General features: G+C 45.4%; 1 protein-coding gene across 1 annotated transcript; it reads right to left on the bottom strand.

Moving 5' to 3' along the window:
- Positions 1-13,739: 13,739 nt before the first annotated feature.
- On the bottom strand, positions 13,740-65,882 carry Onecut2 (one cut homeobox 2). Its single transcript, XM_028856594.2, has 2 exons — positions 64,498-65,882; positions 13,740-21,755 (listed from the first exon to the last, which is right to left on the bottom strand). Exons 1-2 carry the CDS (start codon positions 65,729-65,731, stop codon positions 21,469-21,471), a joined length of 1,521 nt encoding a protein of 506 aa, XP_028712427.1. The 5' UTR covers positions 65,732-65,882; the 3' UTR covers positions 13,740-21,468.
- Positions 65,883-72,089: the final 6,207 nt, after the last annotated feature.

Here is a 72,089-nt window from a genome sequence, read left to right as displayed (position 1 = left end):
ACAGAGACTTATCATTCATTACCTGGGTGGTTAACCTAGTCTCCTGTGGTCTTGATGGCTTCATTGCGGGGTAGAAGTAGTCAGTCTTCAGCTGCTACCCAGGATAGCATTGGCCTTTGGCTGTCAGACCTAGAAGGTTTCAGAGATTTTCCTGTGGAGAAGGAACTTGGGAAAACTGACCTACCTTGGTCAGGCAAAGTAGGGCAATCAACCCAAAAGTGCCCTGTTTGTACACAGTTTGGGCAGACACCTGGCAGCAGGTGAGGCATGGGGCATTTACCCTATTGGTTAGTATTACTACAGTTCAAGTGGAATTGTCTGAGCCCCATAGTCTTTGGAGATCTTAGGACTGCATCTGGGAGCTTGAATTTCTGTCTATCATGGGAAGCTTTTTCATTAAATCCTTTAAATGCCACATTCAACAGATCTCTGAAGAGTTTGAGGGCCATTATCTATTAGGTATACACGATTTAAACAAATTTTACTTGTTTTTAGTTAGTTGCTTAAGGCTTAACCTTGAAAACACATTCAGAAGGCTAAATAAAGCTTGTCATTGGAAATGAATTCATTTGAACTTAGCATGGCTACAAGCATGGTTTTGAGAACATTAAAGGATGTGATCCTTTAGGAGGTAACTGACTGTTAACTTGCAAGTCTTAATTATCCTTATCAGTTTACAAAAGTTAATAGCTTTTATAAGATTAGGATTTCAAAGCTTTATCGCTGATAAGTTTGAGCCTTAAAAATTTGAGTTGAAGATTTAATTGAAGATTCTTTAGCACCAAAATAAAGCATTAAACCATAAATACAGAGAGACTGAGATCTTCATCCTTTTACCGTGTGCCATTATAGAATATCACAGTTTCTTATATAACTCAATCTATTAGCACTATCCAAAGCTTAAGTCTGTTACTATTAACCTGATTAGATCTTAGGAATTTATATACTTTATTTATCAAATATATGTTGTCCCTTATTTAAATTTTTTAGAAGCTTGGTTTTGAGCAGTTAGCAAGGATATAAGTTGTTAGATATACATCTCTAAGTCAGTTTTTGTTCACCTGAGTATATCTTAATAACCTTACAAATTTATAAGACCTACAAAATTTTATATTAATCTAAAATATTTTGGAGACCTGCTGTTGTCTCCTTAGTCTGAAAAGTAGATAAAATGATAAAAGGAGAGCTCATTAGGACTAAGAACTTTTATTTATTTTTTCCTTTTTTTAAATTAAGAAATTTTTAAATTCATTTTACATATCAAAGATCCCCCTCTTCCCTCCTTCCATCCCTCCAGCCTCCCTCTCCCAACCCTCCCCCTATTCCCACCTACAAAAATGTAAAGCCTCCCATGGGGAGTCAGCAGAGCCTGGTACATTCAGTAGAGGCAGGTCCAAGCTCCTCCCCCTGCCTCAAGGCTGTGCAAGGTGTTCCATCATAGGTAGTGGGCTCCGAAAAGTCTGCTCATGTACCAGAGATGGATTCTATAATTGTCGTTTTAAACAACATGGTCAAGATGATGGCAAAGTCACATGTCATGTACTCTTTAACTTTAGTAAAGATGACTGCCTGTAGCCAGAAGTTTCTTCAGTCCTGCATGGCCCCACTGTCCAGACAAATCTCTCCCACCCGCATCTTGCAGCTGCTTGGTCCCAAGTAAACACACAGAGGCTTATATTACTTGCAAACTGTATGGCCTATGGGTCAGGCTTCTTGCTAGCTAGCTCTGATAACTTAACTCAACCAATATCTATTAATCTATGTGTTGCCATGTGGCCATGGCACTACTAGTCTGCTGGCATGTGGCTCCTTCAGTGGTGGGCTCGTGTCTCCTCCGACTCCACCTGTCTTTGTCTCCTTTTCAGTTTGAATGTATTGCCTAAATGTATCCTGCCCTGCTATAGGCCAATGCAGCTTTATTTATCAATCAATCAGAGCAACACATATTCACAGTGTAGAGAAAGACATCCCACAGCAGCTGCCAGTCACATGATTGTTTCCATCTTGATGAGGTCATCAGCCAAAATGGAGGCAGGTTACATGGTTGCTGTTTAAAACATCTAGTTTTCTAGTAGATCTATTTTTTAAACAAGCGTTGAATTCATGTTACAAGAATTGAATCACATATAATATGCTGTAGGGAATTAAAGTTATATATATATATTGCTTTTGGTTTTTTGAGACAGGGTTTCTCTGTGTAGCTTTGTGCCTTTCCTGGAACTCACTTTGTAGACCAGGCTGACCTCCAACTCACAGAGATCCGCCTGCCTCTGCTTCCCGAGTGCTGGGATTAAAGGCATGGGATTAAAGGCATGGCCACCACTGCCCGGCAATGCATAGATTTTTAAACTAGCAACTTTTTGTTACAAGTTTTAATCTAACTTTTGTTACCAATTTTATCGATTCTTTAACCACCGATTCATTTACAAATCTTGAGATAAAGACTGTTTACACAATAGACTTCTTGAGTGAAGAGCACAGAGAGATCACAAAGATAAAATATTTTCAAGAGTGGAAAGTTGAAACACTGTAGAGCTGAGAAGCTCTGGGATCATTTGCTTATGCAGTGGCACAAGTTGTTACAGTCCAGAACTTGGAACTCCAATGCGCCATCTTTGGCCATTGCACTCTACTGAGGCCAAGCCATTTGCAGCAAGATAGAAAGCTTTAATGAAATCTCTGAGTCTGAAGAAGGGATTGAGTCTGAAAAAAAAAAAAGGAGGAAGGGTATGCCGGCAGTGGTGGCGCACACCTTTAATCCCAGAACTCGGGAGGCAGAGTCAGGCGGATCTCTGTGAGTTCAAGGACAGCCTGGTCTATAGAGTGAGATCCAGGACAGGCACCAAAACTACAAAGAGAAGCCCTGTCTCAAAAAAAAAAAAAAAAACAAAAAAACAAAAACAAAAAAAAAAGGAGGAAGGTTTGTGACATGAATTCATTCTACTCTTGAGGGGGGGGGTGTCTAATAAGCTCCAAGATGGAGCTGAGAGACAGAGAACAGTGTAGTCATTGAGGGACAAGGAGGAACAAGCCAGGACTCCACCCAAGGGAGGGTTCCAATGGTGTAGAGGCTACGAGGGCATAGAGAAGCTGTGGGCTGTAGCAGGCAGCTCCCAGGGGGAGATGTGGAGAACAGGGAAATGTCTTACACTCATGAAGTGGGCACTCTGGAGGGCATAACAGGGAGATGCCCAGGTGGTGGGTACCCTGGAGGGTGTAGCAGGCTCCAGGAGCCAGAGAGAGAACTCATACTGAGTAGGTGAGGAGAGATGGATGGTTAGAGCCGCTGAAGGGAAGAAGTGGCCGACTCTAGAATTTGGAATCAAATATGGTGGGTAGCAGAAGCCAGCACAAACAAATAAAGAAGAGTCAAATCAGCAGCTAGGTTTAGAGAGGCAGAGTCTTTGGGAAGAGAGCTCATTTATGCCAATCCCAGGTTTCAGCACCCAGTGAATGAAAAAATGAAATAAACTCTTAAAGTATGCAGAAGATTCCCATTGTAGATATGAGGAAGAAGGCAGGCAGGCAGAGGGAAGAGTCCAGGCTGAACATGGCTGGCAGACTAAACTGGACTGTGAAAGAAGAGATGGGAGAGAACAAGACAGGAGCTATTGACCAAGAGATGCTTCCCTGACATGGAAGCCAGAGGAAACCTAGTAAATAGTTACTGAATAAATTCTGAAATTGTGTAAAGACCAAGAGAGCAAGAGGCCAAGAGACTAGCACAGCCAAAAAAAAGCTGAGTTATGTAGGGATCAGGTTTGGAGAAGGGAAGCAGAAGCCCAGCCCCTCCAAGGGAGGGCCTTAGGGCAGGGGTTGGGGTGAGGAGTGCTGAGAGGAGCCACTGGTACTGAGTGATGTTGGGAGAGCTGGCCAGCATCTACTTGGATATGTTAATAGGCACCAGTTAGCCATGTGCTCTGGGTTTCTGGGACCTAACACTGACCATTTGTAAGATTCTCTGCTCCACTTGCACACTTGGGGCCTGGTGGGAGGAGCTAAAGGATACAGATGGGAATGGATGAGGGGAGGGGGCCCCATCTATGCAGGGAAAAGCCATCCTCCCCACTGGGTTCCCATCTTCCAGTGTGGCAGTTAAGGTCACCCGTGTTCCTTCCGGTAACTGCTCACCCGTGGCTCTGTTTGCAAGCCTAATAAGATGTTTGGGCTCTGGTGGAGTCATACCTTGGTTTGTCATTAGGGCCTTAGAAGGAGGGGAGGTGTTGTCTACATCTTCCCCAGGGAAGGGATTTTAGCAATGGATGTATAATGTGTGGTCTGAGAACTAATATTAATAATTAAGTTTGGACTGAAAGAACCTGTGTTTGCTTTAGCCAGGGTGTCCAGGAAAATGGGACTAGGTTTCATTGGTGGCAAAGGGCCACCAATGAAACCTAGTAAATTGTTACTGAATAAATTCTGACACTGTGTAAAGACACAAGTATATTCATCTATATTTCTGACATAGCATACTCACGATACCAGTTATAAATCTTGCCCACCTGCTGTGGAGCAATCCTTTTCTACACTGTAAATATGTATTACTCTTATTGGTTAATAAAAAGTTGACAGGCTGGTAGCTGGGCAGGAAGTTAGGTAGGAAAGTTAAACTGAGAATGATGGGAAGAAGGAGAGCAGAGTCAGGGAGATGCCAGTCAGCTGCCCAGGAAGCAAGACATGCTAGAGGGCAGGTAAAGCCATGAGCCATGGGACAATACATAGATAAATAGGAATGGGTTAATTTAAATGTAAGAGTTATCTACTAACAAGCCTGAGCTACTGGTCAAGCATTCATAATTCATATTCAGCCTCTGAGGTGGTTATTTGAGACAGGGCAGTTGGGACAGAAAACATCCATTGACACCCATCTGAATTATTTTGTTCTTTTCATTTTTTAAACTTTATTGTGTGTGTGTGTGTGTTTGTGTGTGCTCCATAGGGTATACGTGGAAGTCAGAGGACAACTTGCAGGAGTTAGTTCTCTCCTTTTGCCATATGAGTCCCAGGAACTGAACTCAGGTCATCAGGCTTGACAAGCACCTTTACCCACTGGGCTATCTTATCAACCCTCACCTTTTGCTGTGTAGTCCAAACTGACTTCAGACTTGAGCTCTTCCTGCCTCTGACTCCCTAGATAAGAGGTTGTACTAATACATGTGGCAACTCAAAGCTTTTGAGCAGCTACATTTAGCCACCAAAAGAACATGTGTTGGTTATGACCAACTTGAAGTCGTCAGTTCATGGCAATTTGTATGAATGGTCTTTATGGGAACAACAGACACATTTTTAAATTCTTCTATTAGCCAAGACTAATTGTTGAGCAAGGTGCAGTGGTGTGCCCCTACTGTCCTAGTATTCAAGAGGCTAAGACAGAAGAATTGCTGTAAGTCTTTATTCCATGACTGTGTTATCTAAGGTGTTGCATAATCTCTCAGGGTCTGGAACGTCTTTTTTTTTTTTTTTTTTTTTTTTTTTTATAAAAATATAGAGGTCTCAGTAGAGATCAGGGACCCTCAGCCTTGATGTATGACCACTGTAATCACAGCTTCATATTCTGAACAACAGTGGTAGGTTGTGGAGTCATAGTGTAGCAGATGTGGAAGAGGTCCAGTGGTCACCTGGCTCAGTCTTGATATAAGCCAGGAGGGGTTATGTGTTCTCTAGATACTTTTCCCAGTCAATATGTGCCTGACTCACTCTGGTTTGTGGATGGCTTTTTATTTATTTATTTATTTATTTTAACCTGTATCAGCCCAGTCTAGGTGATATCTGCTCTGTAAATCTGAAAGCTGTAAACTGTATCTTCGTAAAGTGAGTTCATGATCATTATGACAGCATTTGAGAGAATCGACCCACAAGGATAAGGTTGGTATTGTGCAAAAAACAAAACAAGAAAACACAAGATTTTGCTGGGCTTTGAAAACTTAGCTGAGCCTTTGAATCTATGGGAGAGCTTTTAAAAATGACTGATTGTGATGGATTGTAAAACATGGCCACAATCAGACTCTTCTCTTGATGATGCGATCTTTCAGCTTCTCCCACTAAGGAGTGGAGCTATCCCATTTCTCCCTTATGAATCTGGGACAGATGTTGGTTTCCTTCCGTCAACAGGATACAGCAGAAGTGACTTTATCAGGTTCACATTTGGGCCCTAAGGAGCTTTTGGTGCTTTCTTTGAATCCTGGAATGCAGCTGAGCCCAGCTAACTGGGAGATAAAAATTAGAGTTGTCTAAACTAATGCCACCCTAGTCTAGCCAGAGCCCAGTCAAACAGAGAACTGAGGGTAGATACATGAGTGAGCATAACCGGGAGCAAAGAACCACTTAGCTGGGGCCAACTCAAGCTGGCAACTACTAGAATTGCGAGCTGTATATTTAGGCAGAATCTAGGTTCACTGTGAGGCCTCCCAGCTCCATGTAGGCTTGTCTGTGTGTTTTGATTCTTTCATAGGTGACAATCCTTCTGAGTTGCCACATGTGATCTCATCTGAACAAGGGCAAGGCAGGATATAGAGCAGGCTATCTCTTACGTTCTAATGGGTGAAGAATAAGAAAACTGACAGGCATCCCTAAGTGTTTTGTGATTGATAACAAGAATGACAGGTTAGTAGTGCTGTGTGTCCTGATCCAAGTAGGACAACTTTGCTGTTCTCTATGAAACTGCAATAGGAGGAGTAATACTTAGTTCTTTCAATCAAAATAAAAAGAAATGTCTGAAGATGGCGCAGCTGGTAAAGATACTTGTAGCCAAGCCAGAGGACCTGAGTTTGATCTCTGGAACCCACATGTGGAAGAAGAACACACACACACACACACACACACACACACACACACACACACGGGGGGGGGAGAGAGAGAGAGAGAGAGAGAGAATAAAGACAGCAACTGAGCCATGATGAATGAATTAAAGCAGTTTATTTGACATTAATTGTAGAATTTACAGCACTACCATTTAATGATAGAATAAAAATAGAAATAATCTAGTGTAAGCAGCGTTGCAGATCAAACATCAGGGTGGAGGAAATGAGCCATCTTGAAAATGCAATCAACATTCAAAGAAATCTTCCAAAAAGAAAGGACTGGGGACTTACGAAGGGCTGAGCATATGATGAATATGATGATTACTCTTTCTCAATAATGAAGCGTGATCCTCACTCCCACCAGGATTTCAGGGCAGCCACCGAATACATACCCTGTTGACCAACCCTGGAAACTATTTCAGCACGGTGTGACTTTATATGTCTGAGCTGGGGTAAAACCTGGGAATAACGTGTTTGGAAACATAACTCAGGGAGGAAAGGAGGTTGAGGATCAGCACGGGGGCTTTTCTTTAGAATAGGAGGGAGTATGGTTTCCTGGTTTTCAACCCAAGAGGGGTTGATTAATGGGACTTAAAGAAGTTGACTAAAACCTCCAGTTTCCGGGAGATAATGGTTTTGCGCATGACTGGGGTCTCTTGGCCTCTCTGGGTCTGGCTGAAGATCTATGACAAGGAGTTGGGTTTCCACTAAAGGGGTAGAGTCCTGGAATGGCCAGTCAGGGCAGGAAACACAGCCTGGACAGTAGCAGGGAGGCCCACCACTCCATAGCCACGCCCCCTGTGACGTCACGGATCTCGCCCCCCCCCTTTTTTTTTGAACTTTAAAAAGAGGTGGGGGCAAATTCTCTCTCTACTAGTCCTTCTTTCATGACCGTCACCTTTAAATACCACCATAAAACAAGAAGGGAGGACTCTAAAAGCACACAGGCCAGCAGGTGAAATTAAGTAGTGGTTTCTGAACCAAAAGTAAACATCCGGGGTCGGGGGTGGGGGTGGGGGCAGGGCCTAATGTGAGAGGTGGATCACAGGAACAAAACCGGATAAAAGAAAATGTATTGGAACTTGGTTTTACTTCTCTTTGGTGGGAGCAGTAAGAATCCACCGAGCAAGAAAGATTCCACAGATCTATGCTAATAAAGCACTGACCTGGGAGAACTATTCAAAGAAGAAGAAGCCGGAGGGGTGGCTCCTTCTGCAATCCAACGGACACACTTTCTTTGAGAAAATGCCGATGAGAACTCACTAGAATGGTGGTCAGTTCCCGAGTCCCCTGGCCCATGCCATTCTTTGGCATCACGCTCTGTGGAGAAGACACTGAACGGTTTGGGGGACTGAGAAGAAAAAGAGGTTTGTTTGATTGGAGGTGGTGATTAGAAGCGACCTAACAAGATGGTGCCATATGCCACATGCCCTGGGCTCCAGATTGCCGTAGCTCTCACCTAACTAAAACTTCTGAAGCCCGAAGCTTGTGTTCTTGTTTTGGGAAATCCAATAAGCCAGGTAGGTGTCTTATAACTTTTCACGATGGGCTACTGGCTCACACTGTTTGGGCTTGTGTGACACAAAGCAATACAGTTGGGTGGGGGTTGGGAGTTGTATTTTACATTTCAGGAAGGGTTTTCTAATTATGTGACTATCTGTGAGCTAGGTAGCCTGTATATACTTAACTGTTCTCCTCAAATAGCAGACTCCCTGACCTTATCTGAAAAGGAACCTGTCCTAGATAGAAAACTGAGTCAAGTTAAATACCAAATGTAGCCAAAGTAAGGGAAATGGGAGAATAACCCACGTCCTACAACTTTTTTGAAAAGGACTTTCGAGCAGAAATAAAACAGGTATTGGTGGGCCATGGTTCTGGTAGGCTGGGTTGCTGTGGTTCAACCGGCCCCTAAACACCATCCACTATGTGAATAACCTGCCTGGCCCCTCTGAGATACAGGAAGACCAGGAATCTCTTTTTCTCACCTGCAAGCTTTCAGGTCTAAGAATTGTGAAGCTACAATCATTTAGAAATCAAACACTAGAAAATCATACCTTTGATTCTTAAGGAATTGCCCCCCAAATTATAGATATGATAGGTAAATGTATGCAGAAGGTGCCTGGGAAGCCTACTGATAGCAAGTGCTTTCTCCTGGCTTAGGTGAATAACTGAATTCCTTGCAGGAGTCAATATGGAAGAAAGTCCTTTGGTGAAGGCCCAGGCTTCCCCTGGGTGGAGCCTCTGTGTGTGTGTGTGTGTGTGTGTGTGTGTGTGTGTGTGTGTGTATACTTAGCAGCTCACAGATGATGCATGATCACCAAGTTCTCCCCCTTCCCTTTCCTGTATGAATTGGGACCTAACTTTATGCTGGCATTTGCTCAAGGGCTCTTAGAGATGTATTGGGGTCCTGAGAGGTTGAGGATGGAAAATTTGGACCTACGTCTCTTTAAAGCTGATAGACATGGAGATCTCTTCTTAGAGCCCCAAACCTACCTTCTAAGCCCAGGCATTACCATTTATTTCCCAGGCCAGCTCCACACACCTCCACAGGAGGAAAATCCAGGCCAAGTAGAGGTAATTCCGTGGTTCTTGTGTTTCCAAGGAAAAGGACATTCATTGGCACAAAGATTGAGTAAAAACCCTTTAATAACAAAATAACATTCACAATGAAGCTACTTCAGTTGTCTGGAAAACTCAGCTTATACTTGATTCAACGTATCACTTTCCACAGTTTAAAAAAAAAAGGAAATAAAACAGCATAACAAAATACACCTCAAATTTCATAAGACAAGTCTTCTTGGCAAATTCTAATGAGCCAGACCCCTGTGTTGCTTGTGGTAAAGAAGACCAGGCATGCTCATGTCTCACACACCCCTTTGTCTGCTTTGGATCAAAAATACATTAGAACGTTGACGATATTATTACATCTGCATCATAAGGAACAGTTTGCAGGCTTGTGAGTGTGAAGAGAACTTAGGGAAACAAATAGTGACTTGACTTATTGCAGAAGAATATGTAAAGCTTTCTGGAAGATTAAACACTATTACAATCAACAACTGGCTTACAAAAGCTGATTTTAAACTTCTTGTATCTATCCCCATCTTTGGCAGATTAATAAAAGGAAACAAACAAACAAAAAGACTACATTACAAAGCTTTCATCATCACAACCTACTTATAAGGCCGTTCCTTTGCATCAATGAAAGAACATCTCCAACATACTCACTGACAGACACACATGCAACGTTCTGCTGTCTGTTGGTGATTTCCAATGTTCTGCACGGCAGACCGTTGTGTTCCCACCACTGTTTCCTTATCTTCGTTCTCTTCTGCAGAACGGCAGAACTTGCCAGTTGGTTTGGCTTTATGGGGAGCATACTGGTGTAGGAAATAGGTATGAAACTCAAGAATGGATCTCAGAACCCAAATATAAGAAATATGTTTGCCCAATCCACTGGGACTGAAAAATAATTTTTGAGCTAGAGAGACCTCAAAGACTGGGGAATTCAAACCAAGATGGTTTTCCTAAATTGGTTCTCAAAATTCTTATATCCCCCTTTAGAATATAGGCATAACTTTGTAAAAAGGAATCTAGAGTCATTTCTGACCCTAAGGAGAAAAAATATGACAGGGTCACATGAGGGGACGTTTAGGGAATGGCCATATATTCTTGTCCAAATAACTGGTGGGGTTATCTGTGAGAGTGTACCAATAGGCCAGGGATGAATTACTGATATGGACGCTACATGCATTTCTACTGGGAACTGACAACAGAATCCTTAAAGAAGCCAGTCCCCCTGGGAAAATCCGGGAAAGAGAGACCTAGATGAGTTAGCATTGTTGTATACATGGCCCAATAGGTCTGAGGTCATGAACATAAAGCTAAAACTCTTTTAGTGGAAATTAAAAATGCAGAGGTGAGTTTCTCTCTAATGCTCATTTTCAACTCTCTCAGATATAGTGATATATCTGGGTTATGAGGGTCCCAATTTGTGGGGGTCAAGTAGGTGAATTCCAACTTGGATGACCTTTCTCATTATAAAATTCAAGCCTGATTCAATCTGACTCATTTTGAAATCCCAACAGATGTAAAGGTATTTTCAAGGTAATGCATCTCCCAAGAAAACCAGTAATTATCACTGTCTGAGGCCAAACTGTGTACATTTTTCACAGTTTAATGTATACACAACTGTTCACGACTGCTAACAAATGAGAGACGCCCATGCATAAATAATGTCCATTGAACCAAAGGGGAAGATCTAGTACAAAATGAAAAATGTTGCTAGTAAGACCACAATGCATCACACTGCTAAATTTTTAGCCTCATGCATAAAATTATAGCACTGATTGGCAGTTGCTAATTATAATACTACACTGTTAACACAGAACAATTAGCACAAATGTAGAAAATAACTTTTTTTTTTTTTCAACAAAGCAAATGAACACAGATTGTTTCTTCAGCAAAATATGAAACTGTAAACTTTGGGCTCATTCTGCGTCTTTCCCCAATCCAGAATAAATAAAATCCAAAGGGGTAAAGGGGAAGAAAAATAAAAAGCACATACATATCCTTTTTAAGCGCACATTGTCGTCTATTACAAAAGCACAACCTAAACTGTATAAAGCTTTTTTTTTTCTCTTTTTTTTTCTTTTTTTAAATCACAGTTACCAAAAGAAAACAGTGAATAATTTATTACATACGCTATAATAACATTACTCTAAACACTATTATCTATGAGGTATATCTGAGAAAATTCAGTAAGGAATTGCGCGGTCTGCATTGCCAACATGCCCAGGTTCATATTAAAGCTTTGGAACCGTGAGGGACTAGAAAAGGGGGCCGACGGGGAGGCAGAAGGAAGAGACGTCGGGAAAGAAGCTTTGGTATTAGTACAAATCTTGTTCTTTGCAGGGTTGCATCGCAAAGCACCGCAGTACGGCAAGCCCACCAATTTACTGGTGTGGAGGCCCGGTTGCAGCTGAGGTATTCACAGGAAGGATTAAAAAAAGCACAGAGAGGTCCAGACTGGCTAAATCGTTGCTTTGGTTCAAGCAAGGCACTCGTCCCGTGGTTTATGTCACACTTTGCAAGTGAAGCATGAGGCTGGGGTGGGGGTGGGGGTGGGGGTGGGGGGGGGTCGCCGAAGAGGGATGGGGGGGTCTGGCAATTGAGATGTTTTCTGTGTTCCGGCTGCCATTGCTCTTTCTAGGTTCTCTGTCCTAGGGGCTCAGTGGTAGGAAGGCTGGGGAAGGCAATGTTGCTTACAAGGAACGACTACTCCGATGCTTAGTGAATTTGTTGTCTCCCGGGTATTTCTGAGAATGTTTGCTTCCAACAGGAATTTGGTGATCAGCTGCTTGGTAAGAAGGCCTGGAGGTTTGCCTTGTATACGGAGACCATGAAATCTTAGTCTCTATCTAGGTGGGAAAGGACTTCCACATACGCCAGGATGGAGCTTGCAAACTTCAGAAAGAAGACAACTGGCCGGACATGGTAGTGGTTCACAACTGTAGTCCCACAACTAAGGACACAGAGGCAGGAGGATTGAAAATTCAAAGCCATCCTTATTTATACAATTAGTTTAAGGCTAGCTTGGACCACATGAGACCCTGCCTTTAAAAAGAAGGAGGAGGAGAAAAGAGAAAGAGAAAGGGTATGTGTTTCATGGTGTATAAGTCTGTTTTAAATTCTTTTATCAGCTATACTCTGTTGGTGTATGGAACTGATGAGTTAATTGATCTTCCCTTCTTAGCTTTATCTAATAGTCTCTTTAAAAGCTCAGTGATAACTACTATGTGGCATGTAAAATCGCAGCATTCAATAAAGAGCTCTGTGGACTAGAGATAGGAATTGGTGTGTACCTAAATCCCGGAAGCTGAAAAAGATTCACTGGCTAACCTTTCAATCACATTGGTGAATGATCTTAATAGGAATTTAGTCATTTAATACAATCTAAAGAAACTTAAAGGAGACCAATTAAGTTTCGATAAGGAAAAAAGGAGAGAAGTAACTTTAAGTAACCGTTATTTAAACTGGTAGATCCATTCTTCTGATGCCGGGATATTTTTCATTGATGTTTGATACATTTTAGTATCAAACAATGTAAGGCTTATATTTATCTTATGAATAAAATTAATTTAGAAATGTAATGGGAACACTGTCCAGTAAAAGGAAAAAAAGCAAACAAACAAAAAAGCTGGCAGCTAAAATATCCTACCAAAAATGGTAATCAAGTTCCCTTGCTTGATAAATATTGACTTCAGAATAGCCATAGCCATTAAACTCAGTGGGTCGAGACTGTGCTTTCTCCTTCTACTGATTACAAGCTTATTTATTCAAAATTTTGTAATGAGTGGGTTCAAAAGTCATCTTACTATCTGGGTCCATATACTTCCCAGGGCAGACACCCTGAGTGAACCCTGGAAGTTCAAGCCTGGCCACGTTACTAAGCAACAGATCACGCATGACTCTGGATATATCATATAAGGTGTAGGTACCTGAATAGTATTCTTAGAGGATGAAAGTGTTAAGGGATGACTACTTTTCGACTCGACATCGTGTGACCAATGTCAGGCAGAACCTGCAGAGCACCACAGAAGAGGCAGCGCATAGGACCTGGGACCAGGAAGCATGGGTTGGCTTTGGCTCTGGGGTTACTGGACTTAGATAACTACTTCAACCTGGCCACAGTGGGGTGGGCGGTGGTGACTGAATGTGTTCTAAAGTCCCTTCCAGCTCCCCTAGCCAGTGCTTATTTCTGTAGTTGCATTAGCTCGGTCGGCACTTTTCCCTGTGACAGCTCAGGAAACAGAGGTCACAACTAGGCCCGCAGGCCACCACCTCCAAGCAGTCTTCTTCACCAAATTGGAATGGGAACTTTAAAGAATCCAATGGCAGCAGCATCCCGATTTGCATCCTGAACATGTAGGGGGTGGGGGTGGGGGTGGGGGCAGCAGGCAAAGGCCAGAGACACAGAAAATATCCCTTTCCAGGTTCACAGCCCCCTTCCCATACATCATTGTTTCTTTGGGGTGTCTGAGCTGTGGCTGTACATACCATATGTCAGAAAGAAGAGTTCAAATCATAAAAGAGCACAAGCAAAATGCAGACCGCACAGAGAAAGGAATCTTTGGTATCTTTGGTGTCATCAACACGATTAAAATTACAAATGGAAAAAGTCAGTGAGGTAGCCTTCTTTGGTTCTCACTACAAATAGAAAGTTTTTCCGTTTTTTCCTTTTTTTTTCTGCTTTTTTTCCCCTTTTTGTTTTGTTGCTTTACACGCACACTGAGTTCTTTCTTGGAAGCAGCTAGTGTAAGGGTTCTCTCTTTTTGGTTTATGATTTTTTTTCTTTTTAATTTATTTTTTCCAGTTTCCGTATAGAAGCCCCGAAATCTGGGCTGGTGAAGTTGGATCTCAGCTCGAGGGTTCTGAAGCAGGTTCAGGCTGAGCAGGTCACTGCTTGTCCACACATCTGCTCTGTTGTTCTGACGGCAGACACACCGCAGTGCTCGCTCTCTGTTGTTTTAAATAACAAACACAAACTATACACGCATCTGTCACAGATGCCGAATAAGTTAAATAAATAAGTTACCATAGAAAGGCTCTGAGGGCCCCGGTAATTAAGAGGTGAAGTTCACCTGGCACCCGGTGGCACTGTGAACTTAAATTAAATAATTTAATAACCATTAAACCATTTCAAAAGTTAATCCAGCAAGGGGAAATACCCCCAGATTGTTTTTCATTTTCCGTGTAACCTATGTTTCTTCCCTGTCTGTAACAGAAGTTCACTGCTTTAGGAAGCAGACTCCACTAGAAGAGGACAGCTAAGGTTTGGCATCTCAGATGCATCACTGCTCTACGTCTTGATAAATAAGAACAAGGAGTAAAATCAAACTAAGGAAAGAGAATTAAATAATGACCCAAATCCTACATGCTAGTATACAAGAAACTAATTTAAATAAATTAATTATATTAACAGCTTGTTGGGTCACAGTTGAAAGAGACACGTGAAAATATAGCTGAGGGGTGGAGGATGGACTGTCTTCATTTTTTTTTCTTTTGATGGACAAAATGGGTCATTTATTTCTATATTCTAAGTCAAAATAAAGCAGCAAAGTATGACTTCTAAAGCTTTATCACATTAAAGATCACTTTGATGGGACAAACATGAGGGGAAAAAATCACCACCCCAATTAGTTAACTTCCACATACTCATACCACCACTGTTTCAACCCTGGAAACCAGAGCCCACTGTCTCCCATTGATTTGACTTGACTCTGAGTCCTCCAATCCCTTTTTTGTTCTTTTTCAGGTCTTTGGATTTAGCTTTAGTTACGAGAGATTTAGAATAAAGCTATTCAACCAAAGTCATCAAACATCTAACACAGATAATTAAATAATATCTAATGTTCCATTATGAGTTGTTTGTCCTTGCTGGACCCAAATGAAAGTAATTTCAAGTATCATGATGAATGATGATGTTGGATACTTTTGCTTACATTTCTGTACTTTGGTTTTCAGCATTACAATAAATAATAAGACAAGGTACATTGTCAAAGTATCATATACATGTTGCATGATGATTTGAAATTTATTTATTGTAACAGATTACAATATATATATATATGTATTAAGCATGTCTGTACACACTTGCATGTACACATCTAGACACCTCTAGGCAATGTATGCAGATGTAAAGTTAATTGTGAGGATCTATGTTGAAATATGTATCTAGATTTGTATACATCCAAGCCCACAGACAGTATAAGTGTCAGGCAAACTTATCTACCAAGGTCTATGCCATGTAAAAATTCCTGTTGCTAAAAATGGAACCAAATGGAAAATTCCCATGGAATGACCAAGCCTATGGTGATTTTTTTTTCTTACATACATTTTTTTCCACTAAAAAGTATAAACTGGTTAATGTCAATCAACCTAACTCAAAGTCCACAGAGATAGAGCCTGGGCTCTAGACCTAGACCTTTTACTTCCCTATGACTGTTAGTTACTTGGGTAATTGAGGTTGATGAATGCTTAAGGTCCTGTGGACTCCCAGAATGACCCATGGGCCTTAATGAAAAGTTTTGCATCTATCTATGTATATGAAATCCTATGTTATTTTAAGAATTAATTTTTTTGTTTCACAAGTACTTCGGACTTTCTAAAACAAACCAATCAACCACCTACCCTTGCCCCCTACATTGTAAAGAAACAAAGTGTAGATAGAAATTAGGAATTAGGGCATCCATAGTTCAAGCAGCCACCTGGGATACTACTCTTCTTAAGTGGGGATTTACTTTGGCTTATTTTACAACTGGACTCTCTGGCTGGCTAAACTGCAGAGAACTGTTGAGTTGTCCAGCTTTGCAAATAACCATCAGAAGGGCTCTATCCCTTCTTCTGCTTTCCACTCACTTGGTTAGGCCAGCAAGGTTGAATCAGAGCATCAACAGGACAGTAAAATGTCAGCTCTGATTGGGTAGGAATCTAGAAGAGGTACTGTCAAAGTAGTGTCTGGGCCATGTGGTCAACACTAACTAACCACAGCTGCCATCTACTTTCCCCAGTTTTCAATAGGCTCTACTATTCTCTAACAACCTTGGAACTTAGTCTGCTTGTAGATTTTGAAAAATTCCAATTCGACAAGCTCCTGAAGACCCATTTCCTCCAAAAGTGTATTTCCATGATATTTTGATGGTATCAAGCTAACAGACATATCCCTAGACATTTTTGATAATGGGACAGTTCCTCTCTGTATCTACCAAAGAGTGGCTATTTGTTTAAAAATCTGCTCAATTTTGATATACTGGCACTAAAACATGGATCCCCAGCATAGACAGTGTTTGCTTATTTAAAATTAAGTTATTAATATTTGGCTTTGGAACTGTTTGCCTTAGGAAAGTGTGTGTGTGTGTGTGTGTGTGTGTGTGTATGAGTGTATGTGTGTGTGTGTGTGTGTGTGTGTGTGTCTAGTAGGTTTAACTTCCTAGTTTTTGTCTTGCTTTACCTTGAAGTGACATTGAGTTTGGATTTCCAAAGCCAAAGCTGCCAAGAGCCTTTGGAAAAACAGGAGTTGTGTATGCAAGCCTGATCTTTCCTTCCTGGCTCAGACTAGCCTGTACCACTATGTGACACAAACCAAATGCTCTATAACATTATGGGAAAATCTTTTAAATACTGGACTCGAATTTTTATTATTGTTGTTGTTGGCCTTTAAAAAAAGAAATATATTGGCTCCCCTTTAAAAGAATTCTGGGAATGAAGGAATTGAATCTCCATTATTAAAATCACACTGAAAACAAAATGAAACAAAAGCTTAGTTATGCAAAGGCTTAAAGAGAAACACCTTTGACTCAGTAGCTTTGAGCATTTGGGTTTCTGTCACCCCAAGAATGTGAAATTGGGTTGTGAGCTATTACTTCACAGTGTCCAGTTGTTGTTGATGGTTGAGGCAGCCTGGAACTTTTCTTGGATTGAGGATATGGATTATAGGTTATCTCCAAGTCCCAATATTTTTCTGAAACTATTAATTTAAAATAAAAATTTAAAGGCTTTGGGGAAAAAAACCACACTGGATAAAATTCTATAACTTTTCAGTATAGTACTTTTTTCCTCTCACCTATCTAGCAAAATGAAACTTTGTATGGCTTAAAATTTTGATGCATATGTGTACAGACACATATACATATATGTGTGTGTGTGTGTGTGTGTGTGTGTGTGTGTGTAACATTTTTAAAGCAAGCATTCTCTTTGGTATGATCTGAGATATGTGAGACATTTACCAAGCGTTCTTGGAGGGGAATTCTTGCCTTTTATCTTCATGCCATCATCTTCCAAGGATGTGGAGACCCAAATGCTGTTAATTAGTGTCAGTCACCAACCAAAGTAAGATGCTTGGTTCCTCAGTCTGTATTGAAGCAGAACCACCATTCCCATTGGCCACAATTCACAAGGACTCATTTAGTGTTTACCCAAGTTAAAATTCACCTGACCAAGCTGAAATGGGAGCAATTTCCAGAGGAAAATATGCCTCTCTCTTGGTCATTGACCAAGGGTCCATGGAATATAAGCAAGGGACAGAGAGAAACAAGGGAAAAGAGAAAAAAAAATTCTCTAGGCAGGACGGATTACAAAAGTCACACAGAGCCACATTCTCTCGGCTCTGGAAATGATACTCCATATATAGGACAGCCACAGTGAGCGAGTAAAGAAGTGGACAACAGATGATGTGGCTCTCCAGGGACAGGAACCTAGGACTCTCCCCACAGTCTGCTGTATGTTTTTTCTTCAGGATTGAGCTATGTCCCCGCAACAATCCCAGTGGCAGCTATAGTTGCATTCAAGCTTATCAATACAAATTGGTAATTACTACCCTGAGGACACCTGTTCAACCCATTGCAAAGGGAGCTGGACTTCCCCATGAGAAGTCCCTGGTGGGTCTGCTCACTTAGAAGAATCTAGACTACTTTGATGGATAGGGCATCTATGGGAAAGTGGATTTCTGGGTGTTCTACTCCACAGAGGATGGGAATGGACCACTAAGCATTCCCAGCAATGAGAGAAGATGAATTCCTCACTGCTAGCAGCAGCAGTAGCTCTGAGCTAATCTGGTAGAGAAACCTTGCTTATCATGGTTGAAGCATAGAATAGAGATGACTAAATACAACTAAAACTCATTTATATCATGAATCCATTCATCAACAAGTTACATGTAGAAACATTTAAACATGACTTTCACCCTTTCCCATAAGTTGACATAAAAATATGAATACTGCCAGACAACCACAGTGGCAAATTAACTCTGGAATGGCATGGAAAATGACAATAGCTATGAACTGAACACTCAGTGAATGGAGCCTATGACAAAAAGATGGCATGAATTTGGACAGCAAAATTTTTGGGTTATCACCAATGCAGGTTGGTTTATATATGTACTCATACATTTAATATATATCTATATTTATATTTTTCTTTAGAAATGCAACTTTACAGCTGATTTTTTTTTAAAAAGCTAATAGAAAAGTAGAAACTGGCGATTCTTTTTACATGTTTCCCCACCCCCAAATGAAGCCCTGTTACTATGTGGCAGTCACATGAAGATGAGGTTGTAAAATTTCTCTATAAATTCTTTGGTTCTGTGGCTCTGGAGAGGACCTATCACCCAGACTCTCCTACCCCTGACCCTTGCTCCCCTTCCCTCCCCTAATGATGAGACTCTGAACATAGAAGCAACGAACATTCAAGGAACAGTAGTATTTCCCATACTCTGCTGAAGAGAGAGGGGAACATCATTCAGTATCCCAACATCTCAAATTTGGGGTCCATGGAACCTTTGGGGGGGATTCCATGTTGACTAAAAAGCCATAAAGCAAAAAACTAAAGGGAGGCAATAAAATCAAATGAATGACCCTTTCCTTTTGTTGCTTATAGAAACAAAATCAATTACCTTTGTACAGATCAATGACGCTATAAGTATTTTAACCAGGCAAAAGAAGGTCATGAACCGAGACAAAAGGTGTGAGAATCCTCATCTTTGGTATTGTAGCTGTTGAGGTTTCTGTTGCTCTGTTCCATGTTCTTTTGAAAAACTGCATAGGCACAAATTAAAGACAATCTTCAACTTTAAGATTACCGAGTGAGTTGTCAAATGAAGCAGCAGCCACGGAGGCTCTCCTGTGTTTTGATTCTTGTCTCAACCCTTTCTTTCAAATCTGCTTCCAAAAAAAAAAAAGAAAAAGAAAATGTCCCAAGAGGTCTGTTTGAACACAGTGCGTCTTCGGTGTTTTTTTGTTTTGTTTTGTTTTGTTTTTATTCTAGCGTGCTTTTCTTGTTGGTGATTTCCAGTGATTGATGGAATCATTTACTCAATTAATGGGACAGTTCCGTTTGTTGCAGAAGTAGGTGCAGAAAAAGTTTCTTTGGTTTCAATAAGTAATTCATACAAAAGTCAGTCTCAAGTGTCTGTAAAGAATCATTGCAGCGTTTGGCTTGCTTTGAACACCCCACGGTGCCCACCTGGGGCCGTTCACTGGTAAATATGCACATAGTGACCTTTGTAATCTCCCAGAGTTCTGTGGGCCCTCTTCCACTCACGATGGGAAAGTGACAACCAGGGCTGGCGTGGCAAAACCACTGCCTGGATGCTTGGTGAATGTCATTGGTATCGCTGGTTGCTCAGCCAGAGGGTGAGCCCAAGACAAGAGCTGCGTGCCACTAGGAGTTACAGAGGTGTTCTGATCTCTAAAAGTAATCACAGTATTTGTAGGCTAGAAAATGGCAGGTAATAAATGTCTTTGGTTTGCAGTATTCTGCTTCTTTGGTGTGCTGTGTTCTCTCCAGATTCAGTCGGCTGTTTCACAAGGATGAGTCAACAACGGAAGAGATTTAGGAAGAGGCGACAGGATGTGGCTTATTAAACTGTTTCTTTCTAGAAAACAATAGAAACATCCCCACCGATGGGATGGGACAGGGACGACACAAATCAGCAAGGATGAGAATGAACCGCGTGGTAGTCGGAACGCACATAGGAGGAACTGGGTGGACTGGTAAATCAAGGACATGGCAACGATCTAAAAAAAATCTAGATCTTCTTCAACGATGCCTTTGCTCCTGTACTGTAACAGTTAAATTGGCCTCCTGAGTGTGCATCTGCGTTATGTACAAACAGAATTTGTAACAAACTGCAAAATGTGCTTGAAGCCATATTCCCAATGATTCCCTAATGACTTCACAACGGTGAAGACGGATGGAGACCACCTTGCCAAGCTGGATGCATTGAAACCAGAACCTTCCTTATTTCTGTTTTTATCTTTGTTGTGCTTGATACTTTGAGCTCAAGTGAACTGACTTTTTTCCCCCCCTCGACGGATCCAAAAGACCACATGAGATTTCCAGGAGGTAAGGAAAAGAAAAATTGTAAACTGAAATCAACCTAACGCTTTCTAAACTATCCAGTGAAAAGATGCCTGAGTTGGAAAAAAACAGGTCCTTGGATTTTTATTGATTTTCATATTTAAAACTTGTGCTCAGTAATTACCATTCTGATTTATTTATTTATTTTTGTAATGTTATGGCTGAGAATTTTTGTGTATTGTGATATAAAGAAGCTAAGCACTTGGGAGGCAAATGAGGTCTTTCTTGTTGTTAAATTCTTTTCGTGATGTAGTGTCTTGGATTCTAAGCTGTGTCTTGACTCAGGCCAAATTCCCACTATTGCTCATGGGCAACGAAGACAAGAGGTTGACTGGGCCTGAATGGGACTGTTGACGCTCACATCAGTGCTGAGCTTGGTGGACACCCTGCTGTAATTAACTCCCTCCAAGAAGGCCCCATTTGGATCTCTGGGATGCCTAGCATGCTCAGAGGATAGTGTCTGGTTCAAAGAGATTCATTTTCAGCGTGTACTTGGACTCTGTAGCCATTTAAAACAAAGCAAAACAAAATGAACACCTGGCCTATGATTACAGCTAGAATAGAAGTTTCAGGAGAATTGTGCTTTCAAGTCACCAGTGAAGGGCCCCAGCTAAGAATCGGATGTCTTTGTGATTTTTTGGTTTTTGGTTTTTTTTTTTTTGGTTGGTTGTTTGTTTTTGGTTTTTATTGATTTACTTTTTGGTATCTGTTGTCCTCGTTGGGAGGTGACTTGTGCCCAGGTGAAGTCCTTGGATCATGCCTTGGTACAAGTGCTGGAGGTGGAAGAAGAGCCCCCTGTGCTTAGGTCATCTTGCCATTTCTCCAGGCTGCGGCGCCGGGCGTTCATGAAGAAGTTACTGACAGTGGTCAGCTCCAGCCCGAGTTGCTGGGAGATGGTGATCTGCATTTCCTTCGAAGGGCGCTTGTTCTCCTTGAAGATGGCGAAGAGCGTCCGGCGTTGGAGGTCCGTGAACACCAGGCGGGATTTCTTCTGGGAGTTGTTCCGGTCTTTGTTAGGTTCTTGCTCTTTGCGCTTGCACGCTTGAGGGAAAGACAAGAAAAGGGAAAGGAGTCAGTGGCAGTGTGAGGACCCGACGTGATTCGGTGATCCATTGAAAACATGGGCAAAGTCATAGAGGGGGTGGAAACTGTTAAGCTTTAGTGTGTAGATTACCCGGCGGTCGATAGCAGACCAACCCAGTTTGTCTTGGTGATGGAAGGCCTCAGTTAGCAAATGGGGAGTGGGAGAAAGGAGAGCCCGGGCCGGCTGCTCCACAGTCTGATTTGGATCTGACTCAACTTGTTTTTCTCTTTTGTTCCCATCCCTCTGTACATGCTTTCTCTCTCTCTCTCTCTCTCTCTCTCTCTCTCTCTCTCTCTCTCTCTCTCTCTCTCTCTCCCTCTCCCTCTCCCTCTCCCTCTCCCTCTCCCTCTCCCTCTCCCTGTGACTCTGAAACTGGTTGTGGTGACGGAGGTGAAGAAGCCCCGCACCAGGGGGAGAGTTGGTGAGAGGGTACCCTGTACACGTTCACTAGAACTGTTCTCAGTTAAGCTGAAGTCACTCCTGGAGTTAAAGTTCACCCCTTCAAACACACAAGCAAGGCTTCAGTTCACACAACTTCAAACACTGTGAACAGGAGGAAACACAAGACAACAGATGAAAGCATCCTGACCTGAATCCTGTCCATCCAGACATTGAAAAAGAAAACAAACAAATCTCAGAAAAGTCGGTTTAGCCAGCTCTGTTTTGGCCACTTGAAAGTGAGGCCAAAACAGGAAAAGAGGTGTGTGTTTGTGTGAGTGGAGGGGGTTAGGGGTAAGAAATAAGCCAAAGTTGCAATGACAGCCTTTAAGATCCTAAATATGTCTACTGCATATGCTTGGATTTAGCAGACGTGAGAAGCTACATGTGAACGACATATGTGACCAGGACATTTTTCTACCCATCAGCCCCTCTCCATTAGTCTGCAGCTCCTTAGAAGGCAGTGACCAATTGTGTCTGATATTCCTAACTTACTCTTTGGAGCAGGGATATGGGTTATACTTGGCACCAAGTGGTAACAGATGGCATCTTGACTCAGGGAATTGGGTTCTTTACTCTGAAACGTTCCAAGCCAGGCCTCCATTGTCTGCATTGCTCTCAACATTGTTATCTTTCAGGCTTCCTCAGAACAGCTCCCTGAGCCTCAGTGCTCAGTGACTTTTCTAGCCCAGAGTGCCAAAGTCCTCCCCACCCTCTGAAGTCAACATGGTAAGCTCTGTCACAGCAACGTCCAACTCCTGATACCAGTTTGTCTTAGGCAGTGTTCTGTTGCTGTGATGAAACACCATGACCAAAAGCAACTTGGGAAGGAAAGAGTTTTATTCCACTAGCAGTTCCTTATATATAACAGGTCATCACCAAAAGTAGCGAGGGCGGGAAGTCAAGCAGGGTGCGAACCTGGAGGCAGGAGCTGGTGCAGAGGCTATGGAGGGGTGCTGCTTGCTGCCTTGCTTCTTGTGACTTGTTCACCCTACTTTCTTATAGCACCCAGGACCGCCAGCCCAAGGGTGGTACCACCCACAATATAGCTCATGATATTTTGCCATAGCAGCTGGAATGGACTTGAAGAGGATTTCACTCAAGGACAACACTCAAAGGGAAAATCCTCTGGAAACTGAACCTCTCATCTAACTCGTGGATGCTCTCTATGTTCCACATAGAAACAAAGAAAATTCATTCCTGAAGTAGACAAGATGTGTACCCTCCAAGGGCTGCGGGAGTAGAGGAACCTCTGATGGAAAAACTGCTGGAGCATGTCAGTTTGGGTAAATAATATCTTCCTGACTTGTCCTTCTCTCGTTAAGAAGAAAAAGGAGGAGGAGGGAAGGAAGGAAGGAAGGAAGGAAGGAAGGAAGGAAGGAAGAAGGAAGAAAGAAAGAAAGAAGAAAGAAAGAAAGAAAGAGGGAAAGAGAAGGAACAAAGGAAGGAAGGAAGGAAGAAAAAGAAATGAACTGTATTATCTTCCGAAAGAAAACATATCCACACAAGAACTTTTCTCTTGGAGGGTTTATGGTTTTCTCATGAGGGGAGGTTCCCCTGCCATGTGATTTCAGACAGCAGTTACTGAGACTTCCTGCCACACCACCCTTGGATAGCTTCCCCATGCACACTTCCTTGTTCACTCCACCCCTGCCCGCCCCACCAGGTTCTCATGGCTTGTTGGACTGTGTGGGTTCCCGTCCGGCTGTCATAAGCACGTGCTGAGACTCTTCACGCCATATTTCGGCCATCTATCAAAGCGGTTCTGAACTTTAGGGTGTGCACAAGTCATCTGAAGAGCACTTTACAAACACAGGTGTGGATGCAGCCTGGCTGGATGGTGGCTGGAGATTCTGCACTATACATCAGCTCCTAGGTAATGCTGTTCCCAGTGGTCCACGTGCCTCAGTCTGAATTACTTGCTTCCTAAAATCTTCCAGGAGCACCTGCTACATGGAAAGCTCTGGAGTTAGAGGTTCAAATTCTGACTCCCACTTCTAAAGCTTGGGACCTCAGAGTACTTAAGCTTTCAGGGCCTAGATTCCTGAGTCTGATAAGGAAGTCACAGTGCCAGCCTCCACTCCTTGGATTAACCCCAGCAACTCCGAGCTAGACACATCAGGCAGGATGATTGTTATTTTAAAAGGAAATAAGTGGCCAAGCTTCCTCCTTCCCTTCCATAGAACAGCACCTGTGGCAAGGGGAGGGGCTTGTGCAGGGCGGTGTTCAGTCCTCTCCAGAGATTCTGTGGAGTACTGCCATTACACTCCCACAGGTTTTTCTGAGATGTGGGAAACAATGTGCTTGGCCACGCACCGCCGCCACATCAGGTTCTCAGATCCCAGCCCTGCCCCAGCCTCCTGGGGGTGGAGCCTTCATCTGGAGGATTCTTAATAAATAGTGATGCACAATTATCACCTGGTAAAATCTGAGCAAATAGCTTCTGTAAACATTGGCTGAAGTCCTCTGTCAACTCACCCTTCTCTGGATTAGTCACGTAGCCCTCAATTTTCATACCAATATTGATCATCCTTCAGATAAGCCTCTGTTTGTGTTTTTAGTACAGTGATTACACTGTGTGAGAGAAGTCCACATTGGTCTGTCAGATTATATTTGGTGAGATACAGACAGATTAGATAGATATTAGATTTATATACTTAGAAAAATATTAAATGCTTAAAATGTTCAGCACTGCAGAGAAATAATAGATCAATACTGTCTTTCTATGCTTTTCCAATTGCTTTCCAGAGCCACCAGATTACACATCAGTAAATGCAATGTTGCAGTCAACGTACACCAAGCCAACAAAGCCCAAATAATGAAGTAGCAGGACTGAACTTGCTCAGATTATCAATAGCTGGTAGTTGGCAACTCATGATTTTTACTCACAAAGTCATCTGGTCAGTGGTCCAGGTGTGGGGAGCATGCATCTGTGGAGTGTGCTCAGCCAAAAACGGGACATCGACATTGTGGCCCTCCCAGCCAAGGGTCAGAAAATATAGCAAAAGAGGGAGCAGAAACATTCTAAGAGCCAGAGCTTGGGGAAGACTAGGGCAAAACAGTGTCCTCTGGACACAAGACAACTGTCCTTATGAATTCACAGAGGCTGCAGGTGTCCCCACAAGTGTGAGCCAGCCAGCATGCCAGCATGGATGGGAAAAGGGCCCTCGAGCCCCATCCCAAGCTGAGGAGCTATTGACAGTGGATGGCTGCCAAGAGAAAAAAAAAAAAGTCAATGAAACGATTCCTAATGATCTTCTGCTATACTCATAGATGGGTGCCTAGCCCAATTGTCATCAGAAAGGCTTCATCCAGCAACCGATGGGAGCAGATGCAGAGACCCACAGCCAAACATTAGGTGGAACTCAGGGAATCCTGCAGAAGAGGGGGAGGAAGGATTGTAGGAGCCAGAGGGATCAAGGACACCGCAAGAAAACCCACAGAATCAACTAACCTGGACTCATAGGGGCTCACAGAGACTGAACCGAGACCCAGGGAGCCTGCGTGGGCCTGACTTAGTCTGTCTGCATATATATGACAGTTATGTAGCTTGGTCTTCTGATGGGACTCTTAACAGTGAGAGCAGGGGCTGTGTCTGACTCTTGTGCTGACTTTTGGGACAATTTTCCTCATACTGGGTTGCCTTGTCCAGCCTTTAACTTGATATGCCGTGTTTGGTTGTTATCTATGGGAGGCCTGTGCTTTTCTGAATAGAAATGGAGGAGCAGTGGATAGAGGTGTAGAGGGGAGAGGAAGGGGGGAGGGGAGGGGAAGAGGGAGGGCTGGGAGGAGAGGAAGGAAGGGAAACCATGGTCTGGTTGTAAAAATAAATAGATAGATAGATAGATAGATAGATAGATAGATAGATAGATAGATAAAATTTTAAAAAAGAGATAGTTTTCTTTAGTGGTGTGATAAGTTGACCATGCTTCAATGGATGGCCCCTCAACCATGAATATATATATGGGCAGCATTGATTGGACTCAATGAGCTATAAAAAAATGAGGACATGAAGTTGGGAGAGAGATATAAAAGGGGGTGCATCTGTAAAGAAATGGATAGGGAAGGCTTATGACTGAAATACATCGCATGGACATATTAAATTCTCAAAGAGTAAATTAAAATATTATATTATAATAAGCAAACAAAAAAAAAACAAAGTCCGTTGCTCAGAAACAGAATGAAATAAAGTTTTACCTGCTTTGAAAGCCTAAAAAAAAAAAAGTCAACAGATGGAATGACAGGTGGCATGAGGCTGTGAATCTCAGTATTCTTAAAACAAGCCACAGAGCCAGCTATCCCCAGAGACACAAGTAGTCTGTAAATGGTTCAGGTATTGTTAAGATATTGTACTCTACAGTCAATATGTACTCATTTCTGAATGGCTAGGGAAGTGCCAAGGGACTCCCTACAACGGAGGAATGTGTCAGAGACCCCAGATAACAGCAGATGTTCACAGGTAGTGTTGATGGAGTTGTGCCACAGACTAATGTTGGCCAGTCCTGTCCAGCTTCCAGCTACCTGAGGGGAATTTTGCAATGGATAGTAGGTCCAATCTCATCCTGACTAATCTCTTCCTCCGTGTTCTAGGAAGAAAAGCAGGGAGAAGATGGGTGAGCTAATGGATGTACTCCAGGCTAGTGAGACAGGTGGGAATCAGGAAGCTTCAAGCCATTTGTGATGCCCCTCACTTCCTCCCCTTATGTGGAGCATAAGGAAGTCCTAAAGCTCCTTTCTACCTCAAAGATGGGGTTAATTGTCGTTTACCTATTCATGGTGACCTCCCCATGCCACCATGCCTTGTCCCTCTTTGCAGAAGGAACTCCGTTGACTCAGCTTGGTAATTTTGGACAGACAAGAATCCACAGGTCTGTCCATAACCTGTGACTGATAGCAAAGAGCAACAGCCAACCGCCTACCTACAAATGCAGGCTCATTACCAGACTGAGGTTTTAACCATTTGTTTCTAAGGGAGCTCTGGTCCAGGCACAAGCCAACTCTCACATCTCAACATGTCAACTTGCCTTTTACTGGGTCATCACTTTATTTGTCCCCTGGCTGTTATCAGGAATATTGATAAGATAAAGACACTGTAAAGCCCGGGTTGTGATACGTCCCCATAGCTGATCCTTTTTAACCAGGAGGGAGAGATTAATTCTTTCCTGACTGATTCTCTTTCCACCTCTCTCCATCCCAACTCCTGGCACAGCCATGTCTTATTTGCCTTGGGGTGGGGGCTGCTCCTAGAATTCTGGGGTCTCAGCTGTCCCCTGATACTCAGGTCTTAGCTTTGCCCACTGGTCACCACAGGCAACGTGCAGGAATGTGGTCAGAAACCTGAGGCAGAATTTATTAAGCCAGAGACAACTTGCATTTGTGGAAGACATCAGGCGTGTGTGTGTGTGTGTGTGTGTGTGTGTGTGTGTGTGTGTGTGTGTGTGTGTGTGTGTATGTGTTTAAGGCTGGTGCAGGGGGCAGGTCCAGGTGAGTGAGGTCATTCTGGGTACCACACTTCTCCTAGATTCCTGATCTATCCCATAGGTTCAGTGCCTTTAGTTTCTCACAGCATCTGAACACTGCCTTGTTTTGCTTTTAATACGAGATCCACATAGTTCTGGCGGGCCTGGAGATTGCTATTTCAACGAGGTTATCCTTGAATGTGTGGCAACCCTTCTGCCTCTGCCACCTGGGTGCTGGGATTCTAGGCAGGAGCTACTGTGCCTGGTCACCTGAACATCCTTTACCTCCTGTAATCTTTGTCACAGTCATAGACCTTTAGGGTCCTTGTCTGGCCAGAGGATGTCACTGCTGTGGGCCACAGGAATATATCCTAAGAACTCAGCTGGTTATGGCAAAGTCACTACCTGGAGGGATCAAGGAATTCCTCCAGAGGAAGTCAAATTCCAAGGAACTTTTGGTGTTATTTGGCTTATTATACATCAGCTGTATTCTGTTATGAAAATCATGTGTGCCTTCATAGTTTTCCCAATTGATTTTTCCCTAAGAAGAGCTAACAGTGTGGACTGATCACTCTCTGGACAAACACACCCAAGGTATTTGGAGAACAGCCTCAGGGAAGGCTTCCTCTGGAATCAGATATCTCCCTTAGCCACTTTCAAGGACTAGCAGTAATAACAGTCCACATGCAAGGCTCCTGATTTAAGGTAAATTCCACAAGGAGCCACCACCTAGGTTAGGTGGATGTTAAGTAATAGCTTTACACAATTTAGCTTGGACCCTCCTTTCTTACAGCCTTACTATCTTTATAGACCTCTAACTCCTTACCTAACCACTTCTAGGAGTATTTAGATAACCTGTGCCCTAACAGCTATGCTGAGCCAGAACCCTAGTTCAAGCCTCCCTGCAATTATCATCATTGGCAGCATCCGGCCAGGTCCATCCTCAGTTGGAGGAAAGTACCTTATCAGAGATACCTTTTTACTCTCTAAGAACAGACTTAAGCGTCCAGGCTACCTGTTTCAGAAGGCCTGGCGGATGTGCCAATTAAGCCTAACTTCCTCCTTTCCCAAATCTTACCTTTAGTTCCAGATCTCCCTTTAACTATCACCAGAGGCATCTAGCTGTACACTAACGACTGAGTACACTTTCCCCCACCCTGCAGAAAAAAAACGGCAGATAGCTTGGACAGATAGGAGCCACAGAAAAAAAGAAGGCAATTTTATTTTCTCCCATTGACCTAGCAACTTATAGATTTTTAACATTTTCTACCAATCACATTTAAGACTATAGTGGAGTATATAAGATCCCTCTTTTTAGATATTACCCGAATTTAGCCTTTAGTTAATTCATTTCCCCATTAGTCACTTCCCTTTTGGGTTGCAAATGATAATTAACAATTACTGCCCCTCCATGTGATTTTTATCACCCCTCTGTTTGACCCTGGAAGCCTGGTGGTCACTGCCTGAGGAAAGTTTTTACCTGACTTTATGACCCTGTAGAATTCAAGCCTGGTGACCTTGCTCGACCAGGGGCTTGCTATTGCTTGGGTTTATAACTGGATTACTGGGAGACTTAGGAGGAACGTGGAGAATGGAGAGACGGAGAATGGAGAGGGATAAGGAGAGTACGTGTGGACAAGATGGAATATGAGAAAGAGTCAGATGGGGAAGTACTAGCTGGGTAAGAACAAGACGGGGAAAAAGACCTAGATGAGGCAGAATTAAGATGAGAGAATTAAGATAGAACTTAGAGGGAACAGTAGAGAAAGGAGCTAAAAATGAGAGCAGAATATAAGCTTGTAACTGACACAGAATAATAAAGTAATGGACTAAGGAGTTTTGTGTACATAGATTCATTTCTTTTCTTCAAAGATTAATTATCAGCTGGTTGTAGATTCTTCCCGGACCCTGGGAGGGGACTATTGAGGGGCTGCCCCCCCCCCCCGCAGTCCCCAGTATGTCACTTTCATAAGGGAAATGAAAAACGTAGAAAAAAAATGAGGACCAACAGAATCAAAGTTAGTACCAAGATGCTCGGCTGAACTTCCTTTCCACACGTGTTTAGAGGAAGGTAAAGCAGATGTACGGATTCCCATTCACAGTTCATACAAGTTGAGCGGCCCCTCTATGTTGAGGGTGACAGTCTGCAGGCTCGGAAACTCCCTTGTCAATCTCCCTAGTAACTCCCCTCCCCCTGGAGTAAAAGTGACCTAAAGCAAGGCTCGAACCCCCCTGCAGAGATGCTCCACATTACCTGATTCAGACCCCCAGTGTGTGCCCTTCTTATATCGGGCTGAGACCCTCTGTAAGCCTGGAGCTCTGCAACAGGATTATTAATAGAAAATAACAATCGAACCCCTATGTAGTGGCCTCATTAAACAGGAAGAGATGGGTTTTCATCCTTTCTGTACTAGCAGCTTCAGGGGATGCGTGTGGAGAGGATTATACTGTCATAGTTGAGGCTCATGAGTTATTTGCTGGAGGGAGTGGCCTGAGCAAGTCCTCAGTCCCAAGCAGCAGCAGGATGAATATGGATGGTCCAAGGGGATGCTAGTGTCTGGGGATGATGGTTTGTCCCCACATCTCTGATCTCCTATATTTCTTTTAGACTCGTTTCTGCTTCTCTTCAGTTCTCACTTATTTTTCTAGGACTGTCTTGTCCACCATCCTTGTCCTCCAAGAATCTAGCTGTCTGTCCTTCCTGTCCCTGCAACCACACTCCCTGCCCCCCCCCAGCTCACATGTCACCTCCAAGTACAACACTGTTTCCTGTGTTGATTGGGTGACACCCAGGAGTCTTCACAAATGGCATTTTCTTTTAACCCTTTCCCCTCTGAAACCATGAGTGCATGCGCCAAAAAAGAGGTTGCTACAATCTGAATATAGTTTAAGTGTGTAGACGCTTGGTGCAGTGAATTAAGAGGCTGGACCTAGTGGGAGGGCCTGCGGTTATTAAGGTGTGCTATCAGAGTAATGAATGTCATTCTTGGAGGATTCCCATTGGTCTCACGTGTCCCACTGTCTCATCTCTGTTTTCCCTCTCACTTGTCATAAAGCCTTCAGCCCTATGGCTTTCTGCTATACAGTCCTCATCAAAGCCACAATGGCACCGCTACGTGTCACCAAATCGCCATAATGAGTTCAATGTGCCCCTCTCCTTTGCAAAGTGCCCAGCCTAAGGTATTTCCATCATAAAAAAAGAAAATAGAGGTCATCACAGAGAGCTGAGACAAGGCCAGAGAACCCTGGCTCCACCAGCAAACACACAGTGTCAGCCACAGATGCTCAGGGCTGGGTGATGGGAACGAGCCTGATGGCTGATGACGAGGGGCCCAGCTTTAGCACAATCAGCCTGGACGACAAGTTTCTCCAGGCTCTGGGAACTCTACCAAAAGCCAAGGCTAGCTGTGGGAGGAGAGGGGAGGACCCAACTCCAACCATACTAGATCAGCCCCCACCCCCAGCTGACCCAGCAGCTGACTGCAAGATGCTTGAGTAAGGACAGCTGAGATCAGCCAAGTATGGCCTGGATCAGCAAAACAGCAGGGCCAAGCCACAGACTCCCGAACAGAAATAAATGCTGGCTTCTGCCACCTGCTCTGTGGTTATGTTATGCAACCTAATTGTGGTGAGAGACGGTGGACATGAAAGCCAAGAGCAAGCTTCGCCTTTCTGCTCTGGAGGTGAGTCAAATGCGGGGTAGAAGCTTCATCTCAGAACCCAGCTTCGTCCAGTTCTTCACTGGCCACTGCATTACCTTCATCCTTAGCTTTCCTTACTTACTGGGGACTCTAACGGCCACCGCTCCAGGACATCAAGAGGCTAACTATGAGCTGAGGAAATGACTCGGTCAGTAAAATACCTGCTGTGAAAACATGAGGACCTGAGTTTGGATCCCCAGCACCCAAGTTAAAAAAAAAAAATCACCGGGCTGTGGTGGCGCACGTCTTTCCGCACCGGAGCAGAGCAGGTGGATCTCTGTGAGTTTGAGGCAGCGGGCTACAGAGTGAGTTCAGAAAGGTAAAACAAAAGAGAAATCCTGTTAAAAAAAAAAAAAAAAAAAAAAAATCAAGCACATTGATGGTGTCTATGACCCTACTGCTAGGAGGACAGAGGCAGGAGGATTCCCTGATCTCATTGGCTAGCCAGCTTAGCTCCTGATTCAGTGGGAGGCCCTGTCTCAAGAAACAAGGTGAAGAGTGACTGATACCCGAACTCAGCATCTGGCTTTCACGACACACACACACACACACACACACACACACACACACACACACACACGCACGACGCTAGCTGTCTCATTCAGTACACAGATATTCAGTAAACGTGACTCTTGTTCTTCTTTCACAGAGACGGGAAAAGGAAAGGTGAGGTTTAGAGTTCACGATCTGAAGGGCTGGAGAGACCGGTCTGTGGTTAAAAGGCATTTGCAAGAGAAGACGGATGGGAGGCCACCCAGGATGGTCTGCCACCTCAGCTCTGGGAGCTCTCTTCTGACCTCCGTGGGCACTTGCACACATGTGCTAAACACTCAATACAGAGACATAAATACACCTTTTCAAAAACTTTAAAAAAAGTTTTATGATATCAAATGATTTTCCACACCTTACTCAATAGTACGTGAACTTGCCATGGGGCTAACGGCAAATAAAAATTTATGATTTTGTTTTCCTTATTTTCTCATTTAGTTTCCCAGCATCATGCAAAAGATAAGACCATGTTGTACTTTTTTTGGCCTGTATCAGAGGGCCTAAAAGGCTCTGGACCACGGCTGTTTCCTAACATCACTAATTTATGTTCAAATACATTCTATCCGTGATGGCTCTCGTTAGCCCCTAAGAAATCATGCAGCCACGCTCCATTCACCTTGAATTCAGTAAATACTCCCCTGAAGAGTTCATTATGAACTTGCCAGGACAGAGGGTGGAGGAGGGAGAAGGAAATCATCACCGGTGTGGATCTGTCAGCGTCTCCAAGTCTACAGGTCTGAAGCTTGCAGGAAAATCCTTTTCCTTTACAGCTGAAGAGCCTGAAGCCAGGGATTGTCCAAAGAGGGGAGAGTGTGACCTTCAGCAAGGGGGGCACATCCTGAGAGAGACCCAGGAAGACTGGGTTGGAAACACCGATGGAGAAAGTTCACATTTGTACCATGGTCTTTTTTTTTTCTTTTTTCTTTTTTTTTTTTTTTTTTTGGCACAGTCTCTGGGCTTCTGAGTAAAGAAGAAAGGAAATTAACTCCCTTCCCTTCTAGGTGATGCTCCAACACAGACAGAAAAGCACACTAACCATGTCTCTGGAACTAATTTGCACAGCCAGGAGTCTACAGGAAGAAAGAATAAAGGGATCCCCTGCACCCCAACAAGGTAGCAAGTAGGACTCACACACTGGGCTGGTACATATTGAGTGTCCAGTCAGCCATCAGCGCTGGTAAGGCCCAGTCCTGCAGGCTGCTTGGGCCAGCAGAGGGACAGGTGCCAGCCCACTGCTAAAGAGGACATGGGGAGAAGAGGTTAAGGCACAGGAGACTTGGTGTCGCGGCTCCCAAATGTCGTGGTGGCTACCAGGGGCCAGTCGAGCTCACCTGGGTGAAGGAAGGGCTCACTTTAGGCACAGGGCAATTTGAAGATCTTTATCCCGTTGTTTTGTGCTCCCTGAATGTAAGGAATTATAAATAGTTTGGGAGTTCCTGGCTCATCAATAAGGTGCACTGTGGTCCAGATGACCATAGACTCAGTACTGTGAACTTGGTTCTCAAAAGCTAAACTCTTAACCACCTCACTTCTCCCAATACTCTTAGTCAGAGTCAGATGGGGAGCAGACTGGCTTTGCCCCAAAGGAGAAAGCTGGCTTGCCTTTGAAACTGTCTCTACAGACCTGATACCAATCCACTGAAGTGGCCGAGCCAGCCATGTCTAAAAGAACATCTATCTGGGAGGCCAAAAGAAGAAATGGTGTGCAACAAAAAATAGCCATGGGGCGTTCATCATTGTTAATAGTCCCTTCTTCTCATACTCTTCTAATTGTGGGTCTAGGCAAAACCTTGACGAGAAGAACCTCAAACATTTGTCAGATCATCGCTGACGCGCGAAGCACTCAATGTGCTAACCCCAGAGCTGCAGCAGCTCAGTCTATGAGAGCAAACACAGGCGGGAGGGAAGAGGAGCTAGTCAGGAAGAGAGAAGAGAGAGAGAGTAAGAGAAGGAACCTGGGAGCTGTAGAGGGGCTGAGGAGTCGGCTCGGCTAGGGAGACTGTGCTCAGGAAGTCGGCCGGCTGCTTGTCTAGCAAATGTGAGCTCACGAGCCAGCCTGATTCCCAGAGCCCACATAAAAATAAGCAAGGCATGGTGCCACACACTTGCAATCCCAGTGCTGAGGAGTTGAAGACAGGCGGGTTCCTGAGGCCTGCTGGCCAGCTAGCCCAGACTACATTTGGGATTCTAGGCCACTGGGAGACCCTGTCTTAAAAACCAGGTGTATGGCACCTGAGGAATGACACCTGAAGGTTGATCTCTGGCTTTGAAATATGTGCACACACATGTACATGTATACACACGAACATTCTGGAGTCTAGATAGTAGAGGTCTTAACGTCAGTGATCCAGGAGACCAAAGGGTCTTGGTGCTGCCCATGAATATCTATGCTGTGCTGTGAGCTGAGCTACTAACCCAGGACACATTTCTTACCATGTGGGGGTTTCTGAGCTTACCCTCCTCTGCTCTTTTGGAAAATGTGGGTCATAGATTGTAGTGATATATTGTGTCCTCTAATAAACTTGCCTGGGGATCGGAGGACAGAGCCAGCCACTAGATTAGACATAGAGGCCAGACAGTGGTGGCACACACACCCTTAATCCTATCACTTGGGAGGCAGAGATCCATCTGGATCTCTGTGAGTTCAAGGCCACACTGGAAACAGAGCCAGGCAGTGGTGGCACACACCTTTAATCCCAGTGCTGTGAAGCACACATGCCTTTAATCCCAGGAAGTGACATGGCTGGTGGAGAAAGGTATGTAAGATGTGAAGAAACAGGTACTAAAGCAGTACAGCTGAGATCCTTTTGGGTGAGGACTCAGAGGTTTCCAGTCTGAGGAAACAGGATTGGTTGAGGAGTTGGCGAGGTGAGGTTGGCTGTGACTTGCTCTGCTTCTCTGATCTTTCAGCTATCACTCCAATATCTGGCTCCGGGTTTTTTTTTTTATTATGAAATCATCTAAGATTCAAACCACAATGAATGATGAGCTTTTGCTCTTTATTCACAGCCCAGATCCTCCACTTTCACGTGAGTGCTGGTCAGCTTATAACCAAGCAATGTTCATTTCTCATCCAGCAAAAGACAGGCCGCACAGAGGGGCTGATCTCAGTTCCCATCCCTCAAGGACAGTCTTTGGATAACACCAGCTCTATTTCCTGTCTTTATTTTTTACTTTCGTGCAGTCACTGAAGGTCTGAGACTCACAAAATGAGAGAGCTCAGATGTCTGCCTCTCCACCATCAGCTGGCTCCCTCGGCATTCTGCAGGCAGCATGCAGAAGCTCGACCTGAGAGGAGGTATGCTTTCAGCTTCCGCTTCCCTTTCAGCGGAAGCTCCAAGAGCAGAAACATGAAACACTGGAAACCGGGCTGCTAAAGCCAGATGGTCTAGCCTGGCTGCTAAAACCATGAAGTCAAAGATGTCAGGATTTAGAGAGCACTTGGATGAGTTCAGGAGGCTACAACTCCCAGAGGTGACATCATTTTGTCTGGTCCTAACCACTGCCAAGGAATGGCAGAACTTTGAGAATCTAGCTGTCCCCCCATGTGATCCAGGAAGGCTTTCTCATTTGCCTACAATGATAATCTTTGGAGAACCCACTCTTCGAAATCACAGTTGCTGAGCATCCACTCTGCCTGGGCTGTCCTGAAGAGATCGAGAGAGCCAGGGATAGCATTCCTCCAAGCCACCCAGAGAGCCAGGAGCTTCCGAAACAAGCGCAGGAAGGACACCTGATTTCAAATGGCTGGAAGATCCAGGGCGGGTGCAACTTCTCATTCACAGCATTTCAGAGACCGAAAAGAAAGCTGAAACTCAGCACAGTAAAAACTATAACTGGGGGTGAAGGGAGGGATGTCCACACAGAAGGAGGTGGCGGGGAGGGTAAAATAACAGCAAAGAAATCTGAAAAATACACAAGGAACCACACCATTATTTATTTGTCCAAATTACATATAATACATATAAGTCTGTATATGCAAACGCATATACATAATTTAAATGATGTTATCCCACTTGATCTAATAATATCCATTTCAATGACCATATACTACCAAAAAATACCCTGCAATAACAGATATGAGGTTTTGGTCAGGAGAAAACAAAAGACTCTCAAAACAATATAGTCTATGGCTGTTGCTCTTAATTGCCTCCCCAAGGTTGAAGATAAGTCTCCATTGCTGAGGACACCATGCATTTTGAATAGAAGACCCAGAGATCTGAGCTGGATATGACCTGAAAGCCCCTCCCACGTATACCCCAAGGACTAGCTTCCATCATATCAGAAGGTGGTATGCAGACTTCCAAGGTAGGGAAGCAACCAATAACCTTGCTCAACTCAAATGCCTATGAACCACAATTATGACCAGAATGGCATGATAACCTGAAGACATGAGTGTAATAGTGGCATTCATACCTTGGTGATAAATAAAACTCTTTAATTGGACTTAAGCCTTGCTTAGCAGGAGAGAAATCATGCCTGGTGCTAAAACATGCCTGGTACTAAAAACCTAGTTGGCCAGCCAGGGCTATTAAGGTCATGGATCATAGAGGGAGAATCTAAGACTTACACCTTACTAAGCCAGAATAGTCTCTAAATACAGTTTTGTTTTGTTTTGTTTTTTTCAAGACAGGGTTTCTCTATAGCTTTGGAGCTTGTCCTGAAACTCACTCTGTAGACCAGGCTGGCCTCGAACTCACAGAGATCCACCTGTCCCTGCCTCCTGGGTGCTGGGATTAAAGGCGTGTGCCACCACCGGCCTGGCACACATTTTAAATATCTATCCTTCTACTCGCAGGTAAGTGGAGCTCTCGGCCCTCACCAAAGACACTCGCTTTCCTTGTAACAGAAGGAGACCATTATAGAGAACCATAACTGGTGAAAGAGTGCAGAGAACAGGTGATCACAGGGTGTCCAGCCCCAGGGGATAAATCTACAACTCAACTCCTGCACCTTAAAGCCCAGGGAAGACTGCGGAAGGGTCAGAATGAACGGGAGAGCCAGAGGATCGGGAAGGCTGCTGTGAGCTTGTGTCTCCCAGAAATGACAGGGAAACTGCATCCACGAAGTCCCAACAATACAGCTGCCTAAAGCAGACCTGAAGAAGTACACCACCAATAGACACGCTCACATGAAAAATCTCATGGGGCCCTACCCACAGACAAAGAACTATATAGGCAAGTACGAAATGCTGGAAGAAAAAGAAATAGTCTTCTCCAGGGACGATCCCCCTCACTGGCTACCCAATACTCAATAGTGTTGGTATTGAAATCATATACATACAAGCAACACTAAACAGACTAAGCAGGTTATACTTATATATTCAGTTATGTGTGTGTTTATGTTTGTGTATGTGTGTGTTTATGTTTGTGTATGTGTGTGTACAGTAAAAGAATAATAAACATTTAAAAACTGCAGGAAAATAAGGAATATAGTAAGTAGCATTGAGGCATAAGGACAGAAACCACAATACTGGACTTCTATGTAGGTCAGCTGGTCGTTCCTGGAGGAACACAGTCTGTGTGCTCTCCTTGAAAAGAAAAATAATTTGAAGACGTCCTTCAAGTTACCAGGAGTTTAATGAAGCACAAAAGCTCAGGAATTTGATACTATTCTCAAACAGTGGACGGCCGGCGTGCTCCGTGATGATCTCATCGTGAACAGTCTCGGGGGGTTTACGACATGACAAAGCTTGTTTTCTGGAAAACTTACACTAATGGGTCCAGAGGTGGGGAGGTGTGTGAATGGGGAGGTGGATGGAGGTGATGGGGGAGGTGGATGGGGAGGTGGATGGGGAGGTGGATGGATGGGAGGTGATGGATGGGAGGTGGGATGGGACGGTGTTGATGGGAGGTGGATGGGGAGGTGGGGGGGGGGGGGGGGGGGGGGGGGGGGGTGGGGGGGGTGGGGAGGGGGGGGGGGTTGGGGGGGTGGATGGGGAGGTGGTGTGGATGGGGAGGTGGGGGTGGATGGGGAGGTGGATGGGGAGGTGGATGGGGAGGTGGATGGGGAGGTGGATGGGCGGCCTCTCCTTTTGCATCTCAGTGGTATGGAAAGACGATGTCAGCACTAACGTTTCCATTTTTATGTAAATAGCACAGCCTCTCAGAGCTGGACACTGAATGCGTCAGATAAATCAAACATGGAAACATACCTATTCCTACAATGAATCAGACGGAAATGCTTCGGTGTTTTTAGATGGGGCCTTTAAGCCCCACTACTGCCCAACACTGTGTTGGGAAAGTAGCCATTACAATGAAACACACACACACACACACACACCAAACCAACAGATACGACCCTGAGATGTAGAAGGCAGTGAACCTGGCCGACCGACAGAGCTGAACAGGGTTCTGCTCCTTCTTCGACAGTTCTTTCTGTTGCCATGAACGCATCTATTGCTGCAGCTCCTCCATGAGATGCTGTCCGTCATTTGTGACACCAGAGTCAAGAGAATTAAGCAGATTACAGACAGTCACACAGAAAGTAGCCAAGCTGGGATAAAAATTAGTGTAGTCTACAGCCAGGCATGGTGGTGCATGCCATTAGCCCCAGCACGAGGCAGGCAGAGGCAGGAGGATCTCTGTGAGTTCCAGGCCAGCCTGGGCTACAGAGTGAGTTCCAGGACAGGTGGGGCTACAGAGAGACCATGTTTCAGAAAATAAAAAGAAAAGAAATGAGGGTAGTCTGGTTCCAGACTCCTTGCATTTCCAGCTACTCTATACTCTTTCTCCAGACAGAAATAGAACCTTCATTTCATGATAATCTCATTTTTACCTAGAAAACCCAAGGACCCCTGAGACAGATTATTGGGACGAATATGGAAGTTCAATCAGATGACCAGTAACAAGATACACACACACACACACACACACACACACACACACACACACACACACACAAATCAATAGTGTACCTATATAAAAAAATCTAAGACAGTAAACAAACTGTTAAAATTAGTACAAGAATTAAAAAAAATTCTCAGACAGTAGACAAAAATCAACTGTCTCTGGATACAATGCTACACATAGACTATTAAAAGTATTACGTGTCAGGGATAGGGAGGGGGGTCAGTGAATAAGGCCCTTGCTGTGCAAGCATGGGGATCAGAGTTCAGATCCCCAACACCCCCAGACATGCCAGGTGGACAGAGCAGTCTCCTGCATAGGCAGAGTTGGAGATCCCTGGAGAAAGCTGGCTAGATTGACTGGGAAAACCAGTGAGCTCTGGGTTCAGCTGAGAGAGCCTGCCTCCGTATATAAGGTGGGATGAAATCAAATCAGACACTCTACTTCAGCTTTCACATGTACATGTGTGTGTGTGTGTGTGTGTGTGTGTGTGTGTGTGTGTGCATGTACCTGAACTCACATGCCCATACACATGCAAACACGCACAGGCACATGCACACATGCCACGTACACATACACATGTCAGAAATGCTATCTACCCATAGTAAGAACATAGGATCAGTCTAACACTATGTATTGTGCAAGTCTCCGGCAGAAACTTTCCTGTTTCCTTAGAGGAACCACAGACGGATTTAAATAACTGGAGTGGGAGATTCGGTGCCGAGGAGAGGTCAATTCTTTCTCCATCGGTCTAGCAATACAACGCTACCTCTAATCAGAATCCCAGTGCCCTTCCCTCTCTTCTTTCCTTCCTCCGTTCTCGACAGTCTTTGGAATTTAATCGGCTAATATGAAAAGGTAAAGAATGCCAAGCTGCTCTCAACAAAGCCGTGTTGTACCCACTACCCAGATGTTTGGTAAGGTACCTAGTGCCACACGGGAGAGGGAAAAGCGTGCAACTCTAGACGCACAGGACAGAACCAAGAGCACAAAGAAAGGTTTGAACCCATGAATACTTGATTGATGGCAAAACATGCCTGCCGGCTTCCCAAGATTCACCCGTCTCACTGTGGGAACACTGGGAAGACAGATGTGCACTGCTGTGCCAGGCTTCCTGTGGATTCTGGGCATTCAAACTCAGATCTTTACGTGCACACAGCAGGTGCTTTACCTACTGAGTCACCACACACACACACACACACACACACACACACACACACCACACACCCATCACAGGCAAGGTGTAATCTCAATCTTTTCTTCATTTCTTCTACAAAACACAAGTTCTGTACAGATCACAAATCTAAGTGTGAACATATATAAAAAAAAAGAAATGCATGCCGGGCGGTGGTGGCGCACGCCTTTAATCCCAGCACTCGGGAGGCAGAGCCAGGGATCTCTGTGAGTTCGAGGCAGCTGGGCTACAATGAGCTCAGGAAAGCGCAAAGCTACACAGAGAAACCCTGTCTCGAAAAAAAAAAAAAAAAAAAAAAAAAAGAAATGCTCAGAAAAATAATACAGGATAATACCTTATAATCCTGGGGAAGATCTCTTAAGACTCAGTAAGTATTAATCCAAAAGAAAATGATCTATTAGGACCCATTAAAATTAAGAATGTCTGTTTATTGGACACAGCAATGAGGGCAGACAGAACCATGGATATTTGCCATACATGTTACTGGCAAAGGGCTTGAAGCTAGAATATATAAAATCTACCAGAAATCAATAAGCAAAACCCAGACATCCTAATATGAAAATAGGCAAGGGACCACAGCGGGCACTCCACAGAAGAGACCAGAGTTTCCGATAAGAATCTAAAAAGTCACTAAAAATTACTGCTAATCTAGGAATACAAGTTAAAATGCCAATCACACATACACCAAAATGGCAGGAAATGTAAAAGTCTTTCCTCCTCCAGAGCTGCAAGGCTGGGGCCTGTAGGGTGCTGCCTGGACTGATGTTAGGAATGTACCTCTGGAGAGCTTGACAGCATCTGCAGAGGGTGATACATGGGGGCCACATGACTGGCAGCCTGCTCTTGGACAGACTCTGCTTCAGCAGCTTGTGCCAAGCACAGCACATGCCCCAGGGGCCCTCACCACTCTAGGTCATGCCAGCATCCTTCCCGAGCCACAGGTGCCCTGGCATTCCCTTGCTGGAAGCTTTTCTCTGTATGACAGACCCTACCCTGCCCATAGGCAAGACCAGAGCGCCCCTTCTATAATTCCCCAATCAGTGAATAATTAGGGCTACCAGATGAACCGGCTTCCTTCGGTAGGACATCTCTGAGGTGTGTGTGTGTGTGTGAATGTATGCATGCTTGCTATTTCTTTCTTCTTGTCTTAAGTGAACTTTATTATCTAAAAAAGCATAAATAAAAACCACACACCAAAAGTAACCAGACATAAAATTTAAATTCACACAACTCGATGAACTTCCATACAGTTAAGTATGGGCGTTCAGAACAGACACTGCGGAGCTTCACATAAAGTTTTACATTCAGAATTGAATATATTTTATGCACTTAACCACCACCCAAACCAAAAAAAAAAAAAAATCCATAATGTGTGGTTTCTATGGCATGTTACGGAGTGTCACCGAAGGTCAGGCTCCATTTGCTGACACTGGAAATGTACCTCATAAAACAACTCTCCTGTCACTTTTCCAACCTTCTATTAGCGCAGTTGTTCTCTACCTGTGGGTTGTGACCCCTTGGGATTTGAACGACCCTTTCACAGGGGTCACATATTCAGATGTCCTGCGTATCAGATATTTATATTACGATTCATAAAAGTAGCAAAATTACAGTTATGAAGTAGCAATGAAAATAATGTTATGGTTGGGGGTCACCACAACATGAGGAGCTGTATTCAAGGGTCGCAGCCTTAGGAAGGTTGAGAACCGCTTCATTAGTGTCTTGTAGAATCCCTTTTCAGAAAGATAACTCCTTCAAAACAGAATGAGTGACCACTAGTGACCTTAACCGAACAGTAGAAAGGACAAGTCTCAAACTCTTTTCTTCTTAAGGAAGACATTAAGATTGGGATAAATGGGACTTTGCCCTATATGCAATCAGGATGATTAAAATCATTTATAAATTACAGCCTGCTCTATAATTTTCTGGAAGAGTGGAAGGGTAAGGAAGGCCGAACAAACATAGAAACAAAAGATAGGAAGAAAAAATAAGCCTTGGCAAAGCTAAAGACACTTCGAGCAAAGGCCATTAAAGGTATGATGCTGGCCAAGCAACCAATATATCCACAGGACAGAGCAGATTGATGGGAAAGGACCCAAGCGTGTAAGGGAACTTAACATGTGATTAAGAGGCATTTCCAATAATAGGGGGGAAAAGAATCGTCAGAAAGCAGTCCTGGACTGAGCAGCTCCTCATCTGAGGGGGACAACGGCATGATGTCAACACTATGTCACTTATAAAATGAAACTGGAAACACATTAAAGATCCACATGTTTCAACATTACCTGGGAAGAGAACGTGAAATAGAATAAGAGAAAGATTAATTTGACCACCACCATGTTCAAAGAAACCTTATTGGATGTGGTGGTTTGAATGAGATCATTCCCCCATAGGCTCACATACTTGAAGATTTGGTCCCCAGTTGCTGGCACTGTTTGGGGAGGTTTGGAGGTGTGGCCTTGTTGGAGTAGGTATGCGACTGGGGAAGGGCTTTGAGAATTTAAAGACAGGGGCCATTTCCAGTTTGTTTTCCCTGCTTCACGCTGGTGTTTGAAGACGTGCACATTCGGCATCCTGCTCAGGCCCCCAAATCTGCTGCCTGCTGCCATGCTTCCCATCATCATGGCCTCTAACCTTCTAGAACTGTAGCCCAAATAAACTCTTCTGTAAGTCGCCTTGGTCATGATGATTTATTGCAGCAACAGAAACGTAAGTAATGCACTAGGTTTCATAAAATAGTGTAGAACCATGTATGATGGTAGACACTTACAATTGTACCCTAGAGGCTGAAGCTGGAAGATTTTCAGGCCTAGCTTGCCTATTTAGAAAGTTCTAGGGCAGCCTGAACTTATCTCAAAGAATCAAAACTAAAGTGAACAAAATCAATACCAACCTCAAACAAGCAACCAAAACCAATTAGCATGGTAGAAAACATTTTACAAAATACAAAGGATTTGTACGCAGCGTATATGAAGGACACAGAGAGAGATGAGTAGAGGGGAAAAAAGAGATGAAGGATGGAACAGGACATTGTCAAAAAATGTATATGGCTGGGAAATGTGTGAATATCTCCATCTTCACTAGAATCATGAACAGCAACAAATAAACCAGAAAGAAACCACAAAGACTACTTGAACACATTGATGATGAAGAATATAAAATGGCTACAGTTTTGGAAGGCGTGGAGGAACACCTCTTAATGTCTACCCCTGGAAGCATCTGCACTGGTATACATAATGTGTTCACACAAAGTGGTTTACCAACAACCCAAAGGATCAATAGCCTTATCATTTGGCATGGTGGGTATATACCTGTAATTCCGGCACCCAGGAAGCTGGAGCAGAAGGATATGTTCTAGGCAAGCCCGGGCCAGATGGGAATACCCTATCTCAAACATGAACAATAATAAAGGTGGTCTAGCTGCCCATCACCACAAGAATGACTAAAGGAAATGGCCAAGTCTGTGGTACACCGTGCTATAGACGGAAGTTGGGAGGATCTCATTCTGAGTGGAAAGCTGATAGGCCTTTTGAAAATGAAAGTGAGGAGTCCTGGAACAACGTGGACTCCGTGAACCCCTTTGTATTAAAACAACACACACATACTTACATAACAAAACTTCCACAAGTACATAGGTAGGCAAATAAATGCATGCCTAGATTGGCAGCCACCTTGCAGCCCAAAGGAAGGTTATCTCAGAGAAGTGATATGGGAGAAAAGGGATTAAGGGGAGAATGCAAAGAGGGCTTTATCAAAACTATTTATGTTTGGATTTTTACATGGACAAAGTTTTATTTATTTATGTATTTTTTATGTGTATGGATGTCTTGCCTACACATCTGTCTATGCACCATGTATGCAGGGCCTGCAGATGCCAAAAGAGGGTACTGGATCTCCTGGAACTGGAGTTCCAGGCAGCTGTGGGTGCTGGAAATTGAACCCAGGTCCTCTGGAAGAGCAGCCAGTGCTCTTAACCACTGAACCATCTCTCCAGCCCCAAGGACAAGATTTTAATGCTATGCCTAGGTAAACTGAAACAGAACAGAAATATTACAGCAGAATTTTGTTTTCTATTTTCCAATTTTTAAAAATTGAGCACCCATTACAATATAATTACCAAAATGACACAGAGAAACCTTGTCTCAAAAAAACAAAAGAAAAGTATGGATCTAGAGGTGGCATTTCCAAGCAAAATATTAACTTGAGCTAGCATTCTGCTTCCACTGCCCCTTCAGCATTTTCCACTCTTACTGGTCATGCATAAGCCTCCAATTTCTCCACATCTTTTTCAACAGCTATTTCCTATTTTTTATAGCATCCATACTAATAGGCCCCCAAACTTCTTACTAAAGGACCCCAGAACTTTGAGAAATCTATCCTGGTCATATGCATGCTAAATTCAAAGCATGGATGCCCATCATCCTGTCCTTACTCCAGGCTGCAGAAGGAACTAGTGATGGTCATCTACCTAAGCTCCCTGGCTGCCCTTTGTCTGAGGCTCTGCTCCCCTCTGCTGTCCTGAATGCCTTCTTAAGCACTGGTCTTCACTTCCCTTCCTCCTTTCCTCTCTCTGGACATCCACAGGGCATGGACCAGGGTGCAGCTGTAACCAGACCCCATCATAGATGCTGGGCTGTGCAGGTGGATCAGAACTAATGGCATTAGGCGATCACTCAGGGAATACAGCTGTAATTACCTCTCGGATGCTTTCTCTTAGGATGACCACATGCAGAACACCAAGAGAGGAGAGAGGTAATGAATCATCAAGTGAATTAACTGGAAGCCGCTCTAATTAGTGTTGTAATTTTTCATGAAAACACTAATGAATATGAAATAATGTGGCCATGAAACCACCAGGACAATTAATGCTTGGGAGTAATTTGGGGTCAGGCAGGGATTCTGGAGACTGTTTACACAGGCTGGGAACATTGACAACTCAGAGATCATGGCTTTGAAATCTTACACAAGCAAATTAGTTGTTGCTTCAAAAAAAAAAAAAAAAAAGTGGTGTGTGTGTGTGGGGGGAGCAACAGCTGTATTTTTTCTTGTTGAGATTCGTGGGCATGGAAACAAAGACTATAGTGTGAGTCCAAACAGGAGCCCTTCAAAACCAGTTGAAATGGATTTGGCCAGCATGGTAAAGAGGCAGGGCCTGAGCATGTTGAAACCAGCCAAGATGTGAAAGAGGAAGCCATTCTCCCAAGCACCAAAAGCCCCATGGCCCCCTCAGTGTTGATGAAAGGGACTCTCTATTAAGACCCCACTTCCCATGCTGGAACCACTCTTCATGAGGATGAACTGAACCTTGTTGTCTCTGTACCGATTTCTATATGTCAAGTGGAGGACGTTGGTTCAATTGGCAAAACACTTGCAAAATGGACTTACTTCTTCCCAGCACGAGTCAGTAAGGATTCAGCGGGATCCACTGTGCTCACATCTGACTTCTGGACTCAAAGCATCAACTTAGCCAAAGTCTATAACTACAGTATTGAAGGGGCACTGGGAATGTAAAGAGTGGATTCAGTGAGGTAATGTCCAGTCTGGAGATCTCATTCATCTGAAATGTCACCACTGTAAGTGACACTCAGATTACTCAGGAGAACAGATGTGACCAGGTATAATAAACAGATGTCTTCACTAAGAACATCAGAGGTGAATGTGCCAGCATGAAGCCTCCTCACAATACCTCTTTCAATCTGCATACCAACTAAAGTGGGCACCAAAATCTCCTAGGTCTTTAGGGGGGTGGGGGAGAATGATGTGCCTGAGGCTACAGAGCTAGTAATGGTGGCTGAGAAAAAGTGAAATCGACTCCCATGCTCATGTTCTCAGTGACAATACCACACAACACACACACACACACACACACACACACACACACACATACACACACACTCAGGCAGTCACTCGCTGATGTTCAGAGATGCTATACAAGGTAAGTGATGAATATTATTTATATTAGCAATTAGCAACCATTTGCTACACGTTAGTTGTTCTAAGCATTATATACATTCAGTCACTAAGGTACCTTATCTAAGCCCAGAGATAAATAAAATAAGCCTTGAAGAAACTGTACGACCAACTATTCTAATGAATTCTAAAGCGTCCAAAGGGAAAGTAATAGTGCACTTCTTTGGGACCGTTTTAAGAGTATTAATCCAGTGCTTAAGGAATGCCAGCTCTCCAATTACATTTCTAGCACCAAAGAGGATGGATGGAAGGGTTATCTTGGTAAGATGCAGGATAAAAGAAGCTTGTTGCCTGTCCTCAGGAGCAGGGCAGGTCCAGAGACAAGGCTACCCCATCTCCTTTTCAAAGATGGGGGACATTGGGATTCACATCTCTTGTACTAAATGAGAGTCCCATGGGGGAAAAAAATTCCAAATTGTATTCTCAACACTAAGCACTGAGTAGTCACAAAACCTGAAGACTGTGGAATTCTGGGGTAAACAAGCTTAATATGGCAAGGCAGCACTTGCGTACTAAAGGTGGTGCCTCTTCACACCCAGGGTGCACTGGTTAGTTAGCTTCTGACAACTTGACACAAACCTAGACAAAGGGGATCAAGGACTCTCAGCTGAGAGACTGCCTCCTTTAGATGGACCTCTGAGTAGTTTCCTCATTGCTAACTGACGGAAGGTCACCCAACCCTCTGTGGGCAGGACCACATAAAAAAGGCATCTGAGCAAGTCAGTAAACAGTGTTCCTTGTGGTCTCTGCTTCAACTCCCGACTCTGGGTTCCTGCCTTGAGCACCTGCCCTGGCTGTTCTTGATGATGGATTATAACCTGTGAGCCAAATCAACCCTTTCCTCCCCAAGCTGCTTTCAGACAGGGTGTTTATCACAGCCACAGAGAAGCAAACAAGGACACCCGGGAAAAGGGGAGCTGTGTATCCAGCTATAGGTGCCATTCCATATGAATGCAGAACAAAATTACTTACCAATGGAACTAAAAAATATTTTCCAATTTAATTTTAAACAGATCTTGAAGTAAAGAGAATTTAATTATGGGAGTAATATAGAGCACAGTGAGATGTCCGTCAAAATTACTTCTGGTAGAGGTTTAAAGTGTTTTCCGTTTTCAGACAATGTAGTTAGAGCAGCTGAAATATCTACGCTAATACCATGTCCTGGGATACAGGTCTTGGAAATCAATGGGATCACCTCTCTGAATTAAGTATGCACAAGTGTGAGCAGCTGACATCCATATAAATCAGCTCAAGTAGCCCTCTGTGTACCAGACCATTAAGAGACAGGCAGAGAAGAAAATGCAAATGAAAGTTATCTGGGGGCATGCTTACTAATGGAAGACATCCCTTAACACCTGCACGGAGAATCGGGACAAAACACTCAAGTGGTTTTTTTAAAATGCTGCTTTCCGTTAAAAAAAAAAGAAAAAGAAAAAGAAAAGGGTATGATCCAGAAGCAGAACCAAATAATGGGCTCCCCTTTACCTCTGTGCTCAGTCATGTGACTTTCTTTCATCAATGGGATGACAGAGACGGTTATTGCTTGAGCGTTTTAGCTCTGCCATTATAGAGCATGGGCAAACCCATCTGGGACCAGCCTATATTAGCTGGTTCCTGTAGATACATGAGAAATAAGTATTAATTGTTGGGCCCCATGAGTCTGTAGGTGATATGTTATATATATTTAATATAACAAACCTTCAATCAAATATGTACTTCATATACTTCCTTACCCCTCAACATCTTGCCTCTTGGGTCATTATGCTAGGTATGGGATTCTGTGGAAAAACCATAAAGATACACCAATCTGTTACCTGACAGGTACTTTATATGGATCATGTCTAATACTTCTATATGCTCCCCAGGGTGAACCTATTACTCCCATTTTATAAAGGAGAAAACTGAGGTTCAGGGAGATGGAATTAGAATTATGCAAAGGCAAAGTTGTATACCTGAGCCTGTAAGAGTCCAAACACAAAGCTCATTCATTACACTATTACACTGTGCACCCTGAAGCTCTTACTGCTTCTGTACGAGCCTGTACGAACAGCCAGAGTAAAGACCGGCAAGACAGCCTCGGGCCCCACATCGTGGAAGACAGTGAACCAAATTCTAGAAGTTGTCCTCTGACCTCCGCCATATCATGGAGTGTGTGTGTGTGTGTGTGTGTTGTGTGTGTGTGTGTATGAAATGATTTTTTAAAAAATATCAGCAAGGGGAGAAGAAGGAAGAAAGAAAGGAGGAGGAGAAGGGGGGAGGGGGAGGAGAAGGGTTTGCTCTCCTCCCAGGAGAGCAGCCTGGGAGAGAGGGTGCCTGGGCTCCTCTCCCACCTAGGAAAGGGATGTTTGTATGTTCATACCCTCGGGATTTTCAGAATTCTCAAGAGACAGAATACTGGGCTCCTGAGCTGGCATGGCTCCCAGTGGAAAAGTCAACCAATCGTAATGTAATGTGAATTTTCCTTCCTTCATCCTCCAACTTGTCCCTCTCCCCACTTCCATGTCAACCTTTAAGAGGCTTTCCAGAATCTGCCTATGGAAACCTCAGTCTGAGGCCTTTGATGGAGAACTTCCTGGGAAGGGGTGGTGAGCCAGGCCAGCAACACCAACTCCTCCTGGTCCTTCCAGCTCTTTGACAGACAAAAGGCGGAGGCAAGAGGGGGAAAAAAAAAGGGAGGATATGATGCCAAGTATACCCTAGCCCTGGTGCCCAACCAAAGAGGACAGCCACTGACACTCCCCCAGGTGGGGGTCTAAGGCCCTCAGGGTGGCCTCAGAACTGCCTCCTTTTCTGCTCAGGCCTGCCATCTCTCAACCTCATTATTAAAGGAAGTTTGATGTGGCGATTCCAGGCACCCAAATGACAGGCTCTTAAGCCAGTTGTTTACCTTACATACCTAATTATCATGCATTCCAGTGATGCATTCAGCTTAAAAAAATCAAAAGATAAACCAAGGCGATAGATACACTCGGGAGGCAGAGGCAGGCCGATCTCTGAGGTCGAGGCCAGCCTGGTCTATGTGGAGTAAGTTCCCCCGGCAGCCAGGGCTGCACAAAGAAACCCTGTCTCGGAAAAACCAAACACCACCAAACAATACAAAGCCATCAGAGCGTAACCAAAAAGAGAAAAGATCACAGTGTAGTGCGTTGCTTCCAGACAAGATTGCATGGCAAATAAATGGTTCTGGTTTCTCTATTTTGTACTAAAGTTAAGAGCAAATCCTACCCTATAGCCCCATATGGATATTGTAAATACAATAGTGGATGCATGCACTTAAATCTTTAAAATTCAGAAATGTCAGAAGGCACACGCCTTCCATACCAGCACTTAGGAGGTGGAGGCAGAATCAGGCAGATCTCTGTGATTTCCAGGCAAGATCCTGTCTCCAATATTTAACCGTGTGTGTGTGTGTGTGTGTGTGTGTGTGTGTGTGTGTGTGTGTGTGGTTAACTTTCTCCCACTCTTAATTACCCTGTCCAGCACTGTACCAGCAAAACCACATTCATCTTGGAAATGTTGACCTACTGAGTCCCAAAGATAACCTGTAGCCTTATTTATGTATTTGCTCGTCAAAATATAATAAAAATGAAATTAAGCTTATAAATAGAAAATTGTGATCTCTGGCTTTGTTCTTTTCAGACAAACTAAGGCAACGAGAGTCTAAGAACTTACAATATGCCAAGTTATGATCATTTTAATATAGATGCGGGTTACTGGCAATTAAAAATGACTTACGAACTAGTCTCTCTGACTTGCTAAGCAAGCGGCTGACTCTGCTGCTCTAAGATGTGTTTTGAGGCGGAACAGCCTTTGCTAGTAACCATGCCACTATAAGCACTATTTTATCCACATTAAACTGGCTTATGTCCAACTGTGGGCTAATACTGACATCTACTCTTAATTACAGGGGCAAACATTTCTATCACGGATCTCACCACTTCTAGAAAAGAAGACCCATTTGAAAGGAGCTGCTAGAAAGGAAAGGGGTTGGGACTACAGCTCAGGTGTAGAGTGCTTGCCTAACATGCGTAAGGTCGTGGGTTCAATACCCAGTAATGCAAAGGAAAAGAAAAGGAACAGTGGTAGACACATGCAGACATATACAACCTACCCTCAGGATGACTGTAATGAGTAGATTTTATAGTCCAGAGTGATCTGAAAAACATTGCCTCCTGGGGGTGTGGCCACAGACAGCAGCCATGGGTAACAAGGATATAGCTTTCCCCCTAGCGCCACAGAAAGGGGAAACCCGGGATGGGGGAAGAAAAAAAACAAACAAACTAACTAAGGAGAATTGTTAGATTAGCCCTGAAGCTATATTATGCAGTTTGGAGCAGATGACTATATCCAGATGTTCAGGGATGTGAGGGGAAAGAATAGGTCAGTTCAGCTGGGATGATTTCATTAGGGGAGAATGGAGGAGGCAAGGCAGGATGGAAAAGAGGTGAGGTATTACGGGAAAGCAGATACGCAGACACGTGGGCATGATACGCAGGATAACACATGAGTGGGAGAACTGTTTGCTGGGAGCTGGTTACGGGGGTGGGAGGCAGCCACAGGAAAACAGGTCCCTTCCGGTGTCTGTCCCTTTGTACACCTTGTCTCACTGTTCTAATCTGAAGCCCTGGTTAAGACTTCACTCTAAGGCTCCCTTTAAAATGAATCCTCAAGTTAGTGTGTTAGTTTCGGAGGAAAAGGGTATTGATAAGAATTTGATAATGAGAAATACTCAGTACTTGCAAATGATGTGACAGCTCTGATTAAGTTTTTCCCAGGATATTATGTAATAACTTGGGGGCAGGGAGAAATCTATGATGGGCTGAGGTAGAATCCTATAAAATATTTCTAAATTTATTCACAAATATTTATTGACCTAGTCTATGCCGTACCTAACTTCTGTTCCCTCGAACTTAATCAAATAGGGTCACACCACCAAGTTAACAGGTGGCCTCTGCTGTGTTCCAAATGCAACAGGAAGGCCATCTGACAGATATCCCAATTTAGAGACCAGAAAACATTTTGTAGAGCCAAGACCTCAAGTTGGGCTCCAGTTGGTTAAGTAAGGGAGAGAAAAAATACACTGGGACCAAACATTGGTCTGATGTTTGAGGAGCTATAGGAAGGGCAGTTTGTGAGTGACTGTATGGGGATGTGAGAGGAGATGATCACAGGTCAGAACGCACAAGGGCAGTGTGCTCCACTCAGGGACCTGGAACTTGTTTCAAGGTAAGAAGGGTGTTAAAGATGAGGTCAGATTCAGATTCCAGGAAAATCCCTCTAATTTAAGCATGGCACATGGATGATCACACAGGGTAACTGGAGACCAACCAGTGGAGAGGTTCTTGACGTTAGGGAGAGCTCCAGTAGGGCCACATCAGACGTGAACAACAGACGTAGATATTTAGACATTGTAATCCATGTGGCTAATTTGTGGTTGACTGATGGGAAAAGAAGAAACCTATGCTGACATTCTGGCTTCTGAATTAAAAGTTTGTACACGCAGTATTGTTATTCAAAGACTGAATAGAAGTCTCAAATTCGGTGATGACTGAGTAAGGCCAACAGATAATCAAATCAAACACTCTAAGATAAATTGTGTTTGAGGCCATTTGGGCAAAGATGTCCTGATGCAGCTGGAAACAGGCTCATGGAGCTTGAGAGAGAAGGAGAGATCCCAGGGCTGGAGAGAGTCCTGAAGTCCTCAGTATGGGGAGATATTAACCACATCGATAAGCTCTTCCAGGGTGCAGCAACACAAAGGGCCAATTAATATTTGAAAAGTGTTCAATATCCTTAGCCATCAGGGAAATGCAAATTGAAACTGCATTGTGGTTGCATTTCACCCCAGAATGGCTATCATGAAGGAAACACATGATATCAGAGAGGCTAGCGGGGACCAGGGACCCTTCTGGGAGTGCAAACTGGCAAGGCCATAAGCAGACATCAGTGTGGAGTACCCCCCTCGCCACCCCAATAAACTGAAAATAGAACTGTAGGAAGCCTTGAGTGTGTGAGGGTCATGTGTGTTGACATGAGCTACCATGTTAAGGACATCAGAGCCTCCTCAGACCCATGGGGAGATGACAAAGCCTCCCCATGCCTGCAGTGAGGTCCAGAGGGAAATGGCAAAGCCTTCCCTTCTGGTCTGTGTGTGGATGTTGATAGTGTGTGCAGAAAATGTCCACCATGGCTTTCTCCCCGCTGGATATTTATAGCCTGAAGGCTGTTCCATGTAGAGACTACCCATACTGACATTAGCTAAACCTGTCTCCTTGATCCAGCTGTACGCTGTAAGCCCCACCTCCATGTTCAGCCGTATGTAACAGTCCCTGCTTCCCTGTACAACTCTACGTAATAAACACTCTGAGCTTCCAGGGTGCTGTGGTTTCTCCATGTGAGAGCCCAGACCGCCCAATCCCCAGTATTCATATGTCATGTGAAAGGGACTATTGGGGGGGGCGGGGAGGAAGAGAGTCTGCAAGAGACAGGGAGGGAGGGAGGGAAGACAGTGAGGAGACCGATAAGAACAAAATGTAATGACATACATTGGTACAAATGTTACAATGAAGCTCATTATTTTGTATTCTATCGTAAAGTTGAAATCAGAATATTAAAAAAGAAAGACCCTCAATTTTGAGTATTATGAGTGAAGAACTAAATCAAACAGCTTAGAGAAAAGCACCACACTCAAGGGAGGCTTGAGAGGAGACTGCGAAGGTGTAGCCAGATGTAGTAGGAGAAAACGGAGAAGCGGGAGGGAAGGAGAGGAAGAAAAGCATGTTAGAAATTGGTGCGGGGTGGGGGTGGGGGTTAGGGATGAGGGTGGCCAACAGTGTCAAGGCTGCAGAGAGCCCAGGTGATAATAATGCATTATATATATATATATATATATATATATATATATATATATATATATATATATATTATTTATATTAAACTGAGACGTGAACTTAGTTACAAGGACAGTAGTGGGGTGAGTCGGAGCGGCTGGGGCTGAGGTTGACCACACAGGCAAGAGACACATGGGGCTACAACACCTCTTCACAGAAATGGAGGGAAGAGATTAGGGTGGGATGGGTGGGACGCAGCTTAAAAAGTAGACAGGAGTAAGGAGCTGGAACACGCTGATGTGATGGAGCCAACTGGAAGGGAGAGGTAAAGGAAGGGTGGGGTCCTGAGCCAGAAGCTAAGAACAAGTCAGAGGATTTATTTAGCCTTCAATACCGAGACCACTTGTCCCTCTTCATAAAAAAATGGCCAAAGGGATCAGGTGTGAGACACCTGCTTTTGTACCTTGAACATGACCTGAGGTGAAACTTTGGTACATAGTAGGAGGCAGTGAATCCATGAAAAAAAATTTCTATGTATCTTAGAGTTAGGCGTCTATGCCATTGATTTGGAAAGATATGAAGCTATTTTATTCCATGTATCTTTCAATGTTTAGAGTCAAAGACTATAGAAAAGGCCTTACTATGTGACATCTTGCCAAAGTTATATTTTAAAAGCCATACTGAGTCCACTCCAAAGACAGTGAATTCAGTACTACATCTTGCAGCATTAATACGAGAGAGAGAGAGAGAGAGAGAGAGAGAGAGAGAGAGAGAGAGAGAGAGAGAGAGAGAGAGATTTCAAAGGGGGCTATGCTGACTGCGTTTTACCAGAAAAGATTTCAAAAGCATAACCTAATACCTGCTTAGAAAGGTCTGAAAACTGAGGTTACACAGCTTGAACAGACCACTTTAATCAGCTTCCCAAGTGTACTCAAAACCAGTTTATAGATATGAACGGTTATCTTCATAAAGTGCCACCTAAAATTTCAAAATGAATTGCCAGAGCCATGTATTTTGCCCTTGGCCTTCTTGTAAAGGAGTCACTCTTCTGTCCCTAGGCTCTGCCTCCCCAATAGCCACTTAGTAATAGATTAGGGCCAGAACTGGAGGCCCTTGAAATAAAGCAAAAGACAGCTTTGCATGTTAATTAGTTTGGGGAAGTCCACAGGATAGCCTCAACATCTTGGCTCTTGGCTCTTTTTGTGTGTGTGTGTGGGGGGGGGGTGTCTGGTAGAAAATATCTTCTTAAACACAGCCCCATCGCCGGCGACACTTGGGCAGCTCACCTTGGACTCCAGGCTTATATGAGTTAGTGTCTCATAACTGGTGTCTCTCTGAAATGTCACTGCGGATTTCACTGTAAGAATGCTGCTCAATATGGCAAGGCTTGTGTTTCCAAAAACCGGAAGGATGCAGGTGGAGAGTCAAAGCATCCATTTGTGTACCTACCTGGGAGGAGAGGGAGACTCAGCCACAGAGCTTAAAAGGAAACTTACATCTTAAAAACCATGTTGAGAGCGTCCGTCAGTGACTTTGAAAACAACATGGAGGGGAAAAAAAAAAAAAAAAAAAAGCTAAATCCTGACAACCTTCACTCTGTCTTTTTGCACAGACATACTCGGCTCTTCCCCCTTTGGGAGGCAAGGTGAGTTTTTCTTGTTTGGTTTTTAAGCATCTTCTCGCCCAAGAAACCATCCAGCATGAGGAAAACCCGAGGCGCTATTTTTTAATCTGGGCACAGAAATCTACAGAGCTGGAGCTATGATCCTACTCATGCCAGCACATCTGTCTGGTCGAGGCTGAGGGTCCCACAGCCAGGCACAGCAGCTGGAGGGCAGCTATGCGGTGCTGTTCGTGGTGCTGAAGCTCCTTCAGGTGCGAGGCTGCAACCCACCCACAGGCACTGGGGTGGGGGTGGGGCGCAGTGAGGGTCCTGGCTGGGGTGGATTTCAGGAAACTTTGAAAAGAGTCGCATCTCATAGAGCTACAGCCAGCTCCACCCTTGGGCTTCAAGTCTACCTCACTGGCTCAGGTCTCTGCCTTTCTCGTCCTGGCTCTCACCATTATCCCCTTCTCTCTGGTCTCCTTTATAATGTTTTGCCTTTGCACATCCCTGGTGCCATGGACTGTGCCTTTCTTCTTCCACAGGTAGCCACTTCTCTTTTGTCTCACTCGAATTTCTTGTTTTCTCTGCCACCCCACCCTAAACCCCACCCAGCTGAGCAGGATAGTGTTAACCACAACGGCTCCTCCACGGGCCAAGACCTCACTCCAGGCAGAACTGTTCTTTGGTTTCTCCTTGGCAATGCATTAGAAGAAGCAGAGACTGGAGGCTCCAATGAGCATGGAGAGGTCCCCTTAGGACATATCTAGGAAGGCAGTGTTTGCAGCGGACAGCAGTGTGGAAGGTAAGGCATGGAACACTGATACTAGAAAGGAAGTGAAGGAACGGGGTTTGACCTTGGGTGAGGTGAGGTGAAATACACAACTGATCAGAGACTCCCAGAAGGTGAAACTGTAGTTACTAGTGTCTGTGTGGCAAGTCTTAGCTCTGTTCCTGCTCCAATTCGTACCTTCTGTTTGATTCAAGTAACGTATCCATACTGTATTTCTGCTAAAAGCATTGTGTGCACAATTCTATTTGCTGTAATGCACGGTAATGGAGGGAACATAAATAGAATAGAGAGGGTTAGTGGGGGAGGGTGTGTATGTGTGTGTGTGTGTGTGTGTGTGTGTGTGTGTGTGTGTGGTGTGCTCACTCACTCACGCATGCGCATACACGCTGGTGTTCAGATCAAAACTGTTTAATCAGCAATAACATGATTCAGCAGTTGGGAAAATGTAAACAAGTGGTAAAACTACTAGCTTTGGTGAAAACCCTGGAAGGGCCCAAAAGGCTATGCCAAACTCCAAGGAAGGGCGAAGCCAGCAAGATGCTCTCTCCCTTGGACTAGGGGCAGAGGCTGGTTCCACCAGCAGATGACTAGTGTGACCTCTGGCTTTTGCAGCACACACACATTTGGGATGGGGTTAATGGCACTTTGCAGGGAGCTTCAACTGAGTAAACAAAAACAAGCCTTACCCTGTTCTAATGGATCACATTATTCCAAGGCCTAAGCCTTCACCCAGGCCCCTGCAGCTGCTCCGCAGGTCAGGCTACCAATAAAGCAATTAGCCAATGAGAAAACTCTTCTTCCCGGAGGGGGACTCTGGGGTTTTGCTGCAGTTGTTGCGCCTTGCTTTGGGTTTTTAAACAGGCAACCCAAGTCAATCGAGCCTCCTTACATCAGGCTCCAGGATAAGGACGGTGACATTGTGTGTTTGCTAAGAGTGATAGTTTCGGGGGCTAGTCCTTGTCCAGCACAGCCTAGAGAGCCAACTGCTTCCTGTTCAATTAATCTGAACCATAGCTGAACTCTGCCCTTTGAACTCACTCAGCAGATAAATACATTAGCTCACCTAAGGAATCATTAATATTTTTCAATCACATAAAACAAACACAAGTGTACAAAAACAACCCAAGAGATAACCAATTGAGAATAATCCATGTGCCACATTGAAAAAAAAAATCACGAATGGAGTTACGGAGCAAAAAGGGCCAGGAAAAAAAAAAAAAAAAGGATGGGATTGTGCCAATAGTTCAAAGGACAAAGGGACTTTCATTTTCATATCCGCAAGCCAGAGGAACACTAAGCCATATGTAGCAACTTCCATTTCACCTACATTGCTCTGCGGGAAACCCTGTATTTCATTCTTAAGCTGGATTCTACTGCTTCCATCAGAGCTCGTGGCTCTAAGCCCCACTTAAGTGGTTTTGGCATCCATGGTCTTATATGGAGTCAAAGATATTGCATTTGTAGGGACAATTCTAGTCTTGATTTCCTACAAACAAACCAAAATAATTATTGTGGCCTCAATAGTGCTTTTACACGAACCAGTTTAAATGAGCCAGGTTAGTGGTTTGGTTGAAATAACCTTACATTAGGAAATGATGTTCCTAAGACACTGCTAGTCTATGCATAGAAACTGATTTTCATTTGTGGGAAAATGCGGGGTGGGGGGGGGGGGAGAAAGATGCTAAATGCATCTAATTTATCTTTATCTCTGCATGTCATCTCAGAATGATCAAAACATGCCCAGCTGTGTCACTATACATTTCAGTCTGATTTAATTTCACTTCCCACAATTCTGCCTCCCGACCCCTCCCTCCCCTTTCATTCCCCCCTTTTCATTTTTTGTTTGGCTTGGAATGTGGGCTTAATGCCCAGCTATCCTAGATGAGAACACTTAGAGGAATATCATAAGCACGAAGGGTAAATCTATTGAACGAGGGTCTTTAACTATGTGGTTTCCTTAAAGGGAAAGGTTGGATCAATGGGATCAATATGAAAGGTTTCCCTGGCCCTGCATAAAAGGGTAAGGGCCTCTCTTTTCACTGGTTTAACTTTACTCTCTGACAAATGCAAATCAATGGATCTGTGTTTACAACAGATTCCCTAACAGACTCGGCTTGGGCAAAACCCAAAGCCTCACCCCAGGAGGTGGGGAAACCAAGCTGCCCTAGGGAGATGCTGTAGGGAAGAATGGGGAATGTCCACATCTAGAACCCCCTGCCTGTGTGACCTCTCCAAAGAGGGGAGTAAGATGCAGGACAGACAGATTCCTTTAAGAATGTCCAGGAAACACAAAGCTCATGTGCTGGGATCTGGTGAGCCGGTCAATCTAGCTTCCTATCAATATAGATCTAAGAGGCCGGCTGCACAGAAGCTTGTACTGAGATGTCTGCAACTAGAGAGGCTGAACACTTGAGCCCCGTGAGTGCTCATTTTGCCCCTTCTGAGGTGGTAACCGGGTCTTCTTAGTAATGACAAGCCACAGAGATGGTGGGTTCTTTCCCCATAATTGTACCTTTCCCTTTAAAAATGTGACACCTTCCAGAAATCACACAATTTCAAGTCAATACCGGTTACAGAGAAATTATTTTTCTTCCTCCAGGAGAAAGTATATGTATATTTGATTACAGGAGCAGAAGTCCAATGCTGATTAAATTACACTGGAGGTGTGCTTCCAACCCAAACAAAGTCTGCTTTTTCCAGAAAGAGTAATGGATCCTCAAGTGGTGAGAGGCACCAAGGAGGAATGCAGAGCCTCCTGGCCCTCTGGGAAAATCTGTGTGGAATTTTTATTCCTAGCAAGTGCCCACAGTTTCTAGGAATCCTACTTTCCAAGTGAGACAATCTCTGTCTCTGTGCCTTCCAGGAATCACACGTCTGGGATAGCCAGTCAACCTTTCCCTGACTCCTACTTCCCTACCCCAACCCACCGGGTGTGGTCTTGACCATCACTGTTTGGCCTGATACTTGGGAAACATCTCCCTCAAGGGTGCTGAGGTTGGTTGAAGGGAAGGCTGGACTGAAGAGCAGTGGTATTGTCTCTCACCAGGAGGAAGCTGCTCTGTCTCCTCTGCACCAGACAGACTGAAGGACCGCACAGGACTTCTTTTGGGACACTCAGCCCAGGAAGGGGAGTTCCTCCTCTGCAGGAAATGGCATTGGGCGGGGAGAAAGGAGTCCCCAGAAGGGTGAAGGTAAATACTACCCAGAGAGTGTGCAGATGAAGTTGAAGTCCAAAGGTGCCCCTATCTCCTCCTCTTCCCCAGGGCCATTTATCCAGATAATTATTTCTATTTACGCCTTCCTTTGGCAAGAACCCAGAAACTGAATCTCTCTGTTTTTCCTATGAGGCTTCCTTTCTCTAGGGATCCCCAGGATGATACCACTTTTTGCAAAGATATTTTCTGACAACCCTTACCACTAGCTGTGAACTACAGGGTATTTTCTTCCCAAGGGCTCTCCTCCTCTATTCTCTGGTCTGCTGTGCAAGTGGATATTTTAAACGGAGAGAAGCCGAAGAGAGGTGGTCATCAAATAAATTCCTGGAAAGCAGATCTAGGGTCCTGGGCTCTCTGAACGGTCCTGACTTAAGAATGGAACTATTGCTAAGACATTGTGGGAACAAAGAGAATGTGGAACAATCAATTTAATCCCCACCCTATACCTCTCATCAGGAATCCTGCTGTTTAGATTCTAAATGGGGTGGGGATAATCTGAGACTCCCACTCAACAAAGGCTTACTCAGTTCTCCTAGAGGGGAAGGAATCTATCCTCCAGAGCTTGTGGGTAGTGGGCCAGTTGCCTTCCACTCCAAAAGGAAGCCATCTATGATTATCAGGGTATCTGGTGACCACATGGCTTTTAGGGAATAGGGTACTTTGTGGTCTGCAAAACTAAGGTGTTCTGCGGGGCTCCCTTGTTTTAAGGGAAGTCCCTGGTGGAAAGATAAGAAATAACCACTTGCTTGTTCCCACATTTCAAAGCAGAACACAAGATTTATATCTCTCCCCACCCCTTTGTGGAGAAAGTAGGAAAACACCCTTTCGAAGGAAAATATTAGTTTTCTCATAATTATATGTAATTACAAACAACTGAAACAGCTCTTGCCCTCTCTCTAGTAAATTCACCTCAATGCTTCTTCTCAAAGAGCAAGCCATCATTTTGCAAGGAAAGGGATTACCAGTGTAGCTCTTCCCCCTCCCGGCTAGACGAAAAGGAAAAGTTCTAGAGTTTTTTTTTTTTTTAATCTGGCAGATTCAATGTGTCTCAGAGCAACAACTCCCCTCCACACACACACACACGCACACGCACACGCACACGCACACGCGCGCACACCATGGAAGAGCTTGTGGCCTCAGAGTCAGGTGGTAAAGTGTGGGGCGGGTGTTCTCCTAAAATCCCTTGCCCAAGATCGCGGCCACTTCAAGGCAGAAAGACAAGCTCCTCCAACTAGCTGACCCAGCTGGGCCACCGCAGAGCGGGCTATACTGAGGGGTGAAGCCCAGGCGTTTGTTACTGAGGCTGAGTTTAACAGTCCAACTAACACATCGATGCAAAGTCTTAAAGTAGGACTTTCAGTGTTGAAACCTGTAAGGACCGGGTTGCGGGGAAGCGCGCGCGGGGGCGTAGGAGGGGGGGGAAGCATACGCGGATCATTAAAGCGCGACGTTCGCAGGCAGCTTTAGACACATTCCTTCTATCGAGAACGAATTTCAAAATTAAGAGAGAACACGAACCCGTTGGACCAAGTACTACGGTGTCCAGGGTAGGGAGAACCGAGGCACCCTTTTGTGCCACCGGCCACCAACTGAATCACTCCAGGGAGTGCAGAGCGTGTACTGTGTGCGCACAGGGTAGGGGAGAGGGCTCAGAAGTCCTGCGCGAGGCTGAGAAAACCTTAGCAAGAATGGAGCTGGCTCCGCTGGCTACTCGTGGGAGGAGTTGCGGTCAGACCTGAGAACCTGGCCCAGCTGGCGAAGTGGCGTGGCCTGAGCGCCAGGGATCCTGGGCACTGGCGAGCGTTCTTCTGGGAAGAGTACGCTGCGCCGCCGTCGGACTTACTGGAAACGCGCCGGATCAGGTTCCAGATCAATGAAATCTGGGTCCACACGTTTACGTTATTGTTGCCAGCATTAATGCTCTTTTAATCTTCTAAACATTATCAGCATCGATCTCCCTCCGTATACACATTTGTTTGAGAAAGTGACATAACCACACGGTGGAAAAGCCTGGAATAAAAATAAATGCGCGGCCCCTCTAATCCACCGTTCCCGGCGGCCTTGGAATACTCCTGGAGCTCGGATTCACTCAGCTCCCTCGCGTCCCGCCTCCTCCGCAAGCTCCTGCCGTTCTCAATCTGTGTTAGGAAGGCGTTCTTTGAGGACTAGGGACTTGAAGCACGGACGCCGGTAGTGAGCTTTTCAGTTATTAATCGGATCAGCCAGCAGGCTAACCGATCAGTCTGTTCTGCACGGACGTGTGTAAGGTTTGGCCTCCCGGCTCGGCTCGAGTCCCGGAACTAAGTCCCCGGGAGTGGCGGGGCCCCAGGTTGGAGAAACAAGATGGTGGGGAAGGCTGGGTGGGGAACAGAAGAAGGAAGAAGTGGAGGCCCTCTCCCAGTCCTTCAGTTTAGCAAAAACCGCGTCATCTAAAAACCTGTAGCTCGCGGCTGGAGACGCGCAGGTAAGTGTGCCTGGGCAGAAGCCATAGGCCAGTCAGTGCTCCGACCATACCACTACGGCGGCCGTCAAGTGAGTCTGACGACGTCGGGCTGGTTAAGGGTCTTAGACTACCTGAACTGAGCGGGCTCCATCCTGACTGTCTGGGAGGCGGGGGGCGGCGGCTGCTTTCTGGAGAAGGCCACATTGTCTTCCCGCAGTTGGCACTACTGCCCGGCTCTGGGAGGGCCAATCTCAGAGGCCGGCGCCCAGGAGGCAGAGAAACCTCAGCTAGGAAAGTAATAGCAGCCACGCTATTGTTTTCCTGCGTGGGGGAAAAAATAAACCCTCATCTTTAAAGTCTCGGTTTTCCTCCACCTGGCAATGAACTCAGGTTTCCCCCGAGCTCTCCAGGACCCTCCTAGTTTGCTTTTGTGCGCGGTACAGAAGGCCCTTGATGATCAAAGCCCTAGAAAGTGTGCTCAAACCTGCGAGAGTTTGTCCTCAGGCCGGGATAATAAGAACCACCCAGCGGGATCCCGTCTTGGGCCACTCCCAGCCGATTGGGCGGGTTGCAAACCCTTGCTGTTCTCACCACCCAGCGCTGGTAGAGTTCCTTTCTCTGACTTCTATGTTGGGACAATCCAAACTTCCCCAGCATCCTCCCCGGTCCTCTCTAGAGTAACCAGGACTTGGCTGTGACTGCATGGGCAGGCTGGAAGATCAAGTCTTCGGGTGACTGGGATGTACTTGACCTAAAGGTAGAGCTTGAATATGGTGGCCAAATCAAAGGTTTCCACTCGGAGTCCCTCCAATCCTGTCCAGATGGGTCTCAAAATGATAAAGAGTGGAGAGAGAGAGAGAGAGAGAGAGAGAGAGAGAGAGAGAGAGAGAGAGAGAGAGAGAGAGAGAGAGAGAGAGTGAGAATGAGAATGAACAACGATAATGTGAATGAGTGGCCGGAAGTGGCCCCAGATCGTGTAGGTGCTGGGCTGGGAAGGCCATCCCGGGGAGTCGCTGGCTTGCTTAACCCCAGGGTCCCAAAGGCCTGGGCCCCGGCTGCTTCCCAGCGGGGTTTCCCATCGATCAATAACAATCAAAAGGCCTCCCTTTTCTCCTCTGTGTGCTTCTGTTCCCTACTCTGCTGAGCACATAATACCTATTTACTTGTCCCAGCTTCTGCCGCAGTGTCTGAAGAGACTGATCTACTGACCCCGTACTGAAAAGCCTCCCGTGTGATAATAACCACTCGACACACTTGTAGTTGCTGATAAAACGGCGAGATAAAAAGGCGAAGACTCTTGTCCCTTTTCACCTAGGGTAATAAAAACAGACTCACATTTACATGTTTGAGCAAGGCCGGGTCCTCGGCGCACTTCCCCTTCGGCGGCGTCCCCCGCCGAAAATCACTCTACGTGGTCTGTGGTCTGGAAGGCTGGCCTCTCTCTAGGAGCCACCCGGCCACTCTCCAGGAGTTTGAGGCTGAAGCCCCAGGTACCACACTCTTCCTCGTGCAGCCGCAGCGAGATCTCATAGCACGGCGAGGCTTAACTTTCAAGACCGACGCAGGCAGAACGCTAGCGTTTTCCAACGGCCTTGTGCTTAGCCCGACCGGCGTGAGGGGGCGGCAGCGCTCCGAGATGGGCCAGGGAAGAAACAGCTGTCATCCAGCCTTTTACTGTACCCCAAAGAGCAGCTGCCAAGTTCCTTCCAGCCCCCAAGCGCTGGAAGCCAGCCGAGGCTGGAGACCCCTTGGAGCTAGCGCCTCCTGTATTGGGGAGAGGGGAGTCTAAAACAAAGAGTTGCTACATGGGAGCTGCCGCCAGGCCTCCAGCTCTCACAGCTTTGTCTTTGCTAGGGGCCAGGAGCAAATCTGAGGAAAATGTAGGAGAGGATGAAGAATAAACTAACCGAGAGAGAAAAAAGAGAGAGAGAGAGAAAGTCGACTTCGAACTCCAGAAGTGTCCTCAGCCCACTGATTTTGACTGGAGGTCTCTGGATCAAATCTCGTTTTTGTTTTGTTTTGTTTTGTTTTTTTTCTTTTGGTTTTTGTTTGGTTGTTTACCCTTTTAGATTGATAGGGGAGGTTACTGAGCAGTGAACAAAATCCAACGGTAGCCAGAGGAGGCGGAAACGCCTCCTCCTCCGATGTAGTGACCTAGTCCTGCTAGGCAACCATAGGATGCACCCGACAAAAGTCCTGGGGGACGAGTGGACACCTGAGCTAGCAGATCCAGAGCACCAGTGAGCAGTGAGGGCCTGATTCAGACCCCTCGAGCCTCAATGCGGGCTTTATGCAAATTAAGGCCAACACTAATTGTTCTAGAGCACCAAGCTTTTCTGAGAAGTCACCCAGCCGGGCTTGCAGCTGGGTATTGTATGTCCTCACCAGTGGGAGGTCTGGACACCTTGCTTGCCCGTCTGGGTCCGCTGTTCAGGCCTGGGGGTAGAGCAGTCGTGGCACTCGGGAAGAGGGGTCTGCGTGCAACACAAAAGCCCGCAACTGAGTCAGCCGCAGCCTGGGCTGCGTCTTTCGGTCTTGCCCCCACCGCCCACACCGGAGGTTTCAGTGTTCCTAGAACAATAGAGGGCTGTACCTCGCCTCTCGGCCGCTAGAGGAGGCACAGAGAGCTGGTGCCCGCTCCAGAACAATGTAACCCGCGCGTTGACCGGTCCCCTGCCGCGGGCTGCTAGCCCTCCCCGCCACGCCGCTCCGCGTGCAATCAGCGCCCGCTTAATGCAAAGGCGGAGCTTCCAGCTTGCCGTGGCCAAGAAGCATTAACTAACTCGCATCTTAATTTCTCAGCACCTCTTTCTGAGAGCTTAACCTCTCTTGGAGTCCTGTCAAACCTCAGCAAACCCTGGCAAAGGCTTGTAGCCCAGCAAGGGCTGCAGGCCAGTGAGCCAAGGAGCTCCTTACTCTGGTGTCTCTTTCCAAAGCGATGAATGCGACAGCCTCAACCTTCGTCTTTGCACCCTCTTTCCTGTAGTCAGTGACACCAGAGTCAGCCAGACTCCGCTCTTTTGGTGGGTCATAAAGTCCTTGGGCTAACACCCAAAGCCTCAGATAGGTTCTGGAAGCGGTGTTGTATCCTGGGCGTTAGTTCCCAAGCGCCGCAAGGGTGTCTCCTGCCCGTGACCAAAGAAGTTTGCCTGCTTTGGTGGGCAGGAGAGGAGTGAAGAACTTTTTCTTTTCTAAGGAGCAAACCCCGCTAACAGTCAAAAGCATCTACATTAGGAGACTAGGCACCCTGGAAAACGGAAATGTGTTGTCCTAAGAAAGTTCAAGTACACCGGTTTTGGCTAACCGCGGCTCTCGAAAAGCAGGGCTTCTCGAGGACACCAGGAGCCCCGATCCCGCCTCCCACTGTAGGAGGAGGGGAAAGGTCAGCACACTGATAAGCGGACACATGAATGGGAGGGGGCAATGAGAACTCAGAGGCAATGAGTGAGAAAACAAGAGAAGGAAAAAGGAAGGGGAGAGAAATAAGGGGGGAAAGAGAAAGTGAAAACGGAAGGAAAAGAAAGAGAAGGAAGGGGACGTATACAGGAGAGAAGGGGCACACAGCTGAAGACCAGAACCCGCGCACGGACCAGCCCTACAAGCACGCGGGTGCAGTTTCCCCAGCAGCCTGGCTGCCGGCTGCCCCTGAGCTTACCTGCCAGGCGTAAGGCAGACATGCGCTGGAACTCGGGCTCCTGCAGCCACTTCCACATCCTGCGGAAGGTCTCCCGGCCAGATTTGAGTTTACTCCAGGGTTTGGGATTCCGGAGCAGGTCGGAGAGAGTCCCCTGAGAGCGGCATAGAACCCTCTGTGCGAAGATCGCCTGTGGGATGCTGTAGCGCTTCAGCTCGGCGGTGATCCGCTGGGCCACCTCTTTGGTGTTGATCTCCTCCAGCTGTCCCGACGTGGCCACCTGCGAACCCGAGGAGGACGACGGGGGCCGCTCGCGGCTGGGAGCCAGCACTGGCCCATGGGACTGAGTGTGGCCCGGGTGGTGTAAGCCATTGAGGTGAGACATCATGGCCGCAGGCGGGGTGCCCAGGCCTCGGGACAGGTGTTGCTCACCGCGGGTCAGCATGGCAGTGTGGTGCGCGTCGAAATTGGGGCTGAGCATTTTGTCGTGGCCCGGCGGACCATAGTTGGGCAGGCTCTGCTGAGCGTTGTGAAGGCCACCCAGTCCGTTGCCCAGCGGGGTGGCAGCCAGCGGAGACAGGCTCTGGCTCATACTAGGCATCTCCTTGTAAGGGCTGTAAAGGTTGTTCATGGACGGAAGCCCGCGCTCGTCGCGCATGAGGGTGAAGCTGCCACTGACGTTGCCCGACAGACGCTGATGGTGATGGTGGTGGTGGTGGTGGTGGTGAGGGTGGTGGTGAGGGTGCGGGTGGTGGAACTTGTCTGACACCGTGGAGATGGGTGGCAGCGGCTGGAGCGGCGTCAGCGTCGTGTAGGTATTGCTCATGCCCATGCCTGGCGGGGACGAGTCGCAGGACATACTCATGGCGTGGTGCAGCGGGATGGAGAGCTCAGGCCGGTAGTCGCTGCCGTCCAGGATCGAGGCCATACTGGTGACCATGGCCGAGCGCGACGCCGCGGCTGCCGCCGCCGCCGCGGTGCCCAGCTCCTGATGCGCGGTTGGCGGCGGCGGCGGGCCACGCAGCGAGCCAGCAGCGCCGCGGCCCGCGTGGTGGGGGCTGGGGCTGGCCAGCAGCTCCTGCTCATGGCCCGGGCCCCCGCCCCCGCCCCCTCCGCCCCCGCCGCCGCCCCCGCCGCTGCCGCCGCCGACCGGCCCGTGCAAAGTGCCCAGACTTTCCATTGTCAGCTCCGGGTTCATGGCGCAGCCTTCTAGGTCTTTGGTGAGGCATCGATAGGCGGTGTAGGCAGCCTTCATTCAGTCCATCGGGCCCGGGGGCGGTGGGAGCGGCGGGGGCTGCCGGCGGGCTGGCTAGGCACGCGTGGCGTGGTTCGGCCACGGGGCTCGGGGGGCGGGCGTGCGAGTGCGGGAGTGTGTGCCGGGGCGTGCGTGCGGGTGTGTGCCCCGGGCTGCGGGCGGGCGCGCCCGGGGTGGGGGTGGGGTGGGGGCGGACAGGGCGTGCGTGCGGGAGAGGGGAGGGGGTAGGGAAGGAGGGAGGGATCACCGGGCCCCGCCGCTTGTGCGGGCGCGCTGCCTCGCCATGTCCGAGCCCACTCTGGCGCCGACGTCTTCTGTTTGGGTGAGCGGGAGCTGTCCAGAAGGGCTCTGCCGCTTGCCGGAGCAGCCAACCTATCCTCCCGGGCCCGGGGCGGGACCGTGCTCGATGGGCATTAAGAGAAACCAATCCGCGGCAGGAACGGCCTCGGAAGGCAGACCTTCTCGGAGCAGCTGCCAATGGAGGTGGAGGGGGCGGGGCCGAACGTTTCAGGTTTGGCTGACAGCTCGGTTCACCCCCCCCCCCCCATTTTTTTGCTCCTGGAACCAAGCGTCAAGGAGAAGAAGGGAGGAGAAGGGGGGTGCTGGGGAGAGAGAAAGAAGCAAGAGTGCGGGGCACCAAGGGGGGGATTATGTGAGAGATGCCGCTTTCCGCCTCTCCTGGGCAGCTAGCTACAATTTGGGTTGATTGCTTCGGTTTCTTTAGTCTCACCTCAAAGCTTTTCTTCACTCCCCGTAAGCTTGTGGTACGGTAAAAACAAACGCGCGTCTCCTAGCTAGCCACTTCCCGAGAGTCCCTCGCAGGGAGCTAGCAGTCTAGCTTTTAAAATGCAGGCGCTAATGTGTTCTAATGCACGGTAAATTTCCGAGACTGGGATGTGCATAATCTATGGGGGGAACAGCAGCTCGAACGCCTAGGCTGCCTAAGAGCTGCGGCCGGCGGCGGCGGCGGCGGAAGGTTCACACTGACGGCGGCGCAAGCAGCCCTAATGCATGCAAAGTTAACACAATAACATCATTTAATTACTGGGCCAACCCATAAATCTCCCAGTTATGAGGCTTCAGAAGGGCCCTACTAGATTGCAAAACAAAACTAAAATTCCAGAAGCTGCGGTTTCGAGGTGACCAAATGCTTGCTCCTTCAGAGAGCAGGGAAGTGGGGGGGGGGAGAGTGTAGAACTCGTGGGTTTGGGGGCGAAGATTGTTATTACTGATATCCACAGGCCCACAAACTTCTCCTGGGGGCAAGGAGTGTGCAAAATAATGGGGACTGCACCCGCGTTATCTTTCCTCTATCAACACACACACACACACACACACACACACACACACACACACACACACACTCGTACCGCTTATCTCAAATTCTAGAGAGGACCGTCCACCCTAGGTTACTACTGTAGGTAGGTAACGGTCTGCCTCCGCTGGCATTTGCATTTTCAGCTCTGGTTTCTAAAAAGCTCCAAGCCTGGGCTGGGGCACTGACTACGAGGGAGAACGCTCTCTCGAAAGCCAAGCCGTAGCTTTAAAAAGTACACCTTCGTCTTCCTAGAATTCTGGTTGTTTGACAAACCCAGGTCGGGAGGTCGGGGTGGAGGAGGTAGTAATTTCCGCGAACTGTGTGGGGGATGAAGGGTTGTAGAAGACTGCCAGAGAGGCCAACACCCGGCATTGAAAGCCTTAAAAGTAACAGATTCTTCCAAAGCAGGTTGCGCTCCGTTTGCCTCCGAAGATTCAAGCGAGCTCGAGGTTGCGCAGATGTTGCCTTTGTTTAAAGAGACAGTAATTAAGGACAGGGTGGACATAAGTTTGAGAAGCGTGACCTATTTTCTTTTGATCAGCTGTCAAAAGAAGAGCAGGGGGTCTTCTTAAGACAGCCCCCTCCGACCATTTCCAGCTGTTAGGGAAAACTTGATAAGGAAACAAGGACAGCCCAGAATACTGTCTGTGCCTTCTTGGGACCAGAGAACGGTTTAATTCATTTGGAAAACAGTTCTTCTCGAAGTGACCTTTTCTGCGGGTCTTCTCTCTTTTCCAGCTACAGACACACCCCACCACCACCCATGAATGTACGGTGGTGATGTTATTCATAGATCAACTTTATTGAGCTCTGGTCAATATGTTGCCAATTATTCTTTCAAATAGCATCCTCTGTGGCACCAAAGCTTGGGTAAGAAAGCGGCACTCCTCAGTCTTTGACAAATCTCTGTTTCCTAGCTGTTCACATCTTGAGTGTCACAGAAGAGACACATAAAATAATGCAGTTTTCTGTTGCTCTGGTTTCTTGCCATGTTGCTTCCTTCACTGTATCTATGGTGGTTGGGCACAGGATAATTCAAACTGGCTAATGTTTGAAACACACACCTTGTCAAACAAAAGTTCTCCAGACAGCAACCTGCTTTGGTCTCCTAGTGCTCAATGACAGGACCCCAAACAACAGGGAAGGACAGGGCAGGGAAAAGGTCTCTCTGATGGACTCCAATGCTGACTGTAACTTCCAGTTGCTGTTGCCCTGGCTTCAGGCTCAAAGAGTAGCCAGTGACCCCCTAGGCTGATGCTGCGCACAAACAGAACACTAAGCATATGCATTTCCATTTAACTATTTTTCAAAATGATAAACTAATTTGCCAGACCACCAAGGTAACTCTGCTCCTGGGAATTGCGTTTCTGTGCTGAGGACAGAAAGGTGAGCTGCGTTTTCTCTCACTGCCTGGCTTCTTTCCTCCTCCCTCTCTCCCTCCATTCCAACCCCCCTCCTCTCAATCAATATTGACGATCTCAGGAAAATGATGAAATCGCATTGGGCGTCTTTGTATATAATTTCATTGGGTTAAATTAAAGCAGATTTTTTTCCACGACGTTTTCCTAATAGCTTTGACGTTTTATGTACCAACCCAGAACCCAATGAAAGGGATAATGAAAGCTCTTGTTTAGTTAGCAACCTCATTTTTTTTACTGACTTGGATTTTAGATTTCCTTTCTAAAAAGGGAAAACTATTCATTTCCCACCTCGAGATAATTTTAACAGTAGCAATACTAATGAGATTTTGAAATAATGTTTTGAAATACTTTGGTGTTTCTTTCTCATTATGTCTCTAATAAAACAAAAGGGAGGAGCTGCCTTTTAACCATCCCTTGTTTAGCCCCATGCTCTGCTCAAAGCTTAACAAGTTCTTTAGGTCAGGGGTTTGCCTTTTAACATGAACTTACACTCTGCTCTCCCTGCCTCTCCAGCATTTGATTCACAAATAGTCTATGGAAATGTAGTGCCCACACAGCCATTTCTGTTAGAATCTGGGGACCTGTATCAGGCTTTGTGTCAGGACAGGGAGATCCACTTCTCCGTATATCACATCTGCAGGTCAGATAGCCTTCACAATCAGAAATGTAATGAGGATAAAAAAAATGTCTGACAGGCTAGATTTTTTGCACGACAGAAGAAAAAAAAATTCAGAGCTTAAGTTAGAAATGGACTGAAAATATTTACTATCAGGTTTTCATTTGTACTTTTCATATTGAAACTGGGGAGACTCAATTAAAACAGGAACTCTATAAATTATTCACAAAAAAATACAAACAGACCCTAAATCAATACAATCTGGATAAGACACCAACAGCTTTGTTTTAAGTTAAAACACACACACAACACAACAAAAAAATAAAACAAACAAAAACCAACAGCAGCCAAAGCCTAGTCTGGAAAGGCACAGGGCTAGAAAAACACCCAAGCACTCAGTATCTACCCAGGTTTGGTGTTGGCCCCAACGTATTTGTGCTACAGCTAGGTTTATCAGAGCAGCACCAGAGGGGGGGGGCACAGTGGTGGGCTGTTTGGGATTATTTTATTTTTGCCCTCCCAAACCATCTGGCGTGTGAGTGTAGGGGTATTGATCAGGGTGTGGGAGCTGCAGACCCCATACCAATCCATAGCCTTCCTAGCAATCAGCATCGCCCATGAATTGCAGCTGTCTGTGTAGCTCCGGGACAGAAATCTTCACACACAAAAAAGCACCCCCCCTCCCTTATCAAACACATCATCCATTCCTGGGTAAGTCAATATCATTTCTTTGTCATTGTGCGAGGGAGGATTATGCAGGAGAAAGTTTTTGTTGTCTCTGTGTGTGTAGCTGCTGCGGCTGCTGCTCCTACAGCCTTTTTCTTTTTTCTTTCTTTCATTTTTTTTTTTTTAAAGGAAGGAGAGCAATTTTCTAGCCATTGAATGGTAATGGTTTTCCAGTAAGGCCTCAAGCGTTTATATGAATCGGGCAACAAATGGTGTTTTAATATTGTGGGGGAATTTCAAGAAGAGAAAGAAATTCTTATGTTGCTGTACACAAATAATAGGAGTGATAATAGAGGCTTCCTTTTAATGGTGGAGAATTTTCTTCCCTTTTCTCAGAGTCTCTAGTAATGAAGACCCGGCAAGTCTCTGTGATTACACGTGCAGATGCACCGTGGGTGTTTGTGGCAGAGAGGGAGCCTTCAGAATTGTGGCTCGGTTTGATATCTCCATTAGCTTCAATTTTCTTCTGTCTGAAAGCTTGGGCTGCTTGAACACAGGAAGAGAACCAAAACTAAAGCTGAAGCCCAGCCCAAGCCCCGTCAGCTTCTCACCCTGTAAAGCCACTGACACCTTTCAAATGTCCTGCTGGATGTAGGAAATTTAATAATAATAATAATAATAATAATAATAATAATAATAATAATAAAAGTTTTCTAGTGGCTGATGCCAAATTAGTCCTTTGGAAAAAACTCCTGCCTCCTCTTATGGATCGTGTTAAAGTATTTCTAGGTGATCAGATCCTTCAAATGCCTGCCCCTAACTGCATAAGGTTGGCAAAAGACACTTTGCTTGGGGGTGGGGGATGGGGCAGAAAGCTGGTATTTGTGAGTCTTTTTCTTCCAGCTTATCTGGCCTCTTAAGGGAAAAGTTGAAGCTACAGAAGCCCTGTTCCAGGAGAAGCTTTTTCTTAGAGCGACAGGTTCAGCTCTAAGACTCCGAGGGTGGAGTTGGAGGGGTGTGTGTGTTTGGGGTAGGCGGGTATGTTTGAGAGCAGGTGAGAAGAAGTGACAGCCACCAACCCAAAGAGCATAGGCACCTGCTTTCAGGGACTGACAGTTCAGCCGAGGCAGCCAAAACCAGAATCGTGACTTCAGCCGAGCTGAGACACCAGCAGATTGACCTGCCTAGTTTTTTAAAGAAAGCCAGGAACTGGGTTAACCATCCCTAGTCGTCTTTCTCTCCCCTCATAGATTTGGAGACTGCTGAAGTTTGGTGCCCAGTTTCTCTCTGTGTGTTACTGTCTCATCTCTGTCTCTTTCTCCTCAGTCCCCTTTCTTTCCGGCTGGTGGACTTCTAGTGTGGGCAGTGAAGCCTCCTTGGAGCTGGACAGACCACAGCTGAATCTAGATACTGTAGGCTCTGCCAACACACCTTTCTTGTTCGGAATCGCGCCCACACCCCTTTCCTGATCTTTTTTTTTTTTTTTTTTTTAAGGCTGCCAACATTGCTGAAGCCGCTTGGAGAAGCACTTCTCCTCTATGTAGAAAACGTAATAATATTAATTTTTTAAAAAAGGTATATGGGAAGTTGAGGGCTCTAACTTGTGAATACTCAAATACTGGAGTACTTCTTTGGGGGGAAGGGTGGAGCTTGTGGCATTTTTCCGAGATGGGAGAAGGTTAGTTTGCTCTAAAACTACGTGGCACTTATAAGAAAAGCCTGAGGATGAGGAATTCCCCCCTCTCCGAAGTTCATTTCTCAGGCTCTCTAGTCACCTTGGCCTCAAAGTCCCGCGGCCTGGGTTTGGGGTTTGTGGGTAACTTCCGTGGCACTTTCTCTTTAAAGAGGGTTTCCAGATGTACTACTCAAGTGGGCTGAACATGAAGTTTTCCTTTTGTGAGTTCGTCACCTTACAAAAGAAGACCGGGCGTGAGGTCCCTTTGTCCCGGTCAAGTTGCGCGTGAAATCTTTTTTGTTGTCTTTTCTAAAGAAAGGCAAAAGTTGCAGTTGGTTGTAAAAGGGACAAATTTAGCTCCTTGAAAGTGGGGCCGTTTTTTAAGTTGCCCGCAGACACTAAGTACGGCACCACTTTTTAAAATTTATTGTCCTCTAAAAACCACCATTTATTTGTTCTAGAAATCACAGTTTTTGAGGACTTAGCATTATTTATTATTACTACGAATGCCTAGGACTTTCTCAATAAAAATGAAAGTTTAAAAGATCTTTCATTTGTGTAGGTACCACGGGGGAAGATTTTTAGCATAGAGTATTTTAGACACTGGCCAAAATTGAAACTTGAGAAACAGAATTTTCGATTTAAAAATAAATTCTTTTTAG

Source organism: Peromyscus leucopus, chromosome 19, assembly GCF_004664715.2.
Source record: "Peromyscus leucopus breed LL Stock chromosome 19, UCI_PerLeu_2.1, whole genome shotgun sequence".
NCBI classification, from domain to species: domain Eukaryota; kingdom Metazoa; phylum Chordata; class Mammalia; order Rodentia; family Cricetidae; genus Peromyscus; species Peromyscus leucopus.
Note: the sequence above shows the minus strand (reverse complement) of the source record. Positions and strands in the feature narration are given on the sequence as shown.

What these genes read in the sequence shown, in the direction of transcription:
- Onecut2 (XM_028856594.2), bottom strand. Translation starts at nt 65,731, where the DNA reads ATGAAGGCTGCCTACACCGCCTATCGATGCCTCACCAAAGACCTAGAA. An exon ending in GTCTGCCTTACGCCTGGCAG is followed by an intron (nt 21,756 to 64,497) that starts GTAAGCTCAGGG and finishes CTTTCCCTCAAG; the next exon opens with CGTGCAAGCGCAAAGAGCAA.